Raw genomic sequence first — 72,089 nt, 5'->3', positions numbered from 1 at the left:
ATCCGGTTGAGTTTCTGGTCAATGGTAACTCCAAGGATGTTGACAGTGGGGGATTCACTGACGGTTAAGTGAAGAGGAGAATAACTACGTTACAGGAATCGAAACCAACAATCTTGCCCACATTCTCCACTTTGATTATTGTGTACCCTTCTGGTTGCCACACTATCAGAAAGATGTTGAGGTTTTGCAGAGGGTATAGAAAAGATTTACCAGGATGTTGCCTGGTTGGAGGGCATCAGCTACGAGGAGAGATTGAACCAACTTGGTTTGTTTTCACTTGAACATCGGGGGCTGAGGGGTGACCTGATAGAAGTTTACAAAATTATGAGATGCTCGGATAGAATGGACAGTCTGGGGTTTTTTCCCAGAGTAGAAATATCAATTACTGGAGGACGTGGCTGTAAGGTAAAATGGGGAAAGTTTAAAGGAGATGTGAGAGGCAATTTTTTTACACAGTAAGTACCTGGAATGCGCTGCCAGAGGAGGTGATAGAAGCAGATACAAGAGCAATGTTTGAGAGGCATGTTGATAGGTACAAGAATAGGCAGGAAATAGAGAGATAGGGACCGCATAGAGACATAAAGTCTTTAGAAAGGCATCATGTGTTGGTGCAGGCTTGGTGGGCTGAAGGGCCTTTTCCTGCACTATGCTGTTCTTGGTGATGGATAGGTTATGAAGTTTGTAGTTCATCTCTGGGTACAACAGAATACCAAGCTGGCATCATGGTTCAAACTTTCTGTTAAGAACCCTTCTAGCTGTTTCCGCTGATGAAATCTTCTGACCCTACTGATGGCAGTCCCCACTATGGGTTTCCTGGCAGCGAAAGGTGCGAACAGTGTGAAACTCTATTGATAATGCCAGGATCAGAAGACCGACCCTCAGCCAATGGCAGGCCACCTTGGCTGCCATAAACTGCATCATGGGTTGGAGGTGGGGTGGGCAGGGTGGTGGTTAGGGTGCGGTGTGGGCAGAAAATCCTACCCACCTACTATCAAACAATCTGACAGCAAGGAGTTGACAATGGGACGTCAGGAGTAGTGGAAAGATAAAGCTAGATGTCATCTGCTTAAAATTGAGCCTATACCTCCAGAAAATAAGGGTATAAGAGGAGCTCAAAGGGGCAATATCAAAGTACTAAGATGTAAAATTTAAAAGGGGAAAAGATTAGTGTTTGCCTCACATTTTTCATGATGTCATGGCACCTCAATGTGGAGATGCTGGCATTGGATTAGGGTGGGCACAGTAAGAAGTTTCACACCAATAGGTATGTCTGGAATCACGAGCTTTTGGAGTACTGCTCTTTCATCACCTGAATGAAGGAGCAGCGCTCCAAAAACTTGTGAATCCAAATAAACCTGTTGGATTCTAACCCGGTGTTGTGAGACTTCTTCCTCTGGTACCTCAAAGCGCTGCACAGCCAATAAAACATTTTTGAAATACTATCATGTCAGAAATTAAAGAGAAAAATTCCCCAACCAGAGTCACTTTGGATTGAACTGGAAATAAAAGAAATCAATCATACTTGAGAGAATGTGTAATTGGGAGTCAAGCATGATCCACATTACAATTGAATTTTGTATGGGAAACAATAAACAGTGGGTTGATAAGTAAATGCAATGCTTTAGACTGATTTAAATAAACCAGAGTTGTCCTTGTGTTCAATTTCAAGTCAGTACTGACTCCCAGCCGTGGCAATAGTAGGAATAGCTGGCCTCAACACACACACACAATCTGCCGGAGTACAAGGATAGGCATTAAGATCAATATTATTACACAGATGGTTAACAATTGTAGCAAGCTTCTCGCTTCACTATTTTAATTTAAACTTTTATTTATTAGTATCATAAGTAGGCTTACATTAACACTGCAATGAAGTTACTGTGAAAATCCCCGCGTCGCTACACTCCAGTCCCTGTTCAGGTACACTGAGGGAGAATTTAGCACGACCAATACACCCAACCAGCACATCTTTTGGACTGTGGGAGGAAACCAGAGCACCCGGAGGAAACCCAGGCAGACACAGGTAGAACATGCAGACTCTGCACAGACAGTGACCAAGCTGAGAATTGAACCCAGGTCACTGGCGTGTGTGGGACAATAGCTCTAACCACCGTGCTGCATTTAGCCCATTTAAATGGAACCAGGCCAATCCCTGTATCAAAATAACAAATTCATCAATTCGAAAACTTAGCAAGTGGAATACATGCTGAGAAATGTTCACATTGAGTTCTGCTTTTGGCAGAGGTGTGCATGTGAGTGTGTCGGGGTTTGGGGGTGACGGGCGGGTTTAAACGTACCCAGCCTCTGATCCCACTCCTAACATCAGGAAAGCAAGGAACACACTGAATCCGCCAGCACTTGAATTCCCTGATCCTCACTGACCAAGTGCATCGCCCCACAATTATCCGGATTGAATTCCATTTGCCACTGATCAGCCTGTCTATATCCTCCTGCAATCTGGGATTATCCTCCTCACTATTCATCACCCGTGAACTCACTGATCAGCCCTCCTACATTCAATTCTAACTCAGTTATATATGTAAGCTAGCAAAGACTCTCAAAGATGCATTGCGGCTTGTTCAAAATTCTCAATGCACCACAAGGTCATTCCAATTGAAAGTAGGAGTGAAAAGAGTTAATTTCAACCTGTCATTCAAAGAGCTTCTGAAATTTATAGGGTTTGGGATGATGGTGGAGGGGTTGTGGAGGGAGGGAGTTGTTGGCTATGTGGGGAGGGTGGAGGGGAGTTCCTCGCTTCTGCTAATGTATTTCCTCTTCGCCATGGCGACCGTGAATCTTGACACATGATCCAGATTGTCAGAGCTGTGCAACATGACATGCCCGATTGCAGCTTCTTTGCTAACAAGGGTCATCGGCAAGGGACCGTGAACTAATTGAAAAAAAGCACATGATCTCCTGCTCCAAATTCCCCTCAGGTCTGACTAACTAAGTTATCAACGTCACAGACCTATTCCCCAAGTAGGGGCCGTGGCTAACACAGCACGGTGGCACAGTGGTTAGCACCGTTGCCTCACAGCTCCAGGGACCCAGGTTCAATTCCAGCCTCGGGTCACTGTCTGTGTGAAGCTTGCACGCTCTCCCTGTGTCTGCATGGGTTTCCTCTGGGTGCTCCAATTTCCTCCCTGACCTGTCTCTACACCCTAGCTGTGACTGAAACACTACCCTGCACCCTCCCCTTTCCATCTCTTCTATGTACTCTATGAACAGTATGCTTTATATGTATCGTGCCAAAGAAATGATACTTTTCACTGTATCCCGATACATGTAACAATTATTAAGCAAATAACTCAAATAGATCACAGTCCAAAGATGTGCAGTTTAGGTGGATTGGTCTTGTTAAATTGTCACTTAGTCTCCCAAGGTGTCTGGCTTAGGTGGATTAGCCATGGTAAATGTATGGGGTTACAGGGATAGGGATGGGGGGGGAGAGCCTGGGTAGGGTCGTCTGTCAGAGAGTCGGTGCAGACTCGATGGGCTGAATGGCCTCTTCTGCACTGTCGGGGTTTTATGATAACAGGAATCTGAGTCTAGTGCGAAAGGAATATCGGCTGGAGTTTTACCATCCCATCCTTCACTGTAATCGAAGTGGGCGAGGGGCGGAACATGGAAAAGCCCATTGATCTCGGGTGGGATTTTACAGTTTCGGGTTGAGTCAGGCCATTAAATCCCTGGACATTCTCTCTTCCACCCTTTTCCATCAGGAAAAAGATGCAAAAGCCAAAAGCTGACTCAAGAACAGCTTCTTCCCTGCTGTCATCAGACTTTTGAATCAACCTCGTACTAAGTTGATCTTTCTCTACCCCCTAGCTATGATTGTAACACTATATTCTGCACTCTCTCGTTTCCTGCTCCATGAATGGTATGCATTGTCTGCATCGTGCGCAAGAAACAGTACTTTTCACTGTACACTAATACATGTGACAATAATAAATCAAATCAAATCAAAAATCCTGCCCATTGTCTTCCGAAATACTAGCGTGCTGCTGTTTTTCTCTGAAATCCAAGTCTGAAGGAGTGGCTGCTAAATCTCACAAGTAAAAAAGGTGCCTGCAATGGGATTCAAATTCTGCTGTGGGAATGACAAGGGAAAGGGCACCTGCCAAAAACTGGGACAGGGAACTGGTGGCTTTGAAAGTGCAGGCACAGGAGAATGGTGCATAGCAGAGACCACAAGTGACTGATCAATCAATTAAGTTACGCTGTTAAAAAATAAGGGTCTGCATGTGTTAGCCAGAACCTCATAAAATAATAAGAAAAAAGAGAAATAAGGAACTGAATGGCAAAGACAGAAATTAAATCTGTTTTGGATGTAGCAAGACATCATACAGCTGGCTGTCATGGCCTTGTGTTAAGCTGTCATTTCTCCCTCCAAACACTTAGGAGCTCTTTGTGTTCAGGATCCTTCTCTGCGAAGCAGATGCTTGTCTTAAAATAAAAGAATCCCTCCCGACTATCATAAAATTGAATGATGACTTTCTAGCCCAAGGTTTGCCTTGTTTGTTGAAGTTTATTAATGTTAGCCATTGTGTTTTTTCTCCCCGCATGCGGGGGCAGGAGTGGGTGGGGGTGGGTTAAATAAAACAGATGTTAGCAACAAGCGCAGAAAATCTACATGTCGGGGCGAAAGTGTAAGGCCAGATGGTCACTTACAGCCAATGTAATCTGGTACGCTCCACTGAGAGAAAGACTATTGATTAGATTTCTCACTTCAGATGTGGGTCCAATATCTACACATGTCTACACTCATATCAGTTACTTGAAATCCTATACAGTGGCTGCTGAGTGAGAGATGAGATTAAGTGTTACCTATTACAATAAAATGAATCCACTCTCTCAAACCCATCTGTTGCCCATGAACTGTTGCAAAGATGGCTGTAACAATGCGAGTAATAACTCATGAGCAATTTGTGGAAATCTATACAGGAGATTGCATACTTTTCTTTTTTAATCAGTTCATTCTCTCGCTAAACAAGAAGGTAGAGACCAGTTTCTATCTCAAAATGCTGCGTGGGCACAAGGAAAACAGAAATCTCAAAAGGCACTCACGCCACGTCACCTCTTACACAACGCCATCCTGATTTACATTACTCTCGTTCAGTGTAACTGCCCCTGTTTATTGTCACTGAATTACATATTAGACCAACTGTATGGTATCATGTTGCACTAAAAATGGAACAGTCTGAACCCAAAGACGGCTAAGGTCAGCTCTCTGCCTTCTTCTGCATTTCACAGCACATTGTCCATCAAACGGCAGATTCTTTTTCTTTTAATGACATCAATTGGAACTGTGCTCCAGACGTCTGAAGAAAAATTCTGTTTTGAACATCCTTGAAAACCTAGGAAGACAGAAAATTGGAGTAGGAGGAGGCCTTTCAGCCCTTCGAGCCTGCTCCGTTTCCATTCATTGTGATCATCCAACTCGATAGCCTAATCCCACCATCCCCCCATATCCTTTGATCCCCATCGCCTCATGTGCCATATCTAATTTCTTCTTGAAAACATTCAAAGCTTTAGCCTCAACTGCTTTCTGTGGTAGCGAATTCCACAGGCTCACCTCTCTGTGGGTGAAGAAATTTCTCTTCATCTCTGTCCTAAAATGTTTACCCTGTATCCTCAGACTGTGACCCCTGGTTCTGGATTCCCCAACCATCAGGATCATCCTTTTTGCATCTACTTTGTCCAGTGCTGTTAGAATTCTATAGGATTTTTAATAAGATTCATCCTCATTCTTCTGAACTCCAGAGACTATGATCCTAACCAACTCAAATTCTCCTCATATGTCAATCCTGCCATCCAGGAATCAGTCTGGTAAACCTTCTCTGGAGAACAAAAACATCCTTCCTCAGATAAGGAGACCAAAACTGCACACAATATTCTAGGTATGGCCTCCCCAAGTTCCTATATAATTGCAGCAAAGCATCCCTGCTCCTGTACTTCAATACTCTTGCTATGAAGGCCAACATACCTTAGAGTATAAAAACTAAAGTCTGATGTTACAGCTGTATAGAACGTTGGTTAGGCCACATTTGGAGTATTGTGTCCAGTTCTGGTCACTGCACTACCAGAAGGACGTGGAGGCTTTGGAGAGAGTGCAGAGGAGGTTTACCAGGACGTTGCCTGGTATGGAAGGTCATAGCTATGAGGAGAGATTGGGTAAACTTGGGCTGTTCTCCCTGAAAAGACGGACAATGAGGGGAGACCTAATAGAGGTGTATCAAATTATAAAGGGTATGGAGAGGGTGAACAGTGGGACGCTTTATCCCAACTCGGAGGTGACGATCACGAGGGGTCACAGGCTCAAGGTGAGAGGGGCGAGGTTTAACTCAGATATCAGGGAGACGTTTTTTACGCAGAGGGTGCTGGGGGCCTGGAATGCACTGCCAAGTAGGGTGGTGGAGGCGGACACGCTGGGTTCGTTTAAGACTTATCTGGATAGTCACATGAGCAGACTGGGAATGGAGGGATACAAACGAATGGTCTAGTTGGACCAATGAGCGGCACAGGCTTGGAGGGCCAAAGGACCTGTTTCTTGCGCTGTATTCTCCTTTGTTCTTTGTGTACCATTTTATGTTTCTGCAACTGCATGCTTACCCTCAGTGAGTAGTGTGTGAGAATTCACTTCACATTCCCTTCTCCCTATTTATTGCCATTCAGATAGCAATCTACCTTACAGTTTTTGCTACCAAAGTGGATAATCTCACTTCTATCCAAATTGTGCTTCATCTGCCATTGATAAACCCCAGAAGACAAAGAATACAAATGATACAGGAAAAATAATACAAAATAGAACATTAATCATGGATAATCAATGTTCAGCTGCAAGCTGAGAAACGCCAATCTCGGGAGGAATAATTGACAGACATTTATTTGGCAGCTGGTAACCATGGGTTGCTACGGGATCAACAGAACAAGATGTTCTTGAGATATTAAAATACAAGAAGCATGGATTGTGAAGTAACCCCACTTGGCTTTGTTGAAGTTTATATGTTTGTGTTACAAGTAGGCTTAAATTAACACTGCAATGAAGTTACTGTGAAAATCTCCGAGTCGCCACATTCCAGCGCCAGTTCAGGTACACTGCGGGAGAATTTAGCATGGCAAATGCACCTAACCAGCACATCTTTTGGACTGTAGGAGCACCGCAGACCCACGCAGACCTGGGGAGAATGTTCAAACTCTGCACAGACAAGGACCCAAGCCAAGAAACCCATGCAGACATGGGGAGAATGTGCAAACTCTGCACAGAGAGGGACCCAAGCCAGGAATTGAACCTGTGTCCCTGGAGTTGTGAAGTAGCAGTGCTAACCATGTCACCCCTTTGAGCCAGCCATGAACAAGAAGACACCTCTTTACAAGGTGCAAAGTGTGGACGCAAAGCAAACATGAACTCATACAAAACACATCATTTTCACTGTCGTCAAATTTGATATCCCTGGTCAAGACAAGAAAAGATGTCAAAGATGTAACAACCGTGATTGTCACTTTGGTCATCACATGCTCAGTAACTCCAGGACAGGCCGAGTTGTACTTTGTGTTCCCTCCATGTTTTAGAGGTAACATTAAGGCTGGAACTTGACATTGGCCCAATGTGGAATTGGCCTGGGCAAGGGTCTGACAATGGAATTTTCTGTTGACCTCAAGTGAGAATTTCCATCTTGCCCAAATGAGGCGTAAAATCCCACCCTAAGTCTCTGTCCGATATATACCTTTAAGATCCTGACGGGTCTTGATGGAGTGGATGTGGGGAGGATGTTTCTTCTTATAGGAGAATCTAGAAATAGTGGCCACTGCTTAAAAATACAGGACCGCTCATTTCAGACGGAGATGAGGAGGAATGTTTTCTCTCAGAGACTCTGGAACTCTCTTCCTCAAAAGGTGGTGGAAGCAGAGTTGTTTTGAAGGATAAGTTCTTCATTAACAAGTAGGTGAAAGGTTATCAGGGAGAGGCAGGAGTATGGGGTTGAATTTACAATTAGATCAGCCATGACATTATTGAATGGGGGCGCAAGCTCGAGGGACCAAGTGGCCCACTCTTGCTCCGAATTCATTTGTTTGTTTGTTGCGCTCCAGTTTCTGGTAAGGGGTTTCAGGTCAATCGCCACTGTGCCTCCTCCTCATCACATCCACCAACAGACCATCACCTGGCATTGTGTGAGGTGTAGATGCCATACATGATTCCTTCGCAACGATACACTGAAACTCATCCTCATGTTGCAGGCACGTCACGAGAAATCTACTAAGGAATAATATTGATACAGACCTCGCATTCCATGCCCTGTACTAAAGAAAGGGTATTCATTTATATAGCACCTTTCACTCCCTCAAGGAATCTTAGAGCATTTGAAGCTAAGCAAATAGGTTTTGAAGTGAAGTCACATGTTTGAAGGCTGGAATGGCTCATCTGATGAAGGAGCAGTGCTCCAAAAGCTCGTGATGCCAAATGAGCCTGTTGAACTTTAACCTGGTGTTGTGAGACTTCTTATTAAGGTAGGAAGGACAGCATACAGAAATTTCCCATGACTTGCAATGTGATAATGATCAGATAATCCATGTTAATGCTGTTGTCTGAGTGCTAAATAACAGCAGGACTCAAGGCAGAACTCCCCATGTTCTTCAAATAGATCATTGGGATACTTTACCTCCATTTGAGACATCAACTAGAATCACCATCTTGTGCCCTGACACCTTTTTGTATCTTATAGTGAAATGTCAGTCTAATTTAAGTTGCACACACCTCTGAAGTGGGACATCAGCACTGATTTGAAATTGAAGGGCCTACCATCTGAGCCACAGCTGGCATTGAAGCTGAGGCTTAGAAAGAGATTGATAAGAACAAAAGTTTAAGAACTCAATAGTTAAAGCTCACAGGCTTCAGAAGTAACTGTTATAAAAAATGTATAAATTATAGAATCATAGAATCCCTACAATGCATAAGTAGGCCACTCGGCCCATCGAGTCTGCACTGACCACAATCCCACCCAAGCCCCACCTCCATCACCCCACATATTTACCTCGCTATTCCCTCTAACCCCCACATTCTGGGACATTAAGGGGCAATTTAGCATGATGTGGAGATAGAACATAGAACATAGAACACTACAGCACAAACAGGCCCTTCGGCCCACGAGTTGCGCCGATCACATCAACACCTATCTATAACCCCCAATCCCATAAAACCCCATATACTCATCCAGAAGTCTTTTAAAAGACCCCAGCGAGTTCACCTCCACCACCACTGACGGCAGCCGATTCCATTCACTCACCACCCTCTGAGTGAAAAACTTACCCCTAGCATCACTTCTGTACTTTCCTCCCCGCACCTTAAACCTGTGTCCTCTCATAGCGACCATTTCAACCCGGGGAAATAGCCTCTGAGAATCCACCCTATCTATTCCTCTCAACATTTTATAAACCTCTATCAGGTCGCCTCTCAACCTACGTCTCTCCAGGGAAAAGAGACCCAGTTCCCTCAACCTAACTTCATAAGGCATGCCTCCCAGTCCAGGCAACATCCTTGTAAATCTCCTCTGTACCCTTTCAATAGCTTCTACGCCTTTCCTATAGTGAGGCGACCAGAACTGCGCACAGTACTCCAAATGAGGCCTGACAAGGGTCTTATAAAGTTGCAGCATTACCTCCCGACTCCGAAACTCAATCCCTCGATTTATGAAGGCCAGTACACCATACGCCTTCTTGACCACCTCTTCCACCTGCGAGGCCGATTTAAGAGTCCTGTGGGCCCGGACCCCAAGATCCTTCTGCTCCTCAACACTACCAAGGCTCCTGCCCTTGATAGTGTACTCGTTCATCCCGTTGGTTCTGCCAAAATGGACGACTATGCATTTATCCGCGTTGAAGTCCATCTGCCACTTCTCCGCCCAGTCCTGCATCCTATTTATGTCCTGCTGCAACTTTTGCCATCCTTCCAGACCATCCACAACACCACTGACCTTCGTGTCATCAGCGAACTTACTTACCCATCCCTCCACTTCCTCATCTAGGTCATTTATGAAAATGACAAACAGCGAGGGTCCTAGAACAGATCCCTGGGGCACTCCACTGGTGACTGACCTCCATTCAGAAAAAGACCCATCCACAACCACTCTCTGCCTTCTGCAGGCAAGCCAGTTCTTGATCCACAAGGCCAAAGGCCCTTGGATCCCATGCCCTCTCACCTTCTCAAGAAGTCTTGCATGGGGGACCTTATCAAACGCCTTGCTGAAGTCCATGTACACCACGTCCACGGCACTTCCTTTGTCAATGTGTTCAGTCACATTATCGAAGAACTCAACTAGGCTCGTAAGGCACGACCTGCCCTTGACAAATCCATGCTGACTATTCCTGATCATGTCAAACCTCTCCAAATGGTCGTAAATCTTGTCCCTCAGAAGCCTTTTCATCAGCTTACCAACCACTGAGGTCAGACTCACCGGTCGGTAATTTCCCGGGCTATCTCTGTTCCCTTTCTTGAAAATAGGGACTACATCCGCAATCCTCCAATCTTCCGGAACCTCTCCCGTCTCCATTGACGACGCAAAGATCATCGCCAGGCGTTCTGCAATCACTTCCCTCGCCTCCCACAGAATCCTGGGGTATATCCCATCTGGTCCCGGCGACTTATCAATCTTGATAGAATTCAAAAGTCCTAACACATCCTCCACCTTAATATCCAGCACTGGATATTAAGATGCCAGCACTGGACTGGGATGGGCACAGTGAAAAGTCCCACATCACTAGGTTAAAGTCCAACAGGTTTATTTGGCAGTACAAACTTTCGGAGCGCTGCCAGATAAACCTGTTGGACTTTAATAATTTAGCATGGCCAATCAACCTGTCCCACACATCTTTGGAGTGCAGGAGGAAACCTGAGCACCAGGGAAAAACCCATGCAGACATGGGAATCGAACCCAGGTCACTGGAGCTGTGAGGCAGTAGTGTTAACTACTGTGCCACTATGCCACCCCTCATTTGGATTTGTGTGTGTGTGTGTGTGTGTGTGTGTGTGTGTGTGTGTGTGTGTGTGTGTGTGTGTGTGTGTGCACACGCAGGTACATGCGTGTGTATGTTAAGAAGTGTAAAATTAATTTCAGGTTCATTTCGATTTTTGTATATGAACCTTGGTGTCTGGGTGTCTGGATAGACTTGAAGCCGAAAGCTTTCAGGTCTTATGGGTTTGTTTTTGATGTTGGTTTCATAGCTCTTGACCTGGAAGGAATAGGTTAAAAGTGGCTAGAAGTTCAATGGTTCAAGAAATAAAAGGCCTGAATAGAGTGGACGTGGGGAAGATGTTTCCATTAGTAAGAGAGACTAGAATCTGAGGGCACAGCCTCAGGGTAAAGGGACAACTCTTTAGAACAGAGACGAGATGGAATTTCTTCAGCCAGAGAATGGGGAATCTATGGAATTCGTTGCCTCAGAAGGCTGTGGAGTCCAGGTCATTGAGTGTGTTTAAGACAGAGATAGATAGGTTCTTGATTGGTAAGGGGATCAAGGGTTATGGGGAGAACGCAGGAGAATGGGGTTATCAGCCATGATTGAATAATGGAACAGATGGACCGAATGGCCTAATTCTACTCCTTTATCTTATGCTCTTAAAAGAAGTAGAAAATGCTTCACTGTTACCTAGCGACAGTGATCCAGCGACACAGAAATGGAAGAAACACCAAAATGTAGTGAGAGAAAGTACGATGTATGTGTCAGGGAGGGAAGTAAATGTTTCAGAAAAATGAAACAGAAGGCTACTGGGACAGTAGTTCACTGAATAATCACTTGCCGAACTCAGTAAGGTGATCAGTTTAGCAGACTTGCTACTGGAAGAGTGAGCTTGGGGAAATAATTTGTTTGCTCTGTGGCTGAAGAGAGGTTAGAGTACGGTTTTTTGGGGTTTTTCAGGGAGAGATGTGAATTGGAGAAGAAAATCAAGTGAATGTTCAGGAATTCACCAAAAGAAACCATTTGCAACAGTGCCAGTCCCAAGCAAGAATTCATTATATCAAGCTTGTGGTAACTCTTCACTGGTGTATGTGTCTGTAAAGATATTGCTGCGGTAAAATAATTATATGAATTTGAATCTTATATTTGTATGGAGATCTTTTTTGACTGGTGTAATATGGTTCACTTTTCTCACTTTAATAAATATTTTATTCTTAGATTCATAAGTTCGTCAGTGGACTCTTGTGAATTTGTTAAGCAACTTTGCTCCTCTGAGGCCTGATTTGCCCAGTATTAACAGCAGCTGGGATCATAACAGTGACATAAAGAGAAGTGAACGGCTCCACTGACACTTGCAGTGTCTCCAGACAAATCATTTCAGGTAAGTTATGAGGCTTTAGCTGATAAACACTGATGGTAACCCTGCAAGCAATTAATATTCCCATTTTGAGCTAGCCCCTCAGGATTTTGGATGTGTCTTTGAGAAAAATAGGGTTTACTGGACCAACAGAAGGACAGATTTACCGCTTACTGTATTTGGGTTAAAAACATGCAGCATATGAAGGAAAGCCAGGCAGTGAGACCACAGAGAGGGCCTTTAAATGAATCATTGAATCCCTACAATACAAAAGAGGCCATTCGACCCATCAAGTCTGCACTGACTCTCTAACAGAGTTTCTTACCCAGACCCACTCCCTACAGTATCCTTGTAACCCCACACATTTACCATGGCTAACCCATCTAACCTACACATGGTTGGACACTGAGGGGCAATTTAGCATGGCCAATCCACCTATCTATCCACATATTTTTCGGGCTGTGGGAGGAAACTGGAGCACCTGGAGAAAACCCTTGCAGACACGCAGAGAACGTGCAAACTCCACGCAGACAGTGACCCAAGGCTGCCATCACATCGAAATCTCTGGCATCTTGAGGTAGCAGTGCTAACCATTATGCCACCATGAGATAAGGTATATAAGAATAATATTGCCTGTCAGGACTTACCTGCAACATTCAACTCGGTCAGTTGTCCTCATTGAGTAACTTTCATGGCTCCAGCATCTCAGGAATCACGGTCAGGATTTTTAGGATGTTGGGTTTCCCTTCCTATCATAAGGAATAAGAAATAGGAACAGGAGTAGGCTATTCGGTCCCTGAGCCCACTCTGCCATACAATAGGATTATGGCTGATCTGACATTCTTCACATTCACTTTCCTGCCCTAATCCTTGACAGTAACACAGCGGTTAGCACTGCTGCCTCACAGTGCCAGGGACCTGGGTTCGATTCCCAGCTTGGGTCACTATCTGTGCAGAATCTGCACATTCTCCTTGTGTGGGTTTCCTCTGGATGCTCCGGTTTCTTCCCACAGTCCGAAAGATATGGTGGTTAGGTGCATTGGCCATGCTAAATTCTCCCTCGGTGTACCTGAACAGGGCCCCTGCCTCTCACTAGACAGGAAGTCCCGGCTCGGAGAGCTGTTAATCAATCTGATTGTTATAGAATCCCTACAGTGCAGAAAGTGGCCATTCAGCCCATTGAGTCTTCACCGGCCACAATCCCACCTAGGCCCAATCCCCGCATATTTACTCCTTTTAACCTACACATCCCAGGACGCTCATGAGCAATTTAGCATGGCCAATCAACCTAATCTGCACATCTTTGGACTGTAGGATAAAAGCAGAGCACATGAAGGAAATCCACGCAGATACCACTTTAAGACACCTTATAAAATTTCGACCTCTTCCTAACCAGATAGTCATCATGTTTATTTTTAAAGGTGTTTAACGACTGCAGATCAAATACTTCATCCTCATGTTTGGAGTGGTGCAATGCACAGTGATTATAAAATTCTGCTCATGATTTTAATTAGCATTGCCCAAAGAGACTGCAGCGAACAAACTAGGTGATATGGTATAATGTTAATGAACCTCAAGAAAGATTGGAGATCTGAAGGAATTCTCTTCAGCGTGCTGCAAACATAGAATTGTACAGAGCAGAAGGAGGCCATTCAGCCCATCAAGTCTACACCGACCAGAAAATGCAAACTCCTCACAAATCGTGACCCAAGCCGGGAATTGAACCTGGATCCCTGGCGCTGAGACAGCAATGCTAACCACTGTGCCACCGTGCTGTCCCAGTAGCCGGTTGCTCTCTCGTCCCTCTAATGCCAGAAGCTGCAGTGGACAGGATTGGGACTGCAAGCAGCCCCCCCCAAGCTTGTCCTGGGAGTCCCGGGCCTGGTCCATTTTCAGGGTCTCAGGCCGGGGTGTGGGAGATGAGGCTGATGGGGGCGGGGGGAGTGGGTAGAAAAGGAATGGGGGTGCTGGCAGAGGGTCCATTGACAGAGAGAAGGCCTCCAAGGGCCTGACCTCCTGGGAGAGGTGGAGAGGGGAGGTGGCCGATGTTAAAAAGTGACAGCTCTTTCCTTCCCTCCCGAGAGCTGAACAGGATTTATTCACCGCTGTCCCTGTGCTCCTCCTGGCAGCCTGAAAACTGAAGCTGGCTGAGAAATGGCCATGAAGTGGTTAATAATCGGTCATGACAGGGCCTCAATTGGACTGAGGGCAGGTGTGTCGAACTTGGCCTCACCTGACCCAGAAAAAACTTGCAGAGAGATCAAGGTGGGTAAGAGCCTGATGGGAAGACCTTCCAAAAAATGTTATGATCACTCCTCCCTACCCCAGCTCCTCACCCACAAACCTGCCGGTGAGGGTCATAAACCATGTTTCACAGTGTATTAGGTTATCACCAATCTCCTTATAAAACTCTGGCCTCTTCCTAACCAGGTAGTCATCATGTTTATTTTTAAAGGAGTTTAAGAACTGCAAATCAAACACTTTCTCCTCATGTTTGGAGCACAGTAGTTAGCACTGCCGCCTCGCAGCACCAGAGATCCGGGTTCAATTCCATCCTCTGGTCCCTGTCTGTATGGAGTTTGCTCATTCTCCCCCTTTTCTGCATGGGTTGCCTCTGGATGCTCCAGTTTCCTCCCACAGTCCAAAGATGTGCAGATTAGGCTGATTAGCCATGCTAAATTAACCCTAGTATCAGGGAGATTAGTACGGTAAATATGTGGGGCTACAGAGTCTGGGTGGGATTGTGGTCGATGAGACTTGATGGGCCAAATGGCCTCCTTCTGTGCTGAATGATTCTATGTTCGCAACACACTGAAGAGAATTCCTTCAGCTCTCTAATCTTCCTTGAGGTTCATTAACGTTATACTCATGTCACCTTGTTGTTTGTTCCCTGCATTCTCTTTGGGCAATGCTAATTAAAATCATGAGCAGTCTTTTATAATCACTGGACATCCAGAGAGTGAGTAATAAATTCTTGATTTGATTTGATTTATTATTGCCACATGTATTAACATACAGTGAAAAGTATTATTTCTTGCGCGCTATGCAGACAAAGCATACCGTTCATGGAGAAGGAAAGGAGAGGGCGCAGAATGTAATGTTACAGTCATACCTAGGGTACAGAGAAAGATCAAAGATAATGTGAGGTAGGACCATTCAAAAGACTTACTAGGATGCTACCGGGGGCTTGATGGTTTGAGTTATAAGGAGAGGCTGGATAGACTGGGATTTTTTTTTCTCTGGCTGAGGAGTGACCTTATAAAGGTCTCTAAAATAATGAGGGGCACAGATCAGCTAGATAGTCAATATCTTTTCCTAAAGGTAGAGGTGTCTAAAAATAAAGGGCATAGGTTTAAGGTGAGAGGAGAGAGATACAAAAGTGTCCAGAGGGACAATTTTTTCACACAGAGGATGGTGAGTGTATGGAACAAGCTGCCAGAGGTAATAGTAGAGGCGGGTACAATTTTGGCTTTTAAAAAGCATTTAGACAGTTACATGGGTAAGATGGGTAAAGAGGAATATGGATCAAATGCGGGCAATTGGGATCATCTTAGGGGTTTAAAAAAAGGGTGGCATGGACAAGTTGGGCCAAAGGGCCGATTTCCAAGCTGTAAACATCTATGACTCTATGACTCTATCTATTTTTGCTGCCATTACACAAACTTTACTCAATAGTGAAGTACATGTAAAACCGTTAACCGCAAGATTACTATTTCATTCACTTTTCCATTTAATTCATGAGCACTAATAACCCCAAGTCCTGCCACGCTTTTTACTCACTGGAAATTTGAAGGTAATGCTAAAGAGATGTTGGGGGGAATCTTACATCTTTAAAATGCGAGTGGGCGCGTCACCCCCTCCCCCGTGCCAACACTATGGTTAAGAAAGCCCACCAACTTCTTTACTTTCTCAGAAGACTGAGGAAATTTGGCATGTGCACTACAATCCTCATCAACTTTTACAGATGCATCATAGAAAGCATTCTATCTGGTTGTATCACAGCTTGGTATGGCTCCTGCTCTGCTCAAGACCGCAAGAAACGGCAAAGGGTTGTGAACGAATCCAAGTCCATTACGCAAACCCAGCCTCCCATCCATTGAACCTATCTATACTTCCCGCTGCCTCGAAAAAGCAGCCAGCATAATCAAGAACTCCACGCGTTCTCTCTTCCACCTTCTATCATTGGGAAAAAAATACCAAGTCTGAGGTCACATACCAACAAACTGGAGAACAGCTTCTTCCCTGCTGCCACCAGACTTTTGAATGGACCTATCTCACATTAAGTTGATCTTTCTCTACTCCCTAGCTATGAATATAACATTACATTCTGCACCCTCTCCTTTCCTTATCTATGAAGTATGCTTTTTCTGTATAGCGCACAAGAAACATTAATTTTCACTGTATACTAATACATGTGACAATAATAAACCAAATTTCAAAAGGAATTTAGATGGGTGCTTGAGCGACATAAACATTCAGAGCTAAAGGGAAAGCCTTAGGGAATGGGAACGGGATTGATTAGCTGGCTCTAAAGAGAACAGCATGGATTTGATGGGCCAACTGGACTCTTTCTGCACTATTATGACCCCAGGACTCCAGGACTAGAGCTCTGCCATTCCCTGATGATGATTCTCCTGTTATGGCATAATGTAAGACTGGTATGCTGAACCGGCAGTGAAGGAGAACAGTAGCATAGGTCCCAGACAAGACATACTTTGGCAATCTCTCGATGAGTATGAGACTGCAATTCATTAAAATATTGCTGGAGCAGCCACTGCCCATAATCTTTGTGCTAGTTACTTACATAGAACAGGGACAGCAATTATAATCACCATATTTAGAACTTTCCCAACATCTACAAGCAGGATGTGGCTGCTTCTGTCGAGTTTTCTGAAGATTTTCCAATGGGAGCTTCTCCAATTATTCAAGGAGTTGTGGGACCAGTGTGGGATTCATGTGGGACCGTCAACATTTTATTCCCGCAAATCACAAGTGCATTTTGTGAAAGTAGAAGGGCCCAGCCTCAGTCGTGACTTTTCATGTGGATTTGAGCATTTTTGGGTGGATTCCCGGGGATAAACCGACATGAAATAATCACAGTCATTGCGATAAGTTAATGGTGGTCGTTTCTGTTGGAAACAAAGTGGGGGGGGTGGGGGTGGGGAGGATGTGATTCTCCCATCGCGACCTGCAATTTTCCTGGCGAGTCAGGGTGGGCGAGGCGCATCCCAGGCTTTTGTCCGGGGTTCGCGCCCGTACCGGGAATGCACGCGCTTCTCCCAGAGCCCGAGAACAGTCGGAGACCAGACCACGTGGGAAACCAGCAGGAAGGCAGGTCTTCGTTAAAAGTATTTTAAATGTGTTTTACGTTTCATTTTCAGGAACTTGCTGGTCCCAATTGAATCTCTCATCCTGCCAGGAGTACTGCATACCGACGGGGCTTAGAGTAGCTCCCCATGTTCAGGGAACTAGCGGGAAAGACCCTGCCAAGATGAAGGGTGGGGCAATCGGACCCCCCTCCTCCAGGGGGTCAAACCATGGGGTGGTGGGGGGGGGGTGGTGCCCCCTGGGCAAGGGTACCCTAGCAGTGCCAGCCTGTGCACCCTGGCACTGCCCAAGGGGCATGTACCCATGTCCAGGGGGCATCTTGGCACTGTCCATTGGGCATCGGGCAGTGCCAAGGGGATAGGGCCTATTGTGGGCGGGGCCTAGGGGTGATCGGTGGGATCCCGCTGCCACTCTGTATTGGGATCGGTCTGGGATGGAGGGAGGGCAGCTGTTGGGGTGGACTGGGGAGTGGGGTGGGGGGAGTGTCGTCTGCTGTCGGGGGGGCGGACACAGAGGCGAGGTGGTGGGGGTGGGGGGGGGTGAGTAGGTGAGGGAATGTGCCGGGCTGAAGGGGGTGGGGGATCGCCATTGCTGAGGGGGAGTGGGCTGGATATCGGGGCACTCCGGGATGGGGTGGTGTTAGGGCTGGCCTGGGAATTATTGTGGGGGCCGCGATTGGGCCATGGGGGGGTGGGCTGATGGGACAGCCCTGTGGGGGTCCCGGGCTGGCCAGCAGAATCCCGGAGCTGTCAAACTCCAGTGTGAATAGGCCCCGCTCCCGGGGTTTTAATGAGATTCACGATCGGGACCTCTGCAGCGCACAGAGTGGGAAGATCCGAGTGAGGAGTTAAACTGAGAAAACAGTCGTGATCTAGAACAGTTTTCCAACCAATTCAGCACTTTTGGGAGAATTGCCTCCAAGGTTAAATCAGCCGGCTTGTCATTTCTTCCACTTTATGTTTACGATTCTGTGTCAGTTGCAATCCTTTCAGTGAAGGGAAGCTTTTGAGGTGAAGAACACACTCCTCCAATGAGTCTGGGATGGATTTTAAGCCAGTCTTAACCCAGGCCCCACAGTTAATCGATATCTAACCCATTGTACCACCGAGTCACACCAACAACAATTTCTCAATTATCTTTATTTCAATTTCACTCCAGTTTTTTTGCATTCATTCTTGGGATGTCGGCAGTTCTAGCAAGACCCAGCCTTTTTCGCCTTTCCGTATTGTGCTGGCGAGGCTAGCGATGAGCCACATTCTCCAGTCATTGGAGCCTACAGTGCAGAAGGAGGCCATTTGGCCCATCGAGTCTGTACCGACCACAATCCCATCCAAGCCCTATCCCCATAAACCCATGCATTTATCCTAGCTAGTCCCCCTGACACTAAGGAACAATTTAGCACGGCTAATCCTGCACATCTTTGGGAGGAAACTGGAGCACCTGGAGGAAACCCACGCAGACACGGGGAGAATGTGCAAATTCCACACCGACTCAAGTCGGGAATCGAACCCGGGTCACTGGCGCTATGAGGCAGCAGTGCTGACCACTGTGCCACCCCCGTGTGGTGGTGGTGCTCCCGTGGTGCAGCCTGGTGGGCAGCAATGATCTTAAGTGACCAACAATGGAGGACCATCGGAAGGTATTGGTGGGCATCAGTTCAGTTACACTGGGTAAAACGCAGCACATGGGGGCCGATAGCCATGGTGTGGTTGATCATGGTCCAACAATCAAAACATTGGGCCCTTATCCTGCTGCACTCCCATCCGCCCCACAAATGGGCAGAGGATTCAGGCACAGCTCTGACTTTGGCACGTTAATCGGGGTCTGGTGACATTTGTGTTTGCTGGTCCAATACGAGTGAGGCAGCAAAAGGTTGCAGGTTTCAACCACTGATACTGGGACAGTGGCACAAGCACACTTTCCAAGGCCTGCACAGGATTTGGATCAAAACCAAAGTGGAAAGGGGCCATTGCACTGGAAAGAGGGACTCTTAAAAAGCATCTCGTGAGAAATTGGAAGCACAATTCTGGAATCTTCAGTCTGGGGGCAGCAACGTCTCATTATTCGATTCTGCTGCACTGCAAAATACAACCAGAGAAGCTCCAAATCTCATGTCAACTGGTATATAAAATCCTGCAGTGTCTGAGCACTGATATAGGCTGTCTTGCCAACAGAGGAGGCAATGGCCTAGTGGTATTATCGCTAGACCGTTAACCCAGAAAGTCAGCTAATGCTCTGGGAACCCGGGTTCAAATCCCAACATTGGAAGATGATGGAATTTGAATTCAATAAAAAATATATCTGGAATCAAGAATCTACTGATGACCATGAAACCATTGTCAATTGTTGGAAAACCCATCTACTTCACTAAAGTCCTTTAGGGAAGGAAAACTGTTGTCCTTACCTGGTCTGGCCTACATGTGACTCCAGAACCACAGCAACGTGGTTGGCTCTCAACTGCTCCCCACAGGCAACTAGGGATGGGTAGTAGATGCTGACCAGCCATTTTTATAACAGTGGGAATTCTCCAACGTCGTACAGCGGAACCATTCACTGCAGCAGGACTGGAGAATTCTAGCCACGGGGTGAGGTCAGAGAATTCCAGCCAACATCTTTAATAATGACTTATAACAGGAAGCATAAAGGTGAACATGTCCCTGTCAACATCAACGGAGACAAAGTAGAAAGGGTCCAAATCACCAACAACCTGTCCTGACTACCCCCTCCCCCACCCCCCATGCCTACAATATAATTAAGAAAGCCCACCAACACCTCTACTTTCTTAGGAGACTGAGGAAATTTGGCATGTCAGCTACAACTCTCACCAACTTTTACAGATGCACCATAGAAAGCATTTTTTCTGGTTGTATCACAGCTTGGTATGGTTCCTGCCCTGCCCAATAACGCAAAGAACTACAAAAGGTCATGAATGTAGCCCAATCCATCATGCAAACCAGCCTCCCATCCATTGCTGCTGCCTCAGCAAAGCAGCCAGCATGATTAAGAACCCCATGTACCCTGGACATTCTCTCTTCCACCTTCTTCCATCAGGAAAAAGGTACGAATGCCTGAGCTCATGTACGAACTGACTGACGAACAGCTTCTTCCCTGCTGCTGTCAGATTTTTGAATGGACTTAATTAATTTGAATCTTGCATTAAGTTGATCTTTCTCTGCACCCTACTTATGACTACATTCTGCACTCTCTTCTTTCCTTCTCTACGAACAGTATGTTTTGTCTGTATAGCACGCAAGAAACAATACCGTTCACTGTATGTTAATATATGTAACAATAATAAATCAAATCAAATCAAAACATTTTTCCTATGACAGATGTTAGGTGAATTGGCCAATATTTTCCAGTTTTTTGTCTCCCTCCTTTCTTGAATAAAGAAGTTACATTTGTTATCTTCCAATCTAATGACACCTTTGGGCAGCAAAGTGGCACAGTGGTTAGCACTGCTGCCTTACAGCGCCAGGGTCCCAGGTGCGATTCCAGTCTCAGATCACTGTCTGTTTAGAATTTGCACATTCTCCCCACATCCACGTGGCTTCCCTTTGGATGCGTTAGCTTCCCCCCACACGCCAAAGATGTTCAGGTTAGGTGCATTGGCCATGCTAAATTGCCGTTTAGCAGCGGGAGACTAGCCAGGGTAAACATGTGGGGTTACGAGGATAGGGCCTGAGTGGGATTGTGGTCAGTGCAGACTGACGTTTCCAAATGGCCTCCGTCTACGCTGTAGGGATTCTATGAATCTTGGGAACTTTGGAAAATTTAAACCAGTGCATCAGTTATTTCATGAACCACTTGAACTCCATCTGGACCAGGAGATTTGTCAGCCCGCAGAACAAACTCAGTACCACATCCCTGGTGCTTGTAATTTTCCTGAGTTCCTCTTTTCCTTCCATTTCCTGATTTACGCCTATTTTTGAGATGTTACTTGTATTATCTATAGTGAAGATGGGTACAAAATACTTGTTTAATTCATCCGCCATAACCCTACTTTCAATTATCAAGTCCCCAGATGGATTTTCTATCAGACCAATGATCATTTTGTTAACTCTTTTCTTATCTATCAAAACCTTGCTATCCATCTTTATATTCCCAGCTATCTTTGTCTCATACTCTAGTTTCTCCCTCCTGATCAATCTTTCATCATTCTTTAACATTCTTTGTATTCTTTCCAGTCTTCTGACCTGCCACTCACCTTTGCACAAATATATGCTTTTTCTTTAAATTTAATAATGTCTTTCACTTTTTTTAAGTTAACATTTCGTTAGATTTTTTCTTTCTCGTTAGAATGTGTCTATTCTGTGTATTGTGAAATAACCCTTTAAATATCTGCCACCAAATATCTGTTGATCTATCCTTAAAGTACATTTGCCAGTTCATTTTAGCTACCATTGCTTTCATACCTTCATTATTGTCCTTTGTTAAGTTTAAAATACTAATATTGGACGCTCTATTCTCTTCCTAAAACTGTACCCCGCTTTTCTGTTTAGATGCCCGGAGATAAATAATTTCTAGATATATATTCCTGGCCTGGGAGCAAAGCTATGGAGTGGGAACAGAAATTTGTTAAGTATACTTTAAGATTGTCAGTTTGAACACCACAGAATCATAGCATTGCTACAGCACAGAAAGAGACCATTCAGCCTATTGAGTTTATACTGACTCTCTGAAAGAACACCTTACTCAGGCCCAGATCTCTGCCCTATCCCCGTAACCCAATGTATTTACCCTACTAATCCACACAACTTACACGTCTTTGGACACTAAGGGTCAATTTAGCATGGCCAATCCACCTAATGTGCACCTCTTTGGACTGTGGAAGAAACTGGAGCACCCTGAGGAAACACACACAGACACGGGGAGAACTTGCAAACTCCACACAAAGGCTGGAATTGGCACTGGCGCTGTGAGGCAGCAGTGTTAACCACTGCCGCCCTGCTATATAATTGGATAGGCTTCTTCCTTCTCCTTCTTCCACTTTGTCTTCTTCCTTGGCTCCCTGTTTGTGATGATGATGTTAACAAACAGGTTTCAGTATGACAATGATAATCTCGAAGATTTGTTTGTACCTCGGAATGTGTCCACTCTCTGGATCAAGATGGCATCCTGTTGGCTATGTATCTTGCTGTTTTTACAGACCCTTATTGCTCCTGTGTGTTGTCCAGTCCATGAATTTTCAGTGTAATTATTTTGTAACAGAAAACCATGTTGTGCGGAAAAGCATTCACCCCCACCAAACCCCAGAGATGGAAATCCTTCCCTCATTTTTAGGCATTTCCAAAGAATCTTAAGCATTTTTTCCACTTGTCTGTTGAAAGAAAATGGGTGCACTTTCTGAAAGAATCACTGATATAAGACACTATCCTCATTCTTGGCACGCTCTTGGTATATTCTGGCGAGCAGGACTCAACACCTTCATTTCCAACAGAATAATAGGCAAGGATATCAACAGGGGGTAGATGGAGTTAAGATACAGATCAACCATGATTGAATTGAATTGATTTGATTTTGATTTTTGTTCTGATTTATTGTTGTCATGTGCATTAACATACAGTGAAAAATATTGTTTCGTGCAGTTATAGAGATACAACATAGAGAAGGAAAAGACAGAGTGCAGAATGTAGTGTTACAGTCATTGCTAAGGCATAGAATGAAATCAATTTAATGTGAGGTAGGTCCATTCAGAAGTCTGATGGCAACGGGGAAGAAGCTGTTTTTGAGTGTTGTTCAACTTTATTATTTCCTAATGGAAGAAGGTGGAAGAGAATCAGTCCAGGGTGTGTGGGATTCTTAATTTTGCTGGCTGCTTACCAAGGTAGCGGGAACTGTAGACAGAGTCAATGCATGGGAGACTGGTTTGCATGATGGGCTATATTCACAACCTTCTTGCTGTCTTGGACAGAGCAGGAGCCATACCAAGCAGTGATACAACCAGAAAGAATGCTTTCTATGATGCATCTGTGAAAGTTAGTGAGATGCATAGCTGACAGGCTGAATTTCCTTTGTCTTCTGAGAAAGGAGAGATGTTGGTGGGCTTTCTTAACTATAAAGTCGGCGTGGGGTGGAGGGGAGTGGGGGGGAGGAGGGGTGTGGCGGATACCAGGACAAGTTGTTGGTGATCTGAACACCTAAAAACTTGAAGATCTCTACCATTTCTACTTTGTATTGAATGATGGAACAGGCTTGAGGGGCTGAATGGCCTATCACTAGCCCTGTGCCCCTGTGATTATTTGTTCTATTTAAGTCAAAGGTGAAAATGCAAAATACTCATGCAATGTAATGGAAATAGGGTTGCTGCACATGCACCAGTGCTGCAGTTTGCATTGTCCCCTTCTCCAACCACTTTTTTCACACACACACACTCCTGTTGTAAACACTCAGGTTTTGTTTTTCAGGATGACTGGAATTCCATTGATTTTAATGTGGTGATATTGCTGAGAGCTGATCTAACGGTGATTCTACAGCTGGTGGGGTGTGCCATTTAACTCAATCAAATAAATGTGGTTTAAGTTAATCGGGTCTCCCTCACCATCGTTGATACGTTCAATCTGCAGCTACAAAATACTTACCACCTGTTCAAACTACTTTAGTACTTTAATGCAAATCCTGCGCAAACTGACCTTAACACTTGGTATAATGATTACCAACGATGTGAATATGAGCACCAATGTAACTTAAGGAGCAGCCATTTACACTTAAAGTAAATGGGCTTGTTACACACACTTTGGAGTTTTTTGTGTCCTTGATACTTCAGATTATAGATGAGTTCCTCGCCCAACATGAACTTGAGAGCACTTTCCAGGGCTTGATATTTATGTATTTGCCGATAACATATCCAGAATTCCGAAGAAAAGAAATCTTTCTTTAAAATGTTCTTTGGTTACTGAATTTCTGTGAAAGGCATCAATGCTTGGAAACCTAGGAACATAGAAGATAGGAGCAGGAGGAGGCCATTTGGCCCGTCAAGCCTGCTCACCATTCATTACGATCATGGCTGATCGTCCAACTCAATAGTCGAATCCTGCTTTCTCCCCCCATAACCTTCAATCCCATTCGTCCTAAGTGCTTTATCCAGCTGTCACTTGAATACATTCAATGTATCAATGCATCTGTAAGACGCATCACATTGGATTACGGGAATAGGGCTTGAGTGGAATTATTGTTGGTGCAGGTTCGATGGGCTGAATGGCCTCCTTCTGCACTGTAGGGATTCTAAGTTATAAATATTACACTATGGTAAATGTTCACAAGCTGTATACTGAAGTATTATTAAATAATTATCCTCCCTATCTCTCTGGAAGTTTCAAACTGATCAATGTTTTGACAGATCCTGTTTTTTGAATAAGTGTCAGCTAGATAGAACATAGAACATTACAGCACAGTACAGGCCCTTTGGCCCTCAATGTTGTGCCGAGCTACGTCCAATCCCAAGATCAAGCTATCCCCTCCCTATAATTCTGGAATGTTCCATGTGCCTATCCAATAACCGCTTGAAAGTACCTGAAGTGTCCAACTCCACTATCACAGCAGGCAGTCTATTCCACACCCCAACCACTCTCTGGGTGAAGAATCTACCTTGGACATCCCTCCTATATCTCCTAGCATGAACCTTATGTTAAGCTAAATTATAAAGAAACTGACAGCCATAACTGAGCCAATCACTTAGAAAGAGGATGACTGGGTTGGCTGTGATTTCCACTTGCTTCTCAGTCAGAAGGTTGCGGGTTCACCTCCCACTCCAGAGGGTTGACACTTCAGCGCAGTATTGAAGGAGTGCCACGCTGTCAGAGGTGCCATCCCCTGGGTGAGATGTTAAACCCCGTCTGCCCTTCCACGTTGATGTACAAGATCCATTGCACTCCTTCAGAGAAGAGCAGTTGGATTTGTTATTGTCACATGTATTGGGATGCAGTGAAACGTATTGTTTCTTGCTCTGCAGACAAAGCATACAAAAAGTCTAGAGAAAGGAAAACTTAATATAAGTCCGATGGCAGCAGGGAAGAAACTGTTCTTGAGTCAGTTGGACCGTGATCTCAGACTTTGTATTTTTTTTCCTGATAGAAGATGGTGGAAGAGAGAATGTCCGGGGTACATGGGGCCCTTAATTGTACTGGCTGCTTTTCTCAGGCAGCTGGAAATGTAGATGGAGTCAACAGATGGGAGGCTAGTTTGCATGATGGATTGGGTTGCGTTACAACCCTTTGTAGTTTCTTGCAGTCTTGGACAGAGCAGGAGCCATACCAAGCTGTGATACAATCAGAAAGAATGTTTTCTCTGTAAAAGTCGGCGAGAATCGTAGCTGCCATGCCAAATTTCCTTAGTCTTCTGAGAAAGTAGAGGTGTTGGTGGGCTTTCTTAACTATTTTGGCAGCGTTAGGTACTTTCTATGGTGCATCATTAAAAAATGGTGAGTGTTGTAATGGACATGCCAAATTTCCTTCGTCGCCTGAGGAAGTGAGAGCTCTGGCCAGTATTTATCCATCAACCAACATCAGTAAAAGAGATTATCTGATTGTTATCTCTGTTTCTGTTTGTTGGAGTTTGCTTTGCGCCAGTTGGCCACCATATTTCCTACATTACACTGAAAATATTCCAGCCATTTTAAAATGCTTTGACACTGAGTTTATGAAAGGCAGTATGTAATAGCTTCTTTCTCTTCATGTTTGAATGAAGCGGCCATTTTATTGTCTCAGTCCTGCAGCTGCGGAAGCAAATGAAATATATTTCACGGCATTGGTATTACTAAACTGGAAGCATCATTCTGAATATAGCCGGCTTCTGAATTCTTTTCTGTATTCTGACAGAAATGAAGGGAACGCTACCTAACTGAAACTGGCTAAATGTGCTTCATCTTGTCATGAGGTTCCTCGGGGTGGGGGGATAGGAGGGAAGAGATCAAGTCAATGCCTTAGGGGACACAGGTTCAAATCTCACCATGGCGGGGAATTCAAATTCAATTCTGAAAATGGAACTGAAAGTGGTTATCACTGCTGCCTCACAGCGCCAGGGTGACTGTGTGGAGTTTTGCACATTCTGCCCATGTCTGCGTGCGTTTCCTCCAGGTGCTCTGGTTGCCTCCCTCGAAAGATGCGCAGGTTGATTGGCCACGTTAAATTGCTCTTTCGTGTCAGAGGTAAATACATTGGATTACGGAGATGGGACCTGATCGGTGTAGCTTGATGGGCTGAAATGGCCTCTTTCTGCAGTAAAATCCACACTTTTCTGGTGATGATCCAGAAAGGGCAAACACTCCAGCTGTGGCCTTGCAGCCATTTTTGGTTCTGGGGTGTGTGGAGGAGGTATTCCTCACTCAATCCTTTGTGCATTCCAGACTTGAAATGCTGGCACTGTTCTCCCTCCATAGATGCTGTCAGACTTGCTGAGATTTTCCAGCACATTCTGGGCCCTATTTTACCATTTTGATTCTAAGCGCTGGGCAGATTTGAAACTGGGAGTATTTCAGATCTGACTTTTAGACCCATTCTCGGGCACCCCCATACGCACTCTGACTGAAAGAATATCAACAATTCCAAATCACGCTGCACAAGCCTGTGGGTGGAACTTAACGCTCCCGAAATCCTGCAGCTCCAATTGGTGTCACCATCTGCGTATGCGCAGAAAAGTGATAGAATACTTTTCTCCTGCCACATTCTCCCCCGGACAGATAATGCCTTCACCTGGCCCCCCACAGCATTACCGATCTCCTTATCCCCCAGTACACAGACCAAATCACGAGCCCTTCCCACCTTCCCCCTACTGATCTCAGGCAGCATGGCAGCAGATCCCCCTTCCCCCCCCTCACTGATCTCATTGATCCACATTCCACCCTTCACATTGATCTCAAGCAGAGAGCCATCGCACTCTCGGCACTTACCTTCTCATTAAGTAGAGCGCCCGTATTGGACTTATATGGAGCATGTCTGTTTCACACAGATTCTGGATGGGCGAACCCGCTGGTAAAGGAGGAGGCGCTGGTAAAGTTGGGTGTGTAGCCTATTAAGTCAATTTAATTGCATGCAAATGACATTTGAACAGCCGTCGTGCCTGTTTCAGGCACAGTCCCGATTGCGATCATTTTCAGGCCTTCGTAAAGGGGGAACTGGTGCAGAGGTGGGCGCGGATTGCGCGACTCGCCTTGCACCCGACATTACCAAGTTTTCGCACCCGAAAATGGGTGCAACGCGGTCGCAAAATCGGGCCCTCTGTTTGTGTTTCAGATTCCTGCATCCACAGTACTTTGTATTTATTTTAGCCTAAGTTATCAAGATGGTTAGCGTATCAGTAGTTGCCACCCTGTACTGGTTCTTCAACCCCACTGCGTCAGGGAAGGTTGGGGAGGCGATGGCTTAGTGGCATCATCGCCAGACTGTTAATCCAGAAACTCAACTAATGTTCTGGGAACCTGGGTTCAAATCCCACCGTGGCAGATGGTTGAATGTAAATCCAATAAAATGTATCTGGAATTAAGAATCTACTGATGACCATGTCGATTGTCGGAAAAAACTCATCAGGTACATTAATGTCTTTAGAGAAGGAAATCTGCCATCCTTACCAGGTCTGGCCTACATGTGACTCCAGGGCCACAGCAATGTGGTTGATTCTCAATTGCCCTCTCAAGACCAACTAGGGATGGACAATGCTGTCCTTGCCAGTGATGTACATGTCCCATGAATGAATTAAAAAAAGTCAGGTAATCCCAGTTGGCCAGGCAGAGGGAACTCAATTAACCAGTATTTTGTGATGTGTGATTTAACTTAATACCAATATCCTTGCAGAGATTTATTTGAGAACCATTTGGGTTGACTTTAGGGCCTTTCCAGTTGGTTAGATTTAAATGGCTTGAACAACTTTCCTTTTGTAACTATCTTATAATTGGAGTATGTCTTTAGCGGGTAAAAGTGTGGCAGAGCAAATAAAGTATGACTTGCCTTTATGTAACTCCTTTACCAAAATAAAACATCACAAATAGCTTCACAGGACAAAGATTGACATGGCACTATACAAAAGATATTAGGACAGGTGACAAACAATTTAGTCAAAGTGGAATATTTTTAAGGAGAGATTTAATGGTGCGTTTGTGACAGTCTGGAATGTGCTGTCTGGGAGGGTAGTAGAGGTGAGTTGCTTCACATCGAATCCAACTTGAGCAGTTTGAACATGACTCCAGATAGATCCTCTAATGGACTGCTAAGCTGGTGGGGTGTTGAATGCTGGGTAGAGGAGATTCACCAGGGTGCTGCCTGGGATGGAACATTTGAGTTACAAAGAGTGATTGGGTAGGCTTGGGTTGTTTTCATTGGAACAGAGAGTGAGGGGGTGACCTGACCAACATGTACAAGATTATGAGAGACATGGACAGAGTGGATAAGGAGCAGCTGTTACCCTTAGTTGAAGGGTCAGTCACATAGGTTCAAGGTGAGAGACAGGAGATTTTGGGGGGATGTGAGGAAAGACTTTTTTGCCCAGAGGGTTTGATGGTCTGGAATGCACTGCCTGGGAGAATAGACGAGATGGGTGGCCTCACATCCTTTAACAAGTAACTGGATGAGCACCTGGCACATCATAACTTTCAAGGCTATGGATCGAACGTTAGTAAATTAGATTAGGTGGGAGGTCAAGCGTTTCTTATGTGTTAGTATAGACTCAATGGGCCGAAGGACCTCTTCCGCAGTGTATGATTCTATGATTCTATGAAAAAAAGAAAGAACTACAAAGGAAATATTTTACTTTGGCCTATCGGCAGCTAAAGAAAATGTTGCTGTCAATGGTGACATGGATTAGACTAGTTGAAATTCGACTTTCGGATCACCAGTTTGGTTTGGAGATGGTTAAACATGGTGTGTGCCCAACCAGCGGAAACCCACCAGTGGGGGCAATGAGAAACCTTCCTGATGATTCTACCGGCTGCCATTGTCGACCTCAACTCCTGGGACCAATGCTGGATCCTCGATTGGTGAATTAGCTTAGGTTTATCAGGGAATAACTTGTACCAAATCAGAGGGCAGTTCTACACACTACATATGTAACTATAGATTGCTCTGCGCTGTAATTGAGAAACCAAAGCATTTACACAGGATCCCTACAGTGCAGGGAGAGGCCTTTCAGCCCATCAAACCTGCACCGACAACAGGACATATTTATCCTGCTGGTCCCCCTGACACTAAGGGGCTAGTAATCATGGCCAATCAACCTAACCCGCACATTTTTAGAGTGTGGGAGGCAACCAGAGGGAACCTACACAGTGAGTATGCAAACTCCACACAGACAATGACATGTGGCTGGAATTGAACCCGAGTCCCTGGAGCTGTGAGGCAGCAATAACAATGCCTCCATGCCAATGCAAGACTCTGTATAACACACAAGGGCAATTAGGGATGAACTATAAATGTTGGCCTCACCAGTGCTGCTCACATCCCTTGAACAAATGAGAAAACACTCACGCACTTCCTATCCTGTGTTTGAAATTGTGTCACAGACTGTAAAACTTACCTGATGTCCCGTTGGGAAAACAGTTGGCGTAGCTGTATCTTTCTTCTTAATTAATTACTGCTCCGCCCCAACCCTCTGATTTTAAGTGGGTTGGTTCTATAATGGGGTAGTCATCCTGAATAAAGATTGACCCCGAACATTAACCTGCCTATATTCCTTTTGATGTGAATTGTACTGCTCAGTATTACCAGCAGCCTCTCCTGTTTTTGCTCCAAGTCCATTTTATAGCTGCTTCCGTTCACAAACATTCAGTGTAGTTTCCTTAATATTCCATAGAATCACAGAGGGGCTACGGTGCAGAAACAGGCCATTCAGCCTGCGCCAGCCAAACAAAGAGAAAAAAGGAAATTAGTTGCTCATTGTAATCCAACTTTCCAGCATCTTGCAGGTTCCAACATGGCCAAATCAGGGATTTAAGCATAGAATTTAAGCTGATATTCCCAGTGCATAGATCATAGAATCCCTACAGCGCAGAAGAGGCCATGCTGTCCATCAAGTCTATACCGACTCTCCAATAAGTACCTTACCCAGGCCCTCTCCCCTGCCCTGTCCCAGTAACTCCGCACATTTGGTGAATGCATCTAACCTACACATATTGGGTTACAAAGGGGCAATTTGGCACAGCCAATCCACCTAACACCTTTGGACCGTGGGAGGAAACCGGAGCCCCAGGAGGAAACCTGTGCAAAACATGCCTAGGGCATAGGAGGCTTCAGAGTGATCTTATAGACGCCTATAAGGTAATGATGGGCACAGATCAGCTGGATAGTCAATATCTTTTCCCATATGTAGGGGAGACTAAAACTCAAGGGTATAGATTTAAAATGAGAGGGAAGAGATAAGAAAGGGTCAAGAGGGGCAATTCTTTCAAACAGAGGGTCATGAGTGTCTGGAACAAGTTGCCAGAGGTGAGAATAGTAGAGGTGGATACAATTTTGTCTTTTAAAAGGCATTTATTTAGACAGATACATGGGTAAGATAGGTATAGAGGGATATGGGCAACTGAGACTAGCTTAGTGGTAAAGAAAGGGCAGCATGGGCAAGGGGCCTTTCTCCATGCTACATATCTCTATGACTCTATAACTCAATAATGTACAAACTCCCCACAGACAGCCATCCAAGCCAGGAATTGAGCCGGGCCCCTCATGCTGTGAAATGCTAACCACTGTGCCACCATGCTGCAGACATCACAATGTCAACCCCATGTGAAACACATGTTCCTTTAAATGAGGAGTTGTCTTATCCTGAATGCAAACATTGAGAAAAATACGTTCATTTTATTCATCGAGCATTACCCATCGTTTTTTAAATCCATGTTGAAACAGAAACAGGCCCTTCGGCCCAACTCATCCATGTCAACCACATTTCTTACTCTTACTTACTACTAGCATGCTCTATGTTTCACATATAGAACATAGAACATTACAGCACAGAACAGGCCCTTTGGCCCATGATGTTGCGCCGACCAGTTAAAAAACAATGACCCTCTAACCTAAACCAAACCCTTACCGTCCATAAACCTATCCACGGATCTCTTAAACGCCCCCAAACTAGGCGCATTTACAACTGCAGCAGGCAGGGCATTCCAATCCCTCACCACCCTCTGGGTAAAGAACCTACCCTACTAGTTCAGTTTCCTAAACTGAACCAGTCCCATTTGCCTGCGTCTGGCACATATCCCTCTAAGCCTTTCCCATCCATGTACCTGTCCAAATGTATTTTTAATGTTGTAATTGTACCTGCCTCCACCACTTCCTCTGGCAGCTCATCCCATATACATACCACACTCTGTGTGAAAAAGCTGCCCCTCGCGCTCTGAACCTGCATTACACTTTTTGGCGAGATGACCTGACAACTCTGGGTGTTGAAGACGCACACACAGCAAATCTGCACGTGCGCTCTCACAATCATGGTGGCGGCTTGGGCCACATCGAAATCAGTCCGCTTGCCGGTTTTGGAGTTCCCAGCTTATGCCATGCTGTCACCAACAGTTCTCTGGAGCCCATTTCTTTCCCTCAATCTAAGTTTTGCAATTCATTGGTACGGCACAGAAAGCAGCCCACTCTGCCCATCATACATGTGCTGGTTCCGAATTATCCAATGAGCCCCATGTTTCCATTTTTTACCCACACTTCCTCAACCTTTTGCTTTCCTTTGTATTGGAAGTTTTGGAATCTGCTTTTACTACCTCTTCAGACATTCTGGATCTTTAGAACTTGTTGATTCGAAACTAAATCCACCTCTCCCTTTCTTTCCAATTATGTTAATCTTTGGGTTACCAACCCAGTGAAAACAGTTTTGGAGTTTGCGCATCCTCCCTGTGTCTGCGTGAGTTTCCTCTAGGTACTCCAGTTTCCACCCACAGTCCAAAGACGTGCAGGTTGGGTGGATTGACCATGCTAAAATTGCCGCTCAGTGTGAGGGGCTTAGTTGGATAAATGTGTGGGGTTATGGGGATAGGGCCTGGGTGGGTTTGTTGTTGCTGCCGGTTCAAAGGGCTGAATGGCCTCCTTCTGAACCCTAGGGATTTTTAATTTATTTATTATGTGACACAAGTAGGCTGACATTAACACTACAATGAAGTTACTATGAAAATCCCCTGGTTGATACGTTATGATGGGTACACCGAGGGAGAATTTAGCATGGCCAATGCACCTAATCAGCACATCTTTGGGAATGTGGATGGAAACCAGAGCACTCGGAGGAAAGCCACGAGGACACAAGGAGAACGTGCAAACTCCTCAAGAAAATGGCCCAAGCTGGGAATCGAACCTGGGTCCCTCGCACTGTGAAGCAGCAGTACTAACCACTGTGTCACCATGCCACCCTATTACAGTTCTATCCTATGATCCTATGTATCCTTATTTATTCTATCAGAACCCTTTATAATGTTGAACACTTCTTTATTAACTCGCCTTACCCAAGCGCCAAGGAGAACAATTCCAGATTCTCTGTTCTCTCTACAAATGCCATCAACACACATTTGAGCTGATGTTGAATTTGTTTAAATGGATATGCAAATGCATCTGCACATGCATACCTACGCCTGAGGGCCAAGGGAGCTCGGAAGGGAGCCAAGTAGGTAGAAAGTCCTTTGGCTTCAGAATTAACTTTGGAAACAAACACCTTTGAATCAGTGTGGTCTAAACAATCACTGCAGTGTCTTGAACTCGGAAGCAAAGTGCAATTGGTTTACAGCTTCATTACACATGTCGCAGCCTCTTTGGCTGACAAAGCTGTTTGGAGGCGGATGTCTTGGTGATTGGCACGGAACTGGCCGACCGTGAATCCCGGAATTGCACGTGGTTGACTTGCAGCCAATCCTCAACTTGGCTCGCGGCGCCAGTGACAATCCTTGCAGGCACGTCTCGGCTGGCTGAGTATGCGGGGGCAGAGGCGGACAAGGGAAGGGCAGGACTAAGGAAGCAGGAGCCCGGAGCAAAGGTCCCTTCTGCGTTAGCCAAAAAGGAAACTTCAAAACGGCACAACCTCATGGCTGCCAGGACCCGAAGGCTCTGTCACAGGAATTTTCAGTAAGCAAAGCAAACCAGCAGAGGGATTTGTTGCCTTCACGTTTTTTCATCATTTCTATTGGCATGGCAACGGAGAATCGTTCATCAAAATGACATTCCCCCTCTCCAACCAGCCCCCCCCAACCCCCGGCCAGTCAGGCAAATCCGACACTTTACCTCAGGAATGGGAAAGGAAGTGTAATCGGTGGGACAAGGGGAGAAGGAGGTCACACCGCACATTTGAACATCATTAAAACTGCCATCCTAATGATAGAACATCGGCAAAACACAGGGTCCAAATTGCACCGAGAATATCTAATACCTGTGCGTTGCATTCTGTTCCTGGTTGACTCTTTACCTAAGTAAATACAATGCAGCTTTGATCTTCGCCGTATCTGGTGAGAGGAATTTGTTAGTGCAACAGAAACCAAGGCGGCTCCCTTCCATTCGATGCCAGACAGCTGCATTATTAAATAAGAGCATGATTATTTGACTAGTATTATTAGACACAGATGAAAGCATTCTTGGGCCGCACTTAACTGTTCATAAACAATGCAGTTAGAATGGGAAGAAATTTTTATGTATGCACTGTGAAAGGAACAGTGTTTCCATGTGGAAATAATGGCCCCAAAAGGGATAAGCCCTTAATTGCATCAAATTAACGCCTGCTTAACCAATCAACTCATTGCCCATGTCATTTTTTTAAATCCAAAATCGCTTTTAGGGCCATCATTTATTGCCCTCCCCCTCTCATGGCGCTTGAGAAAGTGGTGGTGAGCTGCCTTCTTGAACTGCTGCTGTCCATGTGGCGAAGGTAGTTTGGCTGCTCTGTTGGATACTGAACGCCAGTCCAACGCCGGCATACCCACATCATGGATACTGAATGACCCAGTGACAGTGGCAATACGGGCGAGATTTTACGGCTTCGCTCGTCCCAAAACGGTAAATCCCGCCCGTGGTCAACCTTCATTTCCATAGTTTGCCCCAGCCCGTTCCAATTTCCGTGGTGGGCGGGATGGTGAAAGTCCAACCAGTATGCCCAAAAGCAGATGGCAAGTGGCTGGAAGGAGACCTTGGAGGTGATGGCATTGCCATGTACCCGCCACCCTTCTCCTTCCAGATGTTGGAAGGTGCAAGTATATTCTTTTTTAATCGTTCATGCAATGTGGGTATTGCTGGCCAGGCCAGCATTTACTGCCCGTCTAAAACTCCTCAACGCCTCTACTTTTCAGAAGACTAAGAAAATTTGGCATGTCAGCTACGACTCTCACCAACTTTTACAGACGCACCATAGAAAGCATTCTTTCTGGTTGTATCACAGTTTGATATGGCTTCTGTTCTGCCCAAGATCAAAAGGAACTACAAAGAGTCATGAATGTAGCCCAATCCATCACGCAAACCAGCCTCCCATCCATTGGCTCTGTCTACACTTCCCATTGCCTCAGCAAAGCAGCCAGCATAATTAGACATTCTCAGACATTTTCTCTTCCACCTCCTTCCGTCGGGAAAATGATGCAAAAGTCTGAGGTCACATATCAACCAACTCAAGAACAGCGTCTTCCCTGCTGCTGTCAGACTTTTGAATGGACTTACCTTGCATTAAGTTGATCTTTCTCTACACCCTAGTTATGACTATAACACTGCATTCTGCATTCTCTCCTCTCCTTCCCCACGAATGGTATGCACGCAAGAAACAATACTTTTCATTGCATGTGACAATAATAAATCAAATCAAATCAAAATCAAAGAATGTAGTGGTGAGCTGCCTTCTTGGACCTCTACAGTTCATATAGGTACACCCACAGTACTATAGGAGTTCCATGATTTCCAGGATTTTGATTTAGCGACAGTAAAGGAATGGTGATATATTTCCAAGCCAGAATGGAATGTGGCTTGGAGGCGAACTTGTGGGTGGTGAAAGATGCTGTTAAAGATATAGAAGAAAAAAATCAGGAACAGTAAGTTTTTGAGCAATTTTATGAGTCAAATTTTGAATTTATGTTAAAATAGGTCAGATCAACCAGCTACTGGGAAAGCTTGATTCCAGTATTGATATGATGAAATAAAGATTAAGCCACCCTTATCAGATCGTGTTTCATGGTATGTCATACAAACTCATGAACAGGCTTGAAGGCATCACTTGTGGCCCTGGGTTGTGAATGTAGCCCAGTCCATCAGACAAACCAGCCTCCCATCCATTGATTCCGTCGACACTTCCGGCTGCCTCAGGAGAGCAGCCAGTATAATCAAAGACCCCACACACCCTGGACGTACTCTCTTCCACATTCTGCCATTGGGAAAAATATACAAATACTGAGAACACATACCGCTGATTCCATCAGACTTTGTGGCATGGTGGCGTAGTGGTTAACACTGCTGCCTCACACTACCAGGGACCTGGGTTCAATTCTGGCCCCGGGTGACTGTCTGTGCAGAGTCTGCACATTCTCCTTGGGTTTCCCTTGGGTGCTCTTGTTTCCCCCACAAGTCTGAAAGACATACTGATTAAGTGCATTTGCCATGTTAAATTCTCCCTCAGTGTACTCGAACAGGCGCTGGAGTGTGGCCTCTCAGGGATTTTCACAGTAACTTCATTGCAGTGTTAATGTAAGCCTACTTGCGAGACTAATAAACTTAAAACTTTATAGTTCTCTACACCCTGGCTATGACTATAACACTATATTCACATTCTCTTTTTTTCTTCTCCCCGATGAATGGTATACTTTGTACAGCATGCAAGAAACGATAATTTTCATTGTATCCCAATACATGCAACAACAATAAATCAAATCAAATCAAAATGGAAATTGCTCGGTCTAAGTTAGATCTACTCTGGAAGAGCAAGGTATCTCAAAGATTAGAACATAGGTCACAGCTGGAGTATTGTGTGCAATTCTGGTCGCCACATTGTTGGAAGGGGGTGCAGAAGATATTCACCAGGTTGTTGCCTGGGATGGAACATCTAAGTTATGAAGAGAGATTGGATAGGCTTGGGTTGGTTTCATTGGAGCAGAGAAAGTTGAGGGCCAATCTGATTGAGGTGTACAGACAACAACTCAAGCTGAAATGTTACCAATGGTCTTGAATCATGGAGGTTTAAGGAAACCAAGGATGGAATTTTCCCATTCCGCCCACCAGGGGAATTAGGGTGGGCGGGATATGAACACAGTGGCACAGTGGTTAGCACTGCTGCCTTATAGTGCCAGGGACCTGGGTTCAATTCCCAGCTTGGGTCATTGCCTGTGTAGAGTTTGCACGTTCTCCCCATGTCTACATGGGTTTCCTCTGGGCACTCCCGTTTCCTCACACATTCTGAAAGACATGCTGGTTAGGTGCATTGGCCCGAACAGGCGCTGGAGTGTGACGACTAGGAGAATTTCACAGTAACTTCATTGCAGTGTTAATGTAAGTCTTACTTGTGACTAATAAATAAACTTTAACTTTACTTTATGGTCCATGCAAAGGCCCATTGACCTTGGGTGGGATTTTGCAGCTTTTTCTTCTGGAGGTGACTGACCTCTTTTCAGAAATTTAACAGCAGAACATAAACAGAAGAACATAAGAACTAAGATTAGGAGTAGGCTATTTGGCTCCTTGAGCCCACTCTGCCATTCAATAAGATCCTGGCTGATATTTTTGTGGACTCAGCTCCACTTACTTGTTCGCTCACCATAATCTTTAAAAATCATCAGAACCCAGGATCATAAAATGATATAGCTCAGAAAGATTAAAGTTATTTATTAATGTCACAAATAGGCTTACATTAACACTGCAATGAAGTTACTGTGAAAATCCCCAAGTCACAACACTCCGGCGCCTCTTTGGGCATACAGAGGGAAAATTTAGCATTGCCCAATGCACCTCACCTGCACATCTTTCGGACCGTGGGAAGAAACTAGAGTACCTGGAGGAAACCCACGCAGACACGGGGAGAACATGCAAGCTCCACATAGACAGTGACCCAAGCCAGAAATAGATTGGGAGTCCCTGGCGCTGTGAGGCAGCAGTGCTAACCACTGTGCCACCGTGGCACCCCCAAGGCCATTCAGCCCGTCATCAAATTCTCAGCCTTTACTTTTAAGCTAAACCAGACGATTTGTTTGAGAGGACGAGTTGCACTCACAGCGTAGAAACATGAAAACAGCAAATTCTTGTTGCAGTTAGCCACAGTATTATAATAGTGCGTGACGGTAAGTGTATTCAGTAAACAATGAAACACTGACGCTGGTATGAGTGTTCGCTGCCTGAGGTAATTGATTCTACTTTGTAACATAACCGAGTTATCGGGTGTCACTCTTTCTCTCTGCACTACCCCTGGCTCAATGTTAGCATATCCTCAAACCTGATTGTACTTCTGTGGAATGTGCTTTCTTTTCCGAAGCTCTTACATTTCTCCATGCTGCCTTGACAAGGTTTATTGTAAAACCTCACCTCACAAATCATGGTGTTATTTTTTTTTCGCCTGTCAGTCCGTCTCCCTCTCCAGGGCTTCACTTTCCCTCTCCGCTTTTCAAAGTATTCAAGAGAAACCTCCCATTGTGGCTCAGAAAGATGAGAAAGATAATGAAAAAGAGGAAGGAAGGCACTCTGGTGACACTGAAGCTGAGAAATGACAAATCAATTAGGCTGATGTGGTTTAAATGTAAGTCTTTAGCCCACACTGTGTGAGGGATCCATTGTATGCTTTTCAAGGGGCCAGTATTTGAAGGTGGAGTGAAGGCAAATGATGAACCAGAATTGCGATGCCAACTCAAGGGGCCAAATGGCACAGTGGTTAGCACTGCTGCCTTATAGCGCCAGGGTCCCAGGTTCAATTCCCAGCTTGGGTTGCTGTCTGTATGGAGTCTGCACGTTATCCCTGTACCTGCATGGGTTCCTCCAGGTGCTCCAGCTTCCTGTGTGTTACTAGAATCATAGAAACCCTACAGGACAGAAAGACGCCATTGGGCCCATCAAGTCTACACTGACCACAATCCCACTCAGGTCCTACTCCATATCACTACATATTTACCCTCTAACCTACGCATCTCAGGACACTAAGGGGCAATTCTAGCATGGCCAATCAACCTAACCCAAACATCTTTGGACTGTGGGAAGAAATCGGAGCGCCCGGAGGAAACCCACACAGACACGAGGAGAATGTGCAAACTGATCATTTAGTCTGGCATCCCAGGCAGTGCTGAGGGAGGGCTGCACTGTAGGGAGACAATAATCCGAGCTTCCAGCTGTCCTCGGTTCGAGATAAAGGATCACATGACACTGCTCAAAAAAGAACATGGGAACTCTCCCCAGCATCCTCTCAGATGGTTATCCCTCAAGCAGCATCAGGTGCTACAGTGGTTAGCACTACTGGCTCACAGTGCCAGGGACCCAGGTTCAATTCCAGCCTCGGGCCACTTTCTCTCCATGTCTGCGTGGGTTTTCTCTGGGTGCTCTGGTTTCCTCCCACTGTCCAAAGATGTGCAAGTTAGGTTGGTTAACCATGCTAAATTGACCCTAGTGTCAGGGAGATTAGTAGGGTAAATATCTGGGGTTACGGAAATAGGACTTGGGTGGGATTGCGGTCAATGCAGACTTGATGGGCTGAATGGCCTTCTCCTGCACTGTAGGGTTTCTATGATAAAACAATTATCTGACCATTATCACATTGCTGCTTGTGGGGCCTTGTACAAAATTTGGCTGCTGTGTTTCCCACACTAAAACACTGAGTAGCCTTCAAAGGCATTCTTTCTGTACAGCTGCAGCCAGACCTGCTGAGTTTTTCCCACATTTTCTGTTTTTAATTTCAGATTTCCAGCATCCGCAGTATTCTGCTTTTATTCAAAAGGGTGGCATGATGGCACAGTGGTTAGCATTGCTGCGCCAGGGACCCGGGTTCAATTCCCAGCTTGGGTGACTGTCTGTGTGGAGTTTGCACATGCTCCTCATGTCTGCATGGGTTTCCTCTGGGTGCTCCAGTTTCCTCCCACAGTCCAAAGATGTGCGGGTTAGGTTGATTGGCCGTGCTAAAATTGCCCCTTAGTGTCCTGAGGTACGTAGGTTGGAGGGAGTAGCGGGTAAAATATGTAGGGATATGGAAGTGGGGCCTGGGTGGGATTGTGGTAGGTGCGGACTCAATGGGCCAAATGGCCTCTTTCTGTACTGTAGGGTTATGTGCTTCTATGCTTCTAAAATGGCAACCAACCAGAAGGTCAGGGTCCTGATTGCACACAGAGGTTGGTGCAGACTTGATGGGCCCAATGGCCTCCTTCTGCACTGTAGGGATTCTATGGATACTCAATGATTATAAACATCTTGGGGACATCCTGACTCAGCGGCGGGCGGGAGGAGTTCATCTGGCGTCCTAACATCTGGAGTTGTAACAATGAAGGTCTTTCATTTTCCTATCCATGCAACAGAAATTTGGATCATTTATTCACTTCTTGGGCTGAAGACTTGTTGCTTCAACTATTCTCATTACCTCGATCCAAGTTTTGATTTCTCATCATCTGACAGGCAAAACCATCTCGGAGTAAAATGTCATCTAACCTCCAGAGTTGGTGTGGAGGAATGTTCTGCACCATCAATTTCCAGAATGTTCCAGTACCTGCGCCACCCATTCCCCATCCCATCCCCACCACAAGTCTTTGACACCTCCATTCCTTGACCCACACCTTGACTCATCCAAAGTCCTTAGCACATCAGATGCACTATGCCTTTCTTTTTATTCATTTAGGAGGTGTGGACAGCACTGGCTGGGCCAACATTTACTACCCGCCCCTAACTGCCCTCATTTGAGATGGCATTGAAGGGTCAACCACATTGCTGTGGATTTTGCTTTATTATTGTTGCATGTATTGGAAAAGTATTGCTTCTTGCACGCTTAACAGACAAAGCACACCATTCATAGAGTACACGGGGAGAAGGAAAAGAGACAGTGCAGAATGTAGTGTTACAGTCATAGCTAGTGTGTGGAGAAACTTAATATAAGGTAGATCCATTCAAAAGTTTGATGGCAGCATGGAAGAAGCTGTTCTTGAGTTGGTTGATACATGATCTCATACTTCTGTATCCTTCTCCCGATGGAAGAATCATAGAATTTCTGCAGTGCAGAATGAGGCCATTCAGCCCATCGAGTCTGCACCAACTACAATTCCACCCAGATCCTATTCCCATAAGCCCATATATTTACCCTGCTAATTCCTCTGACACTAGGGCCAATTTAGCAATGGAGAAACAACCTAACCCGCACATGTTTGGACTGTGGGAGGAAACTGGAGCACCCGGAGGAAACCCACACAGACACAGGGAGAACATGCAAGCTGCACATAGGCAGTGACCCAAGGCCAGAATTGAACCCAAGTCCCTTGTTCTGTGAGGCAGTAGTGCTCACCACTGTGCCAAAGAGTACATCTGGGATGTATGGGGTCCTTAATTCTGGTGGCTGCTTTTCCGAGGCAGCAGGAAGTGTAAACGGAGTCAGTGGATGAATCTAGAGCAGGCATGATCAGGTAAAGACGGCAGATTTCCTTCCCTAAAGGAGATCAGTGAACCAGATGGGTTTTTCCAACAATCGACAAAGGTTTCATGGTCATGGTTTCATCATTTTAATTCCAGATTTTTTATTGAATTCAAATTTCACCATCTGCTCTGGTGAGATTCGAACCCAGGTCTCCAGCCCTAAGACCCTGGACTTCTAGTCCAGTGACAGTTCCACAATGCCACCCCCAACCCCCTTGATGATTGATTAACCAAAAACATGTAGCACATCCCCCCATTTCTGTTATACTTGATAATGGCACTGTAGCACAGTGGTTAGCCAAGATGCTTCACAGCACCAGAAGCTTGGGTTCGATCCCTGGCTTGGGTCACTGTCTGAGTGGAGTTTGCGCATTCTCCTCGTGTCTGCGTGGGTTTCCTCCAGGTACTCCGGTTTCTTCCCACAGTCTGAAAGACGTGAACAGGTGCCGGACTGTGGCGACCAGGGGAATTTCACAGTAACTTCATTGCAGTGTTAACATAAGCCTTACTTGTGACAAATAAATAAACTTTAACTTTTTTTTCACGCAAGCGAATAAATATATTTAAACTTAAGCTGAATAACGTCAAATAATCGCAGTTGTGTCTAACAATGATTCATCCCTCTCAAATACTAAAAAAAACCCTCTGATAACGTAGAGAATCTCAATGACTTCCCACTGCTGCGTAAATCACAGTAGGCTCAAATTTAACAGAAAATGTATGGAGGATGTAAGATTAAATGTGGTTAAACAACACAGGCGATATTAAATCCTACATCAGATGTCACTTAGTTACATCAAATGCACAAGGAAACCTGGGATGTGACAACTTAGCTTGATTTAGTAAGATTCACCCATTAATAATGAGCTTAATTGGTGTTTCAGTCATAAGGCGCTACCATCATTTTAGCTCCTTCCTAAAAATGATCCATTGTTTTGAAAGGCTAAAATTCCAAAAATGCTGAAATCTGGATTTAATTCAATGTGGAAAATACAGACAGGCAATAATTACTCTAATATGTGCATTACCATCAGTGGAATTTATATTCTAAGCATTAAGAAGTCCTGTACACCAGAAGTAATCCAGACAATGTTCCTCCTCATTAATAAAAAAATATACATTTGTGTTTCGAAAAGCACTGAAGTGCTTCCTTGGACAGTGGAGCGGAGCGGAGAACTGTAAAAATAAAATGAAAGGAAAACGCCCGGCCTTTAATGGTTTTCGAACAAACTTGCTTTCTGCAGCCATGTTTTTTTCTTCGTGTGTGGATGTGGATGTTGTTAACAGTCCGCTTTCATTCTGCAGGAGGATCTTTTCTTTTTGTTCTGAGCTGCTTGAAACGAGAACAGGACTTTTTGATTGATTCACAGGATGTAGCAATCGAAATTTCCCTCCTATCATTTTTGTTTCAGAAAACGCAGAATAGACAAATAGACCATTTGCCAATAGGATATTGAAGGACTTGCCTCTGCCTCCGACACAAGAGTTCTAACCAGGGGAGTCGGAAATTACAGTTAACCCCCTCCGTCAAAGATAAGTGAGGCATCAGCTCTGAGCATAAATCAGTCCCTAAAAAAGTTTGCACCTTGGATGATCTCTGCAAGTGTCTAAGTTGAGATACATTTTAAGGGTCCCTTGTGCTTACAAAACAGTTTGTTCAATCCTCCCCCCATTACATTTCTGCACTTCCATGCTTTGCAAAACTGAGTTAATCCATTCTGCATTTTGCTGCATCGCCTCTTGGCAGCATTTGTCGTGCGATTCACGGCACAAATGAGATGGATGCAGGTTTTTCCTCACTCCGATATTTATCCCCCACCACCAATCAGCAACAACAAATTATCTGGCCTTTATCATATTGCTGTTTATTGTGTTCAAATTAGCCCCACATTTCCAGCATTACAACAGTGACTGAGAAAGTTCCTCCTCATGTGTAGAGCACTCCAGTGGTTGTAAAAGGCCCTATATGAATGCAGGGGCACGATCTTACTGCTGTTCACGGGCACAGTCCTGCTGCAGCTAGGTTGGAGAATTTGGTATCTAGCTCAATTTCTGTTCATTGCAGCAGAATGGGAAAATCCCACCATCGTGAATGATGTAACATTCCAGCACAAGCCTTTTTTCCCCCAATTCTGCTGATGGTGAATGATTGCAGAGACAGAAAAACAAAAACTTGCATTTCTGCTGATGGAGATGTACAAATTAAAATTGATGAGTAAGCTCTGAGATATCTCACTGCTGGGCTCTTGTGATTTTCATCTCTCAATCATGGAAGCTGTCTAGTTCCTGCGCTCTAGAATTTTCTCTCTCAACCTGCCTCTGTCTCTGCTACTTCAAGACATCAAGTCTAGATTCTTGACTTAACTTTTGCTCACCTCTCCCCAATTTTCTCTGTTGCTGCCCCCTAGGAAGAGCCTTGGGATATTTTCACAAGATCACGGAATGGTTATAACACAGGAGGAGGCCGTTCAGCCCATCACATTTGTGCTGACTCTCCATCAAAGCAACTTACGTGCCACTCCATCACCTTCTCCCCTGGCACATTTTTTCTTTTTTGGGCAATAACTAATCCGATTATCTCTTCAATGCCTTCACCACACTCTCATAGAATCCTACAGAAGAGGCCATTTGGCCTATTGAGTCTGCGCTGACCACAATCCCATCCAGGTCCTACCCCGTAACCCCATGCATTTATCCTAGTTAGCACCCCCAACACTAAATGGCAACTTAGCATGGCCAATCCACCTATCTACCAACCCTCCGATCTTTTTGGATTGTGGGAGGAAACTGGAGCACCCTGAGGAAACCCACACAGACATGGGGAGAATGTGCAAACTCCACACAGATAGCCACCCAAGCCAGGAATTGAACCCGGGCCCTTGGTGCTGTGAGGCAGTAGGGCTAATCACTGTGTCACTGTGCCGCCCCTCTCAGGCTATGAATTGCAAGTCCCAAATATTGCTGCATGAGAAAGGGTTTCTTTGTGTCACCATTACTACTTTTGCTTAAATCTACACCTTACTGTTCTTTGTTAATGTGCAGTATAAATGCAAGTTATTATGGACGTACTATGGACAAAAAGGTTTCCAGGCTTGTCATGATGAAGGGCCATATGGACTTGAAATGTTAACTTTGTTTCCTGTCCCTAGACTTGATGAGGTGTCTTGAAGAAGTAGAGACAGAGATTCAGAGAGGTTTAGAGAGAAAATTCCAGAGCGCAGGAACTAGACAGTGTAGCCTTCCATGATTGAGAGATGAAAATCACAAGGGCCCAGCACTGAAGGAGCGAGATATCTCAGAGCTTAGTCATCAGTTTTAATTTGTACATCTCTGTCAGCAAAAATGCAAGTTTTTGTTTCTTTCTCGCTCTCTCTCTGCAATCATTCACCATCAGCAGAATTGAGGAAAAAAATAACTTACTGGAATGTTACATCGTTCACGATGTTGGGATTTTCCCATCCTGCCACAGTGAACAGAAATTGGGCTAGGTACCAAATTCTCCGACCTCGCTACGGCAGGAGCGTGCCCATGAACGGCAGTAAGATCATGCCCCTGCATTCATATAGGGCCTTTTACAAACACTGGAGTGCTCTACACGCGAGGAGGGACTTTCTCAGTCACTGTTGTAATGCTGGAAATGTGGAGTTAATTTGAACACAGTGAACAGCAATATGGTAAAAGCCAGATAATTTGTTGTTGCTGATTGGTGGTGGGGGATAAATATCGGAGTGAGGAAAAACCTGCATCCATCTCATTTGTGCCGTGAATGGCGCGACAAATGCTGTGACAGGCCTGCTGAGCTTTTCCAGCTATCTCTACTTTCATTGGCACAATGGTTAGCACTGCTGCCTTACGGTGCCACGGACCTGGGTTCAATTCCAGCCTCGGGTCTTTCTCTGTGTGGAGTTTGTACATTCTTCCCGTTTGGCATGGGATTCCTTTGTGTGCTCCAGTTTTCTACCATAGTCCAAAGATGTGCAGGTTAGGTGGATTGGCCATGCTAAATTTCTCTTTAGTGTCTGCGCTATAGCAGAGTAAATACTTGGGGTTATGGGGATAGAGCCTGGATGGGATAGTTGCCAGTGCAGGCACAATGGGCTGAATGGCCTCCTTCTGCACCTTAGTGTTTCTGTGACTCTATGATGAACGTATCCAATGACGCAGCCTCCACTGCTCACTGGAACACAGAATCACAAAGAGGGGAAATTTAAATGGGAGGACATTTATTTTGGAACTGTGCTCCTCACTTCAGAGTCCCCCCACCCCACCCACTCTCGCCCAAGAGGAGAAACACCCTCTCAGCATCTACCCTGTCAAGCCCACTCAGAACCTTATATACTTTAATAAGATCACCTCACAATAAATTACACATTCGCCAGGTTGACACACAACCCTTCCAAACTTGTGACCTCTGCCACCCCGAAGAACAAATGTAGCAGATAGATGGGAAGATTACCATCTCGAAACCACCCCCCCCTTCAGTCACACACCACTCTGACTTGGAAATAATCACCACTCCTTCACTATCACTGGGCATAAATCCTGGAATTCACTCCCCAAAGCCCCTCTGAAGACGCCTTCACGATGTGGACTCCAGTATTCAAGAGAGTATCGTCTCAGGAGGGGCTAGGAATGGGATTGTCAGCAATTCTAATGTCTAAAGCATCTACAAAATTTATAACATCTCATACACAGCGTGAGCCCACCACAAACATACATACTTCCAGCTCGGCCACTGGGCTTGGGGCATCAGACAAGGAAGTTGTTTTCGAGAGGTGGGTGAGAGTCATAATATTTGAATGAGGCTGCACGCTTCAGATTTTTGCATCTGGTGGCTGAAGACTCGGGTTCTCAAGTCTTGTGGAGCCCAACAGCTGTAGGGAAGCGATACCAGCTAAATCCAGCAGCTACAGTGCTTTTCCAGCACTGCCTGTGGGCCAGGAGCAAGAATGCTTCACCATCTGGACACCCCAGTTAACATGACATGATGAGCCTTGATATTTGTGATCAGCAATGCGTCTCCATTCCCACGATCTGATGGACCCCTCTACAATCTCAGACCTCAGTGTTCATGGTTCTGTATTCGATGCTGTAGTGCCAATTCCCCACCGTGTGTCCCTAATCATTGCTACTATCTCATTTCCCTTTTATCCTTCCTCATTTCTTTCCTGCTCACTTTGAATATTATGCAACCAGTGTTCAATGTTACTGAACCAGTTCCCATTATTGCCATTGCATCATATTTTCACACTACTACTTGCGTTTGATTTGATTTGATTTATTATTATCATATGTATTGATATGCAGTGAAAAGTATTGTTTCTTGCATGCTATACAAGGTATACCGAAAGAAAGGAAAGGGTGCAGAATGTAGTGTTACAGTCATGGCTCGGGTGTAGAGAAAAATCAACTCAATACAAGGGTGTCCATTCAAAAGTCTGACAGCCACAGCGAAGAAGTTGTTCTTGATTCATTTGTTACGTGACTTCAGACTTTTGCATTTTTTCCCCGACAGAAGAAGGCAGAAGAGAGAATGTCCGGGGTTTTTGGGGTCCTTGATTATGCTGGCTGCTTTTCCGATGCAGCGGGAAGTATAGACAGAGTCAATGGATGGTAGGTTGATCCAGTAAAAAGTCTGACAACACCAGGTTGATCACCAGCCTTATTCTCCATTCGTTGTGTATATGAACCTGTCTTTGCATGTCTCATTGTTCTTCTTAATCCATTACAATAATGGAACTACTTTCTTTTGTGCTGCCCAACTATACACACTTTATTCCTCTTTTCCAAGTTTTACCTACTGGTACCCATCTCCCTGCCAATTTATTTTAAACCTTCCTCAACCCACACTAGTGAATCTCCCATAAGGACATTGGTCTCAGCTTATTGACGTGCAACCTGTCACTTTTGAGTGGGTGCCTCCTGCCCTGAATTGGCTCTAATGCCCCAAGAATCAGAGACCTTCTCTCTTACACCATGGATCAAGGGCCTCCGTTCCTTCCTGTTTCCACTCTTGCTAGTGTTGGCAATAACCCTACTCTCAAGGTCCTACTTGTATAACTTTCTCTGGTTCCTGAAAATCAATTGGAAAAATAGAAAATAAGAGCAGGAGAAGGCCATTCAGCCCTTTGAGCCTGCTCCACCATTCATTATGATCAAGGCTGATCATCCAACCTGATCCCAGCTTCCCCTCATATCTATTGACCCCCTTCACTTCGAGTGCTACATCTAATCTATATATGGAGAATGGCATGGTGGCACAGTGGTTGGCACTGCTGCCTCACAACACCAGGGACCCAGGTTTGATTCCGAGCTTGGCTCGCTGTCAGTGGGGAGTTTGCATGCTCTCTCTGTGTCTGCAATGAGGTTACTGTGAAAATCCCCTAGTCGACGCACTCTGGTGATTGTTCGGGTACACTGAGGGAGAATTTATCATGGCCAATCCACATAACCAGCACATCTTTCCAACTGTAGGAGGAAACCAGAGCACTTGGAGGAAATCCACACAGACACAGGTTGGGGGGGGGGGGTCACAGATACTGACCCAAACCGGGAATCGAACCCGGGTCCCTGGTGCTGTGGGTCAGCAATGCTAACCACAGTGCTGCCCATTCTCGAAGTTGTTATCTTCAGTTGGGAAACAGAAAAAATGAATTAGAACAGTGAATTGCCATTAAATGCAGAAGGATTTTGGCTGTGTCCACATATCTGGGTTTCCCAAATGCTACAACATGACGCCACCTCCCCTTATTCCCCACACCACTCTCTGCTAATTAATAGTGGTTCTTCCAAGACTCATAATTTCCTCCATGGTCACCCTCAATTCTCTCTCTCTCCACTTTGCTACATTTCCCTTCCTGTAAATGTTTTAAAAAAAACCCACACGAAGTTTTACTAGCTACTTACATTATTATCTCTCCTTTTCCATTTCATCTAAACCACAGTGGGAACATGGTTTAACTCTACCTTCCCCCGATGGTTCCCTAAACAAGGAGAATGATATGAAGTCAATGGGAATTCCGCAAACATGAGCTCACTATGTTCCCAGTTTCATTAAGCCGTCAGGAAACAGACAAACAGCCCTCTCCCGGGATAGGAAAAGGCCATGGCAAATACAATTCCACTGCAACATGTGCAGGGAGGGGTGCAGTGGCGCAGTGCTTAGTTTACTAGCCTCATAACACAAACTTGAATCAGACAGTTTACAATAAAATCCGGAAATAAAATCTTGGGATCAGTAAAACTGGCCATTGTGGTAAGAAAGCAAATATGACCAGGAACATCCTTTAGAGAATCATAGAATCCTTACAGTGCAGAAGGAGGCCATTCTGCCCATCAAATCTGCATCGACAACAATCCCACCCAGGCCCTGTCGGATGGTGATGGCTAACACAAGGGGACATAGCTTTAAATTAAGGGGTGGTAATTATAGGACGGATGTCAGAGGTAGGTTCTTTACTCAGAGGGCAGTAAGGGCTTGGAATGCCCTGCCTGCAGCAGTTGTGGACTTGCCAACTTTAGGGGCGTTCAAATGGTCAGTGGATAGGCATATGGATAACATTGGAATAGTTTAGGTTAGAGGGTCATTAGATTGGTTCCACTGGTCATAAGAGCATAAGAAATAGGAGCAGGAGTAGGCCATCTAGCTCTTCGAGCCTGCCCCGCCATTCAATAAGATCATGGCTGATCTGAAATGGATCAGTTCTACTTTCCCGCTTTCTCCCCATAACCCTTAATTCCCCTGTCTATCAGAAACCTATCTACCCAGCGCATCTGGTCAGTGCAACATCGAGGGCCGAAGGGCCTGTACTGCACTGTAATGTTCTATGTTCTATGCTCTATGTTCTATCACCATAACGCCCACATATTTACCCTTCTAGTCCCCCTGACACTAAGGGGCAATTTAGCACGGCCAATTCAGTTAACCTGCATATCTTTGAAGTGTGGCTTTAGGCTACTGAGCTCGCTTCCCAGACTGTACCTGACTCTTGTCCAATACCAACACAGTTCACTCCTAACTACCTCGCAGGCCACCCAATTACATCAAGCAGATACCATAAGAAGTAGAAATAGGAGTAAGCCATTCAGCCCTTCAAGCCTGCATCGCCATTTGATAACTTTGTGGTTGACCTATCTCTCACTAATTTCACTTTTCTGTCTTCACTCTGTAAACGTTAATTTCCCAACTGATTATAAACCTCATCGATTTGAAAATGCTTGAGGACTTGGCCTCCACAGTCCACCACATTAACAGGGAACAAGTCGATGGGCAATAAATGCCCCACCGTTGGCACAGTGGGTACAGCTAGGGTATGAATTATAAAACAAAATGGAAAGATTGGGTGTGATCAGAAAATGCTCTGTCAATTCATGTTTGATTTTGATTTGATTTGGTTAGTTTTGATTTATTATTGTCATGTATTGATATACAACAAAAAGTATTGTCTCTTGCGCTATACAGACAAAGCAAACCATTGGTGAGAGTTGTCGCATTCATAGAGAAGGGAGAGGCTGCAGAATATGATGTTACAGTCTTTTGATTTGATTTGATTTCTTATTGTCACATGTATTAGCATTCAGCGAAAATTATTGTTTCTGCACGCTATACAGACAAAGCATACCATTCGTAGGAAAGGAAAGGGTGTAAAATGTAGTATTACTGTCATAACTAGGGTGTAGAGAAAGATCAACTTAATACAAGGTAGGTCCATTCAAAAATCTGATGGCAGCAGGGAAAAAGCTGTTCTTGAGTCGGTTGGTGTGTGACCTCAGACTTTTATATCCTTTACCCTACGGAAGCAGGGGAAGGGAGAATGTCCGGGGTGCGCGGGGACCTTGATTATGCTGGTGCTTTCCTAAGGCAGCGGGAGGTAGTGTAGACAGGGTCAATGGGTGGCAGGCTGGTTTGCGTGATGGACTGGGCTTCATTCACGACCCCTTTTGTAGTTTCTAGCCGTCTTGGGCAGAGCAGGAGCCATACCAAGCTGTGATACAACCATGCTTTCTTTGGTGTGTCTGTAAAAATCGTGTAACCAAAACAAGGCAATGCAAAAAGTGACTGCGGATAACAGGGGAAAACGGTGTAAGAATGGGAGCTGTCGTCTCTCAGCTGATCAGGCTCTGCAAAGTGATCACCTGTAACTGACTGTGAAAACTCTCGCTGTTGTACTCTGAGTAACTTAAACATTTACATTTTGCAGGATTCATTCGAAACATCTGTGCCGCCATTCCTCATAAAATTGACAGAATCGAGCACTGAACCCACCAGAAAATGACAACCATTCATCTCACGCAGGATTACTTGAAAGCTGCAGGGCTCCACCAAGATTTTTATTTTCGCTGCCAAAATTACTGAGTAGCCACTAAGAGCTAAGGAGCTCCAGCAAAAAATTTGTGATTTCGATTTCAAGGTATTAAAACATTTGCTTTTGATTTCTGAGCCCCTTCGCTCTCTAACTTGTCAATCACGGAGCCACGATGAGAATTAACATACTTTGCTTTTCCTGCTCTGAATGGAGCACAGGTCATCCACTCGAGGCTTCTTCTGAGATCTAAGTGGGGTGGTAGGAACCTACGCTTCAGGGGAAAATCAACCGCAGATGGGAATGATCTGGAAAAGATGTGCGTTTAGCAGGAGACCATAATTCAGCCTCGACGTGCAAGCATCATGGGTACTCTGGCGCAGGGCCAAACAAACCTGCCAACCTACCGAACACAAAAAAGGGACTACACAAGATCAGCTTGTCTATCAAGGCTGCCCCTTCACTAAGGCAGAGGTAAAACAGAGGATGCTGGAATCTGAAACAAAAGCAGAAAATGCTCGAAGTCTCAGCAGGTCTGACAGCACCTGTGGAGAGAGAGTAGAGCCAGTATTTTGCGTCAGGATGAGCCTTTGAAAGGTTGACTTGATTTTCACTCTACAGGTGCTGTCAGACCCGCCGAAATTTTCCAGCATTTTCAGCCCCTCCTCAGCGTGGTTTGGACATTTAGAGCCCGATTTTACCAATCGGAGGATGAGGGGCCGGACCCGGGCGTAAAACGGATCTGAGCCCGGAATCCTCGTTCCAGCGCGCCCATACGCTTTTGGCCGGCTCCGATCCCGTCCGGGCTGTGGGCGGGGCTTAGCGCTGCCGGAACGATGGGAGCTCCGAACTGCGCGAGCGCAGTTAGTTCCGATCTGGGGGTGGGAGTGGGGGGGGTCAGCCAGGGTGGTTAGTGGTGGGGGGGGTGGGGGGGGGGGGAGCTGTCTGCAAAGGGTGTTCGAGGAGGATGGGGCTTCGTAGGTTCTCCTGCAGAATCGGAATCCGTTTCGGATTTTTATTCTGCAGGCTGGTAATAGTGCGGATCCGGAACGGATCCGAAGACGGTAAAGTGGGATTTGCCGGTAGAGTTGGGCGCACGGTTCATTAAATCGACTTAAATGCACGCGCGGACCGGATCCGTGCCCCAAATCGGGTGTTGGTAAAGGCGCGATCTGCTCGGATTCGGGTGCAGATCGCGTTACGGGCTCGACGCCCGAATTTACCGCGATTTCGCACCCGAAAATGGGTGCAAATTTTTGGTAAAATCAGGCCCCAACATCTGCACTCTTTTTAAAATTCATTCATGGGATGTGGGCATGACTGACTGTTGCCCATCCTTAATTGCCCTTGAATTGCTCAGCCATTTCAGAGGATGTTTAAGCATCAGTCACATTTCTACGGGCCTGGAGTCACATATAGGCCTGATTTCTTGCTCTGCCCTAAATGACGTTGCTGATCCAAATAGCTTTCTTTTCCCCCCCAAGAATCAACAATGGTCTCATGGTCATTGTTAGACTTTTAATTCCAGATTTCTATTGAATTCAAATTTCACCATCTGCTGTAGTGGGATTTGAACGCGTGTCCCCAGGGTATCAGACTGGGTCACTAAATTGCTAGTCCAGCGACTACACCACCAGCATCGCCCCCCCCACTCCTTCCCCTCCCACTTCACCCCAACACAGCCACACATCCTGCAGAAAGTTTATAGAGAAAATTTAGAGAAATTTAGGGGGGAAAGAAATGTTTGGAAATTCCTGTCCAGTCCTGGAAAGCAACAAAGCCAGTCCCAGACTAAACACAATGCCCAATTACCCAGCTGAAGTAAAGTAAAGTTTATTTATTAGTCACAAGTCAGCCGACATTCACGCTGTAATGTAGTTACTGTGAAAAGCTACCTTAGCTTTCTAGAATTGCTTGTCCCAATTACGGGTGGCACGGTGGCAGAGTGGTTAGCACCGCTGTTTCACAGCTCCAAGGACCTGGTTTGATTCCTGGCTTGTGTCACTGTCTGTGTGGAGTTTGCACATTCTCCTCGTCTCTGCGTGGGTTTCCTCCGGGTGCTCCGGTTTCCTCCCAAAGTCCAAAAATATGCAGGTTAGGTTAATTGGCCATGCTAAAATTGCCCTTAGTGTCCTGAAATGCATAGGTTAGAGGGATTAATGGGTAAGTATGTAGAAATATGAGGGTAGAACCTGGGCGGGATTGTGGTCAGTGCAGACTCGATGGGCCGAATGGCCTCTTTCTGTATTGTAGCGATTCTATGAATTAGCAACCAGCCCAGTTTCCCTTTGAAATAATTACAGTAAATCTGGCAGTGTTCACCAAGTATGTTGATGGCTGGCAACCATGGTGGCACAATGGTTACTACTGCTGCCCTCACAGTGCCAGGGATCCAGCTTGAACTGTTAGCTTGGGTCACTGTGCGAAGTTTGCACATTCTCTCCATTTCAGCGTGGGTTTCCTCCGGGTGCTCTGGTTTCCTCCCACATTCCGAAAGGTGTGCTAGTTGGGTGAATTAGCCACGCTAAATTCTCCCTCAGTGTACCTGAACAGGTGCCGGAGTGTAGCGATTAGAGGATTTTCACATCTATGTCAATGTATGTCTACTTGTGACATTAATAAATAAACTTCAAAAAACTTACTCCCAAAGTCAACGGCCTTTTGAGAGTAAGAGTGCTTCCCAGCTCACTCGATGCTTTTGCAACAAAGTTAACATGGATTTGTGAAAGAGGAATCGTGTTTGACAAACCTACTGGAGTTTTTGAGGATGCAGCCGGTGAAGTAGATGAGGGAGAACCAATGGATGTGGTGTACTTGGATATTCATAACAACTTCGATTAAGAGGTCAATGTGCAAAATTAAAACACATGGGATTGTGGATAATATATTGGCACGGATTGAGAATTAGTTATCAGAAAGGAAACAGAGAGTAGGAATAAATGGGCCTTTTTCAGAGAGACAGGCAGTGACTAGTGATATATTGTAAGGATCAGTGATAGGGTGCTATCAATTATTTAGATAAATGCACCAAATATAATATTTCCAGGTTGCTGATTACATCCATCCAGGTGGAATTTTGACTGGTGAATAGGAAGTAAAGAAATGATTTAGACAAGCTCAGTCAGTGAGCCAATATATGGCAGGTGCTGTATGACATCAATAAGTCAGAACTTACCCACTATAAAATGGGAATATTATTTAAATGGTGATAGATTGGGCGTCCTACACCAGTCATTGAAAGCAGGCTTATAGATACAGCAAGCAGTAAGGAAGGAAAATGTTATCTTGGCCTTCACTGTAAGGGGATTATTTATACAGGAACAAGGATATCTTACTACAGCTGTGTAGGGCCTTGGTGAGAGCACTGCTGGAGTATTGTGTGCAGTTTTGGTTTCCTTCCCTAAGAAAAGACACATTTGCCGCTTAGGGAGTGCAGCAAAGGTTCACCAGTTTGATTCCTGGGATGTTGTACGAGGAGAATTTGAGTCAACTGGGCCTGTATTCACTGGAGTTTAGAAGAATGAGAGGGGATCTTACGTTCTTGTGTTTTCCTAGCCTGTTTGCACCACAAACCTACAACACTCATTTCCAACGTGTCTCTGACATTACATCCAATTAAATCCTGGCCTAAATCGGTCAGGAAAAAACTGTGGATCAGCAATGGTTTCATGGTCATCAGTAGATTCTTCATTCCAGATTTTTTTTTAACTGAGTTCAAATTCCACCAGTCCACCTGATGGGATTTGAACGGCTCTTCCCGCTCAGAAAGGACAGTAGGACTAGAGGGCACAGCCTCAGGATAAAGGGGGGGTGGTTTAGAACGGAGTTGAGGAGGAACTTCTTCACTCAAAGGGTGGTGAATCTCTGGAATTCTCTGCCCGTTGAGGTGGTGGAGGCTGCCTCGCTCAATATTTTTAAGACACGGGTTGATAGGTTTTTGATAGGCAAGGGGATTAAGGGTTATGGGGAGAGGGCGGGAATGTGGAACTGAGCCACGACAGATCAGCCATGATCTTATTGAATGGCGGGGCAGGCTCGAAGGGCTGGATGGCCTACTCCTGCTCCTATTTCTTATGTTCTTATGTTCTTATGTTCTAAGATAAGGCCTGAAGCCTGTACTTGGATGATCCTTAGAATCATAGAATCATACAGTGCAGGAAGCCATTCTGCCCATTGAATCTGCACCAACTACTACCCTGGCACTAAGGGGCAATTTAGCATGGCCAATCCACCCAACCTGCACATCTTTGCACTGTAGATGGAAACTGGAGCACCTGGAGGAAATCCACGCAGACACAAGGGAGAACGTGCGAACTCCACATAGACAGTGAACCAAACTGGGAACGGAACCCGGGTCCCTGATGCTGTGAGGCAGCAGTGCTAACCACTGTGCCACCGTGCTGCTCACCACTATGCCATCATGCTACCCACCACTGTGCCACCAAGACACCTTGGACCCATGGCTCCTGGAACTTGTTCCAAACATCATTCAGTGCTCAAAAACAGGCCGGAACCAGTTTATCACTAGTTACTCAGACGACAGCTGGGAACTGGTTTGGAGTGGCTCAGGCCATTGTGCCACATATTCATTGTACAAATGAATAAATTAAGAACTGGGCGAACTTTAAGCCTGCCATCGTCAGAGGAGGACACAGATTGGCGATGGCGAAAATAAAAACTATCTTCTTCACAATGCTGTCTCTCATGGAGAAGGAAATGGTCACGGTGAAAATACTCCCAGCTGTATCTGTAAACATGAGCATAATGATTAAATTAGACCTGAATTAATCTGTCAAGTCCTTTTATCTAATCCTAGTGTTATTCAAATCATATCACTTCTTGCCTAATGCCTTTTATTGTCATAAAATAACTTGCTCCAGGGATAAGAGAGAAAATAATTTGATGATATAGAGTATGGGTTTCATTTCCGTACAATAGATTTACATTAACATTGCTCTACAGCCACTAATAAAAGCAAATGCATCGTCATGTTTCCACTTCTTGGCCTTTGTATAATTCCCAGTTTTAACCCTCAGCTTGCTGCCTGACACCAGGGAAGAGAGAGAGAGGGCTGCAGGATCACGGATGTACAGGGGGTCAGGAGGAGAGAGGTCAGACACTGGCGGGGGTGGGGGGAGCCAGGATGCCCTCAAGGACCACCCTTAGGAGGGTTTGGCAATGGGTGGCCAAACGGCTTCCATTCCTAGAGTCGGAGTCCAAGGGCCAGGCTGAGCCAGGCATAAGGGTTGTGGGATGGAATCTTCCTGTCCCACCCACCACGGGAATTGTAGTGGGAGGGACACGGACCATGCAAAGGTCAGTTGACCTCGGGCTGGATTTTCCAACCTCGGGGTGAGCGGGGTTGGAAAATCTCACCCACAATCTCACACAAGAATGACCAGGGTGATATCTCCAGTCTCTCACAGTGGGCGGCACGGTGGCACAGTGGTTAGCACTGCTGCCTTACAGCGCCAGGGACCCGGGTTCAATTCCCACCTCTGGTCGCTCTCTGTGCGCAGTTGTTTATTCTTTCATGGGACGTGGGCAATGCTGGAAAGGACAGCATTTGTTGCTCGTCTGCATTTGCCCCCTTGAACTGAGTGGCTTGCGAGCCCATTTCAGAAGAGTTTAAAAGTGACTCGCGATGAGGTGGGTACCACCGTGGCACAGTGGTTAGTGCTGCTGCCAGGGACTTCCAGCCTCGGGTCACTGTCTGTGTGGAGCTTGCACATTCTCCTGGTGTCTGCATGGGTTTCCTCCGGGTGCTCCGGTTTCCTTCCACAGTCCAAAGATGTGAAGATGTGGATTGGCCTGGATAAATTGCCCCTTAGTGTCAGGGGGATCAGCAGGGTGAATACATGGGGTTACAGGGAGAGGGCCTGAGTGGGATTGTCATCAGCGCAGACTTGATGGGCCAAATGGCCTCCTTCAATGCAGCCTGCATCCATCAGTCACCCCAGTTCCTAATGCTCAAGACTCAAATTGAATATCCAATTATTCCACCACACTCTTGGATGTGTTACAGTGGTACCAGACTCACCGATCACCCACCTCTCGCTGCCTCCAGCTACCTCAGCTATTCACCTGTGGCAGGCATCACCTTCTCCACCCCGTACCCCTCCCTCTCTTGCAGGATAAAGTCACCCAAACCAGGAGGCAGCAAGTCAGGTTCTACTCCAGAGGACTGAGATGAGATTTCCATCAAATGTTCCCATAAATTTCTCTGCTCCAAGGAGAACTCCTGGTCTCTCTAGTGCACTCACCCTGGTGTTCACTCCTAGTACCATTCTAGTACATTTCCTTCACACCCCCTCCAATTCTTGGACAGCCTTCCTGAAGCATGGTGCCCAGAATTAGGCGCAATGGGCAATATTCTCACCTGTTAATGTGTGGGTACAGGTGCAAAGGTTTGTGCCACCAGCAGGTCAGTCTGCCAGCACCAGGGTCAGGGTCAGAAAGATTACCCTCCCACAAGTAACAAGTTGCTAGACAAGGGGAGTAAATGGCCTATCAATGTGGGATACCCCAAGGCTTAGGCAATGAGCCAGTGTCTGGGGCAACCTCCTGGCAGCAGGCAGATGGGTGCAGAGTGGGGCAGGGCTCCAACCAGGTGCTGAGGCCCTCCCCAACTGTCTGGCCACAGCTCCATAACGGTGATGTAGCTGTCATGGACAGTTTTAATTTAAATTTTTTGAAATGTTGCTGAGGGGGGAATCACAAGATGGGCGCTCTCTGGCAGATTGCAGCTGGTGTCGAGCTCAAGAGACTCCTGTTGGATGGTGAACTCTGGCCATGGATTGGCCAATTCAGGGTAAGTCGCTGTTGGGTGACCCAGTGCTCAGCCAAGATTCATATTAAACCAGTTCAACCCTGCCCACAATTCTCAGCATTGGTTAGGCTGAGGCCTAACTAATGTTCTTAAAGGGTTAGTCTCCCTGGTAACCATCTGCTCACAATCTTGGTATCGTTTTTGATCCTGAGGTGAGCTTCCATCCACACATTCAGGTCATCACTACGACCGCCTATTTCCACCTTCCTGTCTTTGTCCCAACAGAGATCATCCATGTCTTTGTTCCCGCTAGACTTGACCATTCACAGAATCATACAGTGTCGAAGAGACCCTTTGGCTCATTGAGTCTGCACCGGCATGCAAGAAACACCTAATGCCCCACCTAATCCCATTTACCAACACTTGGCCCATGGCCCTGAATGTTATGACGTGCCAAGTGCTCATCCAAGTGCTTTTTAAAGGATGCGATGCAACCCGCCTCTGCCACCCTCCCAGGCAGCGCATTCCAGCCCGTCATCACTCTCCGGGTAAAACAGTACAACAGTCCATTACTCCACTGCCTCCTCACAAGTGCCAGGGTCAGACATTCTCTCTCAGGTACTGAAAGGTGTGTTCACCCGGCACAATGACTAACACCCCTGCATCCACTTCCATCCTTAGAGGATTCCCATTTACCACACGTGTTACAGAATAGGCGCTGGCTTAACAGATTTATGATTAAAAAGAGAATAAATATCAGAATCAATGGTTCTTTCACATTGTGTAGCTGATTATTGAAAGTTACAGTTTATAAAATTTGTTTATTAGTGTCACAAACATATATACATTAACGCTGCAATGAAATTGCTGTGAAAGTTCCCAAGTCGCCTCACTCCGGCACCTGCTCGGTTACACTGAGTGAAAATTTAGCATGGCCAATGCACCTAACCAGGACAGTGGGAGAAAACCAGGCACAAACTCCACACAGATAGTGACCCAAGCATCAAATCCAGGCCCCTGGTGCTGTGAGGCAGCAGTGCGAACCACTGTGACTCGGCAGTTGTGACTTAGCTCTGCACTGTTTTATCAAATGTCCTCTACTGTGACAATAATGACACTCAGGGTGGGATTTTCCTGTCCCGCCTGCCATGGATGGGACATGGTCCATGCAAAGGTCTGTTGATCTTGAGTGGGATTTTCCGGTCTTGGGTCAAGTGCTCAAAAATCCAGCTCTGAGTCTCCTGAAACCTACACAATTCAGGACCATTGTTACCGCCCCCCCCCAACATCAGTAACATTTCACCTTAAGAGTCACTGGCCAGAATTTTACCACCCCGCCCGCTACAGGAATCGGAGCAGCCGAGGGTTGGACACCGGAAAGGTCAGTTGATCTCGGTCAGGATTTTACAGTTTTTGGGACGAGCGAGGCCATAAAATCCCACCCATTGCCTGATTGCTTCCATCACCCCTTTTTGCTCTGTGTGCGTCCCGCTTCACAGCTGCTATGGCTAGCTGCAAGTTCCAGCCCAATACTTTGGGGTGAGAGTTCCAGGATTTTAACCCAGCACCAGTGAAAGACTAGCAATGTGATTCCAAGTCGGGATGGTGCATAACTTGGATGGGAAGACCACAGAACTGTTACAGCTCAGAAGGCGCCCCATCGTATCTGCACCGGTGATTTTCCCATGCACTTTGATGACCTTGTCTTTCAAGGTTCCAAGGGCTAGGTGTCTGGAAGCTGATCAAAGGAGCCTTGTTGAGTTGCTGCAGTGCATCTTGTTGATGGTCCACACTACTGCTACTGTGAATCGGTGGTGGAAGGAGTGAATGTTGACGGTGTTGGGTGATATTTATCTGGAACATGGTGGCCCAGTCTCTGAATGAGGGGTTCATAGGATCATAGAGATTTATATCATGGGAGCAGGTTCTCTGACCCGTGATGCCCTTTTCTTTTAGCACTAAGCTAATCTCAATTGCCTGTGTTTGGCCAATATCCCTCCAAACCCATCTTACCCATGTAACTCTCTAAATGTTGGGTTGCCATTTCCTAAGATTAGGAAAAATATCTTCACTCAACACATTGTGAATTGTTAGAATTTTCTGTCCGAGGGAGCTGTGGATGCTCAGTCGTTTGATACATTGAAGGCAAAACTCTTTGGTTACTGGGGAGAATTAAGAGAAATGGGTGCGGAAGTGTGAGGAGATTGTATTGAGGTGAAAGATCAGCCATGATCTTACTGAATGGTGGAACTCTAATTTCTCTGACTTTTTTAACAGGTTTCTCAACTTCTCCTGACACCTTCATGAGTTGCTTGCAAACCAACCTCCTCTCCTCATTCTCTTTGCTTCTGAACTCATTTTAAAATTATGCCACTTATTTTTTATTGCCTCCCTAAATTCGTCCTACCAAATTGAATCATGCATTGTTTTTCTTTCACCACCCTCCTCACTGTTCACGACATGTCTGACTTTTGTGTCACCTGTAAGTTTGGAAATTCTGCTCTGTATATCCTTGGTACTCCTGGTGATGAATATACATGGAAAAGAGGTGTGGCCCCAACACTGACCCCGAGAGGGCACAACTGTGTACTTCCTACTAGCCTGACAAGGAACTTGGTATGGATCTTGCTCCAACCAAGATTGCAAGACACTACAAAGGATTGTGAACGTAGCCCTGTCAATCATGCAAACCAGCCTCCCCCATCCACTCATTCCGTCCGCACTTCCCACTACCTTGGAAAAGCAGCCAGCATAATCAAGGACCTCACACAACCCGGACATACTCTCTTCCACCTTCTTCTGTCAGGCATGATGGCACAGTGCCTTAGCACCTCTGCCTCACAGCGCCAGGGACCCGGGTTTGATTCCCAGCTTGGGTCACTGTCTATGTAGAGTTTGCAAGTTCTCTCTGTGTCTGCACGGGTTTCCTCCGGGCGCTCCAGTTTCCTCTCACAGTCTGAAAGACATGCTGGTCAGGTGCATTGACCCAAACAGGCGCTGGAGTGTGGCGACTAGGGGAATTTCACAGTCACTTCTTTGCAGTGTTAATGTAAGCCTTACTAATAAATACACTTTACTTTGGGTCAGCATGCAGGGCAAGCAGCCAATCACATTGATGAATTCTCACAAACAGCAAAGCAGGAAATAAACTGATTATCCTTCACTTTTAATTAACAGTTGGGAAATAATGATCGTGGCATACACCTGGGATGAAGATAAATGCTGAAATATTATAAACCGAAAAGCATGCGGGCTTTTTTTATTATAATGAAGAAAGTTGACATTCTATAAATACAAAATTAAAATTTCAGGGCCAGTGGTTCAGCAGCATTTGGAGTCCTTATGCACTAGTCGCTGAAAGTAAGCACACAGGTACAGCAGGCAAGGAAGAAGGTAAATGGTACATTGGCCATCATAGCGAGAGGATTTGAGTATAGGAATAGGGATGTTTTACTGCAATTGTATAGGGTATTGATGAGACAACACCTGGAGTACTGTGTGCAGTTTTGGTGTCCTTATCTGAGGAAGGACGTTCTTGCTATTGAGGGAGTGCAGCAAAGATTTACCAGGCTGATTCCTGGAACAGTAGGACTGTCACATGAGGGGAGACTAAGTCGGTTAGGATTATATTCATTAGATTTTAAAAGAGTGAGAGGGGATCTCAGGGCAACTTGTAAAATTCCAAGAGGGTTAGACAGGGTGGATTCAGAAAGAATGTTCCCAATGGTAGGAGAGTCCAGAACTAGGGGCCATAACTTGAGGATAAGGGGTAAACCTTTTAGGACTGAGAGAAGGAGGAATTTCTTCACCCAGAGAGTGGCGAATCTGTGGAATCCACTGCCACAGAAAGTAGTTGAGATCAAAACATTGCGTCGTTTCAAAGAGAAATTAGATATAGTTCTTGAGACTAAAGGGATTAAGGGATATGGGAGGAAGAGGGGATCAGGGTTCTTGAATTTGATGACCAACCATTACCAAAATGAATGGTGGAGCAGACATAACAGGCTCAATGGCCAAATCCTGCTTGTGGTTTCTATGCTTCTATGGAATCCCATTAAAAGCCCAGTTCCATCTCATTTAACAAGGTGTAAAGTTTTCAAAGTTTTTCACAGCGGGTCTAACAGTGTAAAAGGATAAATTCTCATAGTCCAATAATGTTTATTTGATTGCAGTCTGTGGGAATATGAACAGTGCACCCTGTGGGGCAACATCAAATCAGCAGCAACAACTTTCAGATTTCCTTGTTTAATTGTGCACGTGCAAAAACTCCAGATGCTTGTGTCAGTTTCAGAGGTGTAACAAAAACTCAGCATGGAAGTTTTATTGCATCTTGCCACCTTCGATGATTTCTGCATGTACAGAGCCAGGTCCCTCTGCTCCTGCACCCCTTTTGGAATTTTTTTCCCTCATCATATATCACGTCTCCATGTTCTTGCCACCACCGTGCATCAGCTCACACTTCTCCGCATTGAACGTCACCTGCCACCTATCTGCCCACTTCACCAACTTGTCCATGTTCTTTTGAAGTTCTACACTGTCATCTTCACAATTTACAATACTTCCTATATGTTCATCCTTCCTTTAACATTCAATAGTAAAATAGTATACATCTGCTGGACCCAGCAAAATTTGTGAAGGTTAAATAGCTGAGGTCCCAGGCTGGTGCATTTTTGCACTTATGGCTGAGTAGGTAGGGCACCTCCCCCTCCCTTCACTCCTCTTCCCTTCACTCCCACTCCCTTCACTCCCCCTCCCATCACTCCCCCTTCCATCATTCCCCCTCCCATCACTCCCCCTCCCATCACTCCCCCTCCCATCACTCCCCCTCCCATCACTCCCCCTCCCATCACTCCCCCTCCCATCACTCCCCCTTCCATCACTCCCCCTCCCCATCACTCTGCCTCCCATCACTCCCTCTCCAATTCAAGCCCCATATCTCTTGATTAGAATCATAGAATCCCCATAGTACAGGAGGAGGCCATTTGGCCCATCGAGTCTGCATCGACCACATTCCTACCTAGGCCCTATTCTCGTAAGCCTCATTTACCATGCTAATACCCCTGACACTAGGGTCAATCTAGCTTAGCCAGTCAACCTAACCAGCACATCTTTGGACTGTGGGAGGAAACCGGAGTACCCGGGAGGAAACCCACGCAGGCACATGGAGAATGTGCGGAGTCTACACGGACTGATCTGGGCTGGAATTAAATCTGGGCCCCTGGCACAGTGAGGCAGCAGTGTTAATCACTATGCCACCGTGCCACCCATGTACTATACTCATTATGGATTGTAATGGGCGAGTATATTCCTGGAATACAGCTCGGAGAAGAATGTTCCCCAGTATGTTGGGACGTGGCATGAGGAAAGAAGTCTCGAAGGAGGTCAGAGAGGGGAACTCATTGCAGAATGTCGAATATTAAGCAGTGCAGACAAGGTCAATCCTGAATATTGCTTTCAAGCAATGACAGAAATGTAGGACCAGGGGAGATAAATTTAAATCAGTGAAAGGTAAACTTAAAACAGATGTTGCGAAAATGCTCTGTACCCAAAGGGTAATAAATATTTGGAGTAACCTGCCAGTTAAGTTGGGGATAGGTAAAACATAAGGAACATGCAAAATGCAGCTGAATGCTCGGCTGGCATTGAGGGGAAGATGGGGGTGGGTGGGGCGGGGGGGGGTGCGTTGTGGGACATATTAACAAACATAAAGGGACCAGGAGTTTCAATGGGCCAAATATCTCTTCCCATCCTTAACATTTCTGAAAATTGCCATGGGACCAGTTGAATGTTTTGGCTGTCAACAGCTGGATTAGAAATCAAACCCGTATGGAACAAGATACTCAGGTTAATTTACATTGTTGGATGGATTTTGTCTCTTCTTACCTATGGAGTGGGAATTATAAGGAATATTCTGCTTTTGGAAAGTAAATTCAGAAACAGTCATTCTTAGAATCTTTTTAAAGCTCTGCTTATCTCCATAGCATCCTTCTCTACTCTGTAGGCCCTAAACTCTGGAATTCCAACTGTAAACCTCTCTATTTAAGAAAGTCAACGCCTCTACTTTCTCAGGAGGTGAAGGGAATTTGGCATGTCCTTTATGATTCTCACCAACTTCTACTGATGCACCATAGAAAACACCCTTTCTGAATGTATCGCAGCTTGATATGGTTGCTGCTCTGTCCAAGACCACAAGAAACTACAAAGGATCGTGATAATAGTCCATCACACAAACCAGCCTCCCATCCACTGACTCTGTCTACACTTTCCATTGCCTCGGCAAAGCAGCCGCATAATTAAGTTCCCCACATTCCCAGACATTCTCTCTTCCACTTTCGTCCATCGGGTAAAAGATACAAAAGTCTGAGGTCACGTACCAGCCAACTCAAGAACAGCTTCTTCCTTGTTGCCATCAGACTTTTGAATGGTCCTACCATATGTTAAGCTGATCTTTCTCTATACCCTAGCTATGACTGTAATACTACATTCTGCACCATCTCCTTTCCTTCTCTATGAATGGTATATTTTGCATAGCAAGAAACAATACTTTTCACTCTGTGTGACAATAATAAATCAAATCAAAATCCTTCAAAATGTTCTTGAAAAGATAACTCACCAATACTTCTTTCAGTTGAAATTGTCTGAAATTTTGCGCAAAGTCATCGCTTTGAAGCACCGTGTGACATTTCACCACGTTAAATGCATTCTATAAATGCAAATTATTGCTGCTGTCTGAAGCTGTGGCTGTCTTGCTGGGCTGCAGGAGGTGATAGTGTATTAACTAGCAGCTCCTAAAGAGAAATTAAACATTTGAGAAAGGCACTCATTCATTCACAAACTTAATTTTCTAAATTAGTCCAAATGGTGATCCAACTGGCAAAGGCAAATGGTCTAATTTTGCAAAGGAAATATGAAATACAGAGCACAACACGTTCCAAAATTCCCTAGGCGGGAGGCCGACGTATAGTTGGCCCTGGGGCGATGCATGCAGATACCCGAACATTAGCATCATGCAAGTAAACACAAAGTTCACATGCAGCAGTCAGAAGGCGGTGTGGATATGCTATTGTTGATTTTGATTTGATTCGATTTGATTTGATTTATTATTGTCACATGTAATGGGATTCAGTGAGAAGTATTGTTTCTTACATGCTATACTGACAAAGCATACCGTTTATAGAGAAGGAAACGAGAGAGTGCAGGATGTAGTGTTACAGTCATAGCCAGGATGTAGAGAAAGATCAACTGAGTGCAAGGTAGATCCATTCAAAAGTCTAATGGCAGCAGGGAAGAAGCTGTTCTCGAGTCGGTTGGTACATGACCTCAGATTTTTGTATCTTTTTCCTGATGGAAGAAGATGGAAGAGAGAATATGTGGGGTCCTTAATTATGCTGGCTGATTTTCTGGGGCAATAGGAAGTGTAAACAGGGTCAATGGATGGGAGGCTGGTTAGCGCGATGGATTGGGCTACATTCACAATCTTTTGTAGTTTCATGCGATCATGGTGGGCTTTCTTAACTATCTTGTATAGTGTTTACAGGGTAGGAACAAGCCATTCAGCCCAACAGGTCCTTGCAAGTGCTTATCCTCCATAGCAGCCACCTCCCATGCTTCTTTACCTGAACCCATCACCATATCTTTCTGCTCCTTTCTCCCTCATATAAATGCAACTACGCCATGTCAATTCAATATTCCGAGCAGTAACAAGATGTACATTCCAATCACTCATTATTATTATATACAGCACAGTGGTTAGCACTGCTGCCTCACAGCTCCAGGGACCTGGGTTCAATTCCCAGCTTGTGTTGCTGTCTGTGCAGAGTCTGCATGTTCTCCTCATGTCTGCACGGGCTTCCTCTGGGCGTTCCGGTTTCCTCTCACAGTCCGAAAGACATGCCGGTTAGGTGCATTGGCCATGCTAAATTCTCCCTTAGTGTACCCGAAAGGGGCCGGTGCGTGGCGACTAGGGGATTTTCAAAGTAACTTCATTGCAGTGTTAATGTAAGATGTAAGCCTACTTATGCCCTGTCAGTTTAATACTCCTAGTAGTACCAAGATGACATTCCAACCACTCATTATTGTATATGGCATGGTGGCACAGTGGTTAGCACTGCTACCTCAGTGACACTAATAAATAAACTTTAAACATTAACCTCACAAAAGTGGCAACTAGCCATCAACATCCCCCAGAGTGTCAAGAAATCAGATTTGCATTGTAAATATAAATTATTTACCAATATAAATACCCTTTTATTGATGGGATAGATTTTCCTGCAGTTTCATCCTATCTTGGAGGCCCAACATGGTAGCATTTAGAAGTGGTTGGAATCTTACTTCTGCAGGTAGTAAATTGTTCATTGAGTTTTCCAAATTTTTAATTTTTACATTTTTTCAAAATCCAAAATAACTCCTCAGAGGTCGGTGTCCCTTCACCAGATTGCATTTATTTACAAACTTATCTCCACTCTCATGACTGCTTTGGATACGGAGTGAGAATATGGAGTGCCATGATTCTTGACCGCATCATTATATACACAAGTGAGACTCCCTGATAGGACAGGCAATCAGTAACCTCACTCAGGGAGCTCATACTCAAGAGACTAGTAAGAACATAAGAAATAGGAGCAGGAGTAGGCCATCTAGCCCTTCGGGCCTGCCCCGCCATTCAATAAGATCATGGCTGATCTGTCGTGGCTCAGTTCCACTTTCCCGCCCTCTCCCCATAACCCTTAATCCCCTCTCTTATCAAAAACCCATCAACCCGCATCTTAAAAATATTTAGCGAGGCAGCCTCCACCACTTCAATGGGCAGAGAATTCCAGAGATTCACCATCCTTTGAGTGAAGAAGTTCCTCCTCAACTCCATTCTAAACCGACCCCCCTTTATCTTGAGGCTGTGCCTCCTAATCCTACTGTCTTTTTTGAGCGGGAAGAGTCTCTCCACCTCTATCCTATCCATCCCATTCATCATCTTATACGTCTCAATGAGATCTCCCCTCATTCTTCTAAACTCTAACGAGTACAAGCCTAGTTTATTCAGCCTCTCCTCATAGCTCAACCCCCTCAACTCCGGTATCAGCCTAGTAAACCTCCTCTGCACTCCCTCCAGGGCCAAAATATCTTTGCGCAGGTGCGGTGCCCAAAACTGCACACAGTACTCCAGCTGCGGCCTCACCAATGCCCTATACAGCTGCAACAAGACCTCCTTACTTTTATATTCAATCCCCCTCACTATGAAGGCCAGCATCCCATTCGCCTTCCTGACCACCTGCTGCACCTGCAAGCTGGGTTTTTGCGACTCATGCACAAGGACCCCGAGGTCCCTCTGCACCGTCGCCTGCTGACGGTGCAGACATAATCTCATGGGCCTTGTTGTGGTCATTATGTACCCAAGGTAGAATTCAGCACTGTCCACACCAGAAGTGCGCTCATGCTCTGCAGGCCAAATTGAGGAACTAAAATAGCACCCACAGTGTCAAGAAAACAGGCTCTCCATTGGTGGCCTTTGTTTGGGCAGCACGGTAGCACAGTGGTTAGCACTGCTGCTTCACACGTCCAAGGTCCTGGGTTTGATTCCCGGCTCGGGTCACTGTCTGTGTGGAGCTTGTACATTCTCCTCGTGTCTGCATGGGTTTCCTCCGGGTGCTCCAGTTTCCTCCCACAGTCCAAAGATGTGCGGATTAGGTTGATTGGCCATGCTAAAATTGCCCCTTAGTGTCCTGGGATGTGTAGGTTAGAGGGATTAGCGGGTGAATGTGTAGGGATATGGGGATAGGGCCTGGGTGGGCTTGTGGTCGGTGCAGACTCGATGGGCCGAAGGGCCTCTTTCTACACTGTAGGGTTCTATGGTTCTATTTCACTTCCTATACCTAAGCTGAGTCTTGTTCTTTGCAGCCAACAACATTTTTACACATCCATTTTAAGGCAGGTGAATGTCACTGGCTGAGCCAGCTTTTATTGTCCGTCCCTAACTGCCCTCCATTTCAGAAGGGCATTTAAGAGTCAAACACATTGCTGCAGATCTGTTATCACATATAGGCCAGAACAGGTAAGGATGGCGGATTTCCTTCCCTAAGGGACATTGGTGAACCAGATGGTTGAGTGCCGATGGTTTAGATGCCCTCCTGGTACCTGGTGTGGGGACATCTCCTCGTGAATGTAGAGAAGCGAGGGGAGGGATTGGAGTAGGACCCAGAAGGAGGTTTTGCCAGGAGTTTGTGAGCAGCTAGTGGCCAGATTAAAAAATGGAACCAGTAAGGTAATAATCTCTGGACAGCACTGGATGGTCAACACTGCTGCCTCTCAGTGTCAGGGACCCGGCCTGGGTCACTGTCTGTGCAGAATTTGTACATTCTCCCCATGTCTGCGTGGGTTTCCTCCTGGTGCTCCAGTTTCGTCCCACAGTCTGAAAGGCGTGCTGGTTAGGTGCATTGGCCTGAACAGGCACCGGAATGTGGCGACAAAGGGAATTTCACAGTAACTTTGCTGCAATGTTAGTGTAAGCCTTATTTGTGGCTAATAAATAAATTTTACTTTCATGCGAGCCATGAGCAAATTGGTAAAGGATAAATTAGATCAGATGTATGGCTCAGTGATTGGTGTGAGACATTTGGGGTTCAATAATGGGTCATTAGCCCCAGTACTGGGAAAAGAAGATGCTGTACCACTCTGATGACTTCCACCTTAACTATGCTACAGGACTAGTGGGACCTGATGAGTCATATCACGAAGGCTGTAGAAAGGGCTTTAAACAAAATCATAAGCATAAAAATATAAGAGTACACCAGCAGACCTGTTCGGGTAGACTGAGGGAGAATTTAGCATGGCCAGTGCAACTGACCAGCACATCTTTCGGCTTGTGGGAGGAAACCAGAGCACCCAGAGGAAACTCAAGCAGATATGGGGAGAATGAGCAGACTCTGCACAGACAGCGACCCAAGGCTGGAAATCAAGCCTGGATCCCCGGCGCTGAGAAGCAGCAGGGTTAACCACTGTGCCACCACGCCTCTCATAATGGAGGAGGGTTCAGGGGAACAGAGTTAAAAACCGAGGCAATAGAAAAGTTTAATGATGTGGGCGAAGCCAAGCTGAGTGGGACAGGAAACCACAGGGTAATTAATGGTAATAACACATCAGGGAGTAAGGTCCCTACAGGGAATAGTCATTAAAAAAATAAAATTGAAATAACTTTTAATGCATGGAGCATCCAAAATTAGATTGCCGCAGTGATGGCAGAAATAGAGACATATGGCTTAGGTCTAATCACCATTATTGAGACAAAGCTACAATGTGACCAATGTTTGGAAATAAATAGTCCAGGATGCACAACTTTTCAAACAAACAGGGAGAATATAAAGGAGTGGCAGCCTGGATAAGAAAGAATGGCATAAAGGCATTGGTGAGAAAGAATCTTGGATCAGCAAATTGGGAAATGGAATCAGTATAGGTTGTGATGTTAGTGTATCTTTAAGAGTTTTTTTTAATTCATGCTCACAGCTTTAGGTGATGTTATTATTGGGAGGAAGAAGAAACTGTGTGCAGTTCAGGTGACAGGGATTTCATTTTCAGTTTCCGTTTGGAGCTGCAGGCTTGGGATTGAATTTTAGAAGGAAGAGCAAGCTAAAAAGAAATGTTTTCCCTCTCTCCCTGTTGTTTTAAAAATTCTGTTGGTTAACTGAAAACAAGTCTTATTTTCCTGAAGGTTAGAACATAGAACATAGAACATTACAGCGCAGAACAGGCCCTTCGGCCCACGATGTTGCGCCGACCAGTTACAAAAACAATGACCCACTAGCCTATACCAATCTCTTTTCGTCCATAAACCTATCCATAGATCTCTTAAACGCCCCCAAACTAGGCGCATTTACAACTGCAGCAGGCAGGGCATTCCAATCCCTCACCACCCGCTGGGTAAAGAACCTACGCCTGACATCCGTCCTGTAGCTACCCCCCCTTAATTTGAAGCCAGGTTGGAAATCTTCTGTTGTTGGGGGCTGGTGTTTTGAGAAGCTGACTTGTCTTCAACCTGTTCTGAGACTCAAAAGCATTTGACTGCAGGATTCAACTAACAGCCTTGACCCCAGTATCAAGTGAGCATTAGTCTTTGCTTTGCCAAACCTGTGAAGAGGTTTTTGTTTTGATTGGGACAGCTTATATGTATATTCATTAAGGGTTATACATTATCATGATTGTTTGTTTCTTGCTTGTAATTGATAAAAGCTCTTGCTAATTTTCTTACTATACATGTTAACTATATTCCTAAATAAACTTTGTTTGATAAAAGCTCCCTAGTGGGTCACTTGTATCATATCTAAAGTGAAACATCTCATGCTTATCCTAGCTAAATTCAAGATGCAAAATTTATGATTCAGATGGGCTCCATAAAATACTTTGGAGTTTCTAACCTCAATCTTAACAAGGTGGCGATTGGAAAAAGCAAGAGTAAGAAAAAACTGGCGGGAGTAGTTTATACACCCCATCACCACCCCTGCAACAATAGCTCTCCCATCGGACAGAACATTAAACAAGGAATCACCAAATTATAGGAGTTTGTAATAAAAACAATTGTGGGGGACTTTAATCTTCATAAAAGGCTGGACTAATCAAATTGTCAAAGGTGCTGTGGCAGATGGGGTTTCAGAATGTTTTTGTGATAGGTTCCTGGAGCAATATGTTATAGAACCAACTGGGGAAAAATTATTTTAGATCTCGTATTGTGCAATGAGATCGGGTTAATTTTGGGAATGCCATGGTAAGAGATTCATTGGGGAGTAATGCTATTTATCGAATTCCACGTTAAGTTCAAAAATGACACACTCCAATCAAGACAAGAATCTTAAAGTAAAACAAAGCCGACCGCAAAGGTATGAGGGGAGAACTGGTTACGCTTGATTGGGTAAATAGACTAAAAGCTGTGGTGGAACTGAATACAATGGAAGAAGTAGTTTAAAATGTTCAACAGCAAGTATATTCTACTGAAAGACAGTAAGAGAAATCCATCAGTGGTATATATTGAGTGTAAGGATAGCATTATGGATAAAAAGAGAGGGTTAAAATGTTACAAAGAATGATAGTAATTCTTAGCATTGGGAATGATTTAGAAACCAGCAAAGGACTATCAAAAGGTGAAAAAAGGGGAAAGAAATAGAATGGGTGGTGAATCTCTGGAATTCTCTGCCCGTTGAAGTGGTGGAGGCTGCCTCGCTAAATATTTTTAAGACGCGAGTTGATGGGTTTTTGATAAGAGAGGGGATTAAGGGTTATGGGGAGAGGGCGGGAAAGTGGAACTGAGCCACGACAGATCAGCCATGATCTTATTGAATGGCGGGGCAGGCTCGAAGGGCTAGATGGCCTACTCCTGCTCCTATTTCTTATGTTCTTATGTTCTTATGAGTATAAGAGCTTTTACAGGTATATAAAAAGGAAGAGAGTAGCTAAAGTAAACATTTGTTCCTTTGACACAGAGACAGGAGAAATGATCATTGGGAATGGCAGAGATATTTTATGTCTGCCTTCACAGTAGAAGATACAAGTTACATACCAGAAATATAAGCAAGGAATTGAAGATAATTCATGTCAGCAGAGAAAAGTACTGAAAAATTAGGGGATTGATATCTGATAAATCTGCAGGATCTGATGGCCTACATCTTAGAATGCTATGATGTGCAACTGCCAGCTTTGGACTGGGGTGGGAACAGTAAGAAGTCTCACAACACCAGGTTAAAATCCAACAGGTTTATTTGGTAGCATGAGCTTTCGGAGCGCTACTCCTTCATCAGATGAGTCTGCATAACAGGCTGGAATGCTTAGAATGCTTAAAATCTTAGAATGCGAAAAGGGGTAGCTATAGAGATAATGCATTGGCCAAGATTTTCCAAAGTTCCCGAGATTCTGGAATGGTCCAGTAGATTGGATGTTAGAAAATATAAAGAAAATATAAAAATATTCAAAAAAGGAGGGAGAGCGAAAACAATGAACTGCAGACCAGTTAGCCTGACATCATTCATTGGGAAAATGCTAAAATCTATTATTACGGAAGTCTTAACAATGCACTTCAAAAACTTTTGTATTATCAGTCAGAATCAACACAGTTTTATCAAAGAGAAAGAACATTCTGTGTGTGGAACCACACATCAAGAGGTCCAGCATTGGGTAAGTTCAGTCAGGAAAAGCAAGTTGTAAGCCAGATCAAGAGCAAGAAAAGGAGAGCCAATCCAAAATGAAAATAAATCATAAAAATGAAGGGGCGATGATGGTGGAATGGCATTATCGCTAGACTATTAACCCAGAAGCTAAATTAATGTTGTGGGGACCTGGCTCAAATCCCACCTTGGCAGATAGTGGAATTGGAATTCAATAAAATATGCCTGGAATGAAGAATCTACCGATAACTGTGGAATCATTGTCAATTGTCGGAAAAACCCATCTGGTCCTTTAGGGAAGGAAATCTGCCATCCTTACCTGGTCTGGCCTCTATGTGACTCCAAAGGTGGTTGACTCTCAACTACCCTCAGGCAACCAGGGATGGGCAGTAAATGCTGGCCAGCCAGCGATGCCCATGTCCCATGAATGAGTAAAAGAACATCAGGCTGAAGAAGTTTGCAATTACAATGGGTGACTTTGGAGTGCTGAATGATAAATTGAATATAAATCAAAGTTGCCATGACTCTGTGATACATTCTCATCGCAACTTGTTTTCATAGGCAGGGTTTCAGAAAAGCGCACAAAGGTGGCTATGGTGACACTCATTCCAGGTACTGCAGAAGAAGGAAGGTTGAAAGTCAGATTGCTTGCAAAATTTCTCAAATTAAATTAGGAAACAGCTGACCCACTATCCGAATTCAATATGTTCATTGTACAGTGCAATGTTT

The sequence above is a fragment of the Carcharhinus amblyrhynchos genome, chromosome 10, assembly GCF_965287045.1.
Source record: "Carcharhinus amblyrhynchos chromosome 10, sCarAmb.v2.hapA, whole genome shotgun sequence".
Classification (NCBI taxonomy): domain Eukaryota; kingdom Metazoa; phylum Chordata; class Chondrichthyes; order Carcharhiniformes; family Carcharhinidae; genus Carcharhinus; species Carcharhinus amblyrhynchos.
This window is presented reverse-complemented; position numbering follows the sequence as displayed.